The following is a 72,089-nucleotide window of genomic DNA, read 5'->3' as shown; positions in this document are numbered from 1 at the left end:
AATCCTTGAAGCAAAAGAGACAGCAAAAAAAAAAAAGAAGCAAGGTCCAAGGCTCTAAGCATCAATGACTAGGGAGGTCAGACATGATTAAAAGCTCAAAGAGTTGTTTCCCTAGTTATATGCTTGTAGTGTTCTTGTGTCAAGTAATCCTTGAGACAAAACATTTAGAGTTGAGATCAATTGAAATTAGCGGAGTATGCCAAAGGCTTTGAGCACCACTGTCTGGGAGTAGCTGAAAGAAAAATCAGAACCTCAAAAGAGTTCCCCAGTTAAGTGCTTGTGGTGTTTCTGTGTCAAGAAAAACTTGAGACAAAGCATTTAAAGTCACGGCTAGGCTCAAGGTGCAAAGCACCAAAGAAAAGAAAAATTGCTATGTTCAAGAGTTAAATTAAGCTACAAAAGATCAGAGAATTCATAATATTATCCGGATTCTAATTCCGAATGACACTGACATCTTTCTGATTCAAAGAAGAGTGAGATGCCAAAACTATTCAGGATTGCAGTTATAAACCCCACTATAAGAAGAGACATGAGCTTAATCGAACTCTCATTCTCATGCAAATTCATATTCTAAGCCTATATTAGTTTGGTTGCTTGAGGACAAGCAACAATTCAAGTTTGGTGTTGTGATGCGTGAGCATCTTTCTTACCTTTTTCTAGTGAATTTGCATTTAATTTGTTAAGTTTTATCAAGAATTAATTATCTTTTAGCCACTATGGATGCTACTTTGAGTCTTGTGCAATTCTGTTTATTTTAGGTAGCATTCAGATGAATTTGATGGAGTTTCTGTAGAGAAAGAGAAGAAACCAAGGAGCTGACCAGCGAGGAGCGACGCGTGCGCATGCCTGACGCGTACGCGTGACACGCGAAAAAGACCATCGACGCGTACGCGTGACTGACGTGTACGCGTGATTGACGCGTACGCATGACATGCACGACATACAGATAACGCAGAAAACGCTGGGGCGATTTCAGGCCGAGTTTCGACCCAGTTTTTGGCCCAGAAACACATACTAGAGCCAGAGGATAGCAGAGACTCAAGGGAGACTCACACCAGAATGGTTATGCCCACTCCAAGTTAGGCGTGGACCCTACGAAGCAAGTGGTCCCCATCCATCAATTGAAGACATACTGATTGCTTTAATTAATTCTGATTTAAACTTTATTTTATTTAAAAATAGGAAAATATATTATTTTAGTTTTAGAAGATAGATTTTAAATTAATTAGGATTTGATATAAAAGGGGATTCCAATAGGGTGATTCTAACACAACATTATTCCATTCCAAACTACCAAAATACATTTTTATCAGAATCCTTATTTCCCCTTTACCATGAGCAACTAAACCTCCACTGTTAAGGTTAGGAGCTCTGTCTATTGTATGGATTGATTTTATTATTTTTCTATTTTAATTCATGTATTGATTTATATTTAAGAATTGTTTTCGTTCTTTATTTTATGAATTTGGGTGGAATGGAAGTATGACCCTCTTTCTAATTGAGTTCATGTATAACTTGGAAAAGCTCTTTACTTGAACAACAGCTTGAAAACAACTTCTCCTAAATTTCGAGTTTATCTGAATTTAACGGGATACGTGACATATAATCCTTTTATATTTGGATAATTAGGATTTCTGTGGCATATAACTAGAATTGAACTTCACCCCCTAATTGAAATTAATTGACCAAGGAATTGGCTGCTGATGAATTTTAGAGGAGACTAGGAAGGTCTAAGGAATTAGGGTCTAGTCACATATAGTTTGCCATGAATTAAATCTTGCATGATTAAAATAAATTAATAAGAAAAGTCAATCCAGAAAATAGATAACTCTGAAGCCTTAACTGTTTCTCCATATTTTATTCCCAACTTATTTACTTGCCTTTCCTTAATATTCTTGCTATTGTTTAATGTCTTTGAACTCTCAACACTATTTTTTGTTTGCCTAACTAAGTAAATTAATCAACCATTGTTGCTTAATCCATCAATCTCCGTGGGATCGACCCTCACTCACCTGAGGTATTACTTGGTATGACCCGGTGCACTTGCCGGTTAGTTTGTGGGTTAGAAATACCGCACCATTATTCCGTAGAATAATTGAATCGGTATGGTAATTTTTGAAATCATCGAATCTCGTTGCTAATTAAAATAGAGTAAAATAATATTGAAGTTTAGGACACGCGTTTATCTATTCTTTTTACTTATCAAGTCTAAATCCGTCTTATTATTTTATGACGAGGTGATTCTTAGATATTTATCAAATTTTTTTCATCACAGAATTTCTGAGAATAATCCTGTTTAGAATCAGGGTGTTATAATCCACATTCTTCAGGTCTTGGTAATTGCCGGCTTTTTGGGGAGGTTTGATGAGCTTCGAATTTAGGATCTCTTTGATTATGTCGTCTCTTTTTTTTGTTGAACTGCGTGTACGAGTGATAACGTGGTGTTAATTTGAAGGCCTTTTTACTCTCTCGAGCTTTATCATCGTCTTTGTTAGCATGAGTTTTTTCTGACTTCCGAGATTGCGGAGTTTTTCAATCTCCATCTGGCCTTTAGCTTTCTCACGGAACTCGGCGAGAGTTTTCGGCTTGGCAATCGTGATTGCTTCCTGAAATTTTTCTGCCCATAGTCCGCTCTTAATGGCATGCAGGTGTACTTCTGGGTAAAGATCTGGAATGGTGATGGCCACTTTCGTAAAACGAGTGATATAGTCCTTCAGGCTTTAATTCTGGCCTTACTTGATTGTATTCAAGTAATATGAATCATGCAGGTGGAAGAAGCAGCAAAGTGATCTTCAAAAAGTTTTGCGAGTTCCTGAAAACAAGAAATTGAATCTGCAAACAAAGAACAAAACCAATCAAGTGCAGGATCGTCTAAAAAAAATGGAAAAACAACGACAAAAAATAGGGTTAGAAGCACTGTTTACTATCATTATAGATCGAAACTTTTTGATATGCTTTCCGGGGTCGCCTAACCCGTCGTAAGGGGTCAAGGTAATTGGCAGTGTGAACCTCCTGAGCATTTGGAAGCTCATGATTTCGGCAATAAATGGTCCAACAACATTATCATGTTCATTGTCTTTGTTAACCTCTCGGCGTTCTTCGTTCGGCTGAGTTTCAGAGATATGTGTTGGATCGGAGTTCTGCTCTTCATCTTCTACTCGTTCATCATTATTGTGTTCAATCCAAGCATTGGTCAGCTCGGTTATTTGGTTCGTCGCCATTCGCTGATTCCCCTCTGCCATGCATTGATTGGCCTACTATAACTTTGTTACCATCCGAAGAAGTTCGGATGGCGTGGGAAGTGGTATGTCAGCCATGGTTGTAGGGAGTAGTTTTCGGAGACCTTTAAGAAAAATAGGGTTTTTATTTCAAGTCCTCACGGTGGGTGCCAATTGTTCTTGCATGAGTGGACTGGATGTAACTCGTCCCCAACAGTTGGCTCCGAACTGTAATTCTTAATTCCAAGCTGGTGGCTTAAATGTCCGAGCTTCTCGTCCAGAGAGTATATCTCGTCGTGGATAGAATAAAGAGAGAGTGTACCTGCAAAAGGCACTCCAATGCTTAAGTTAGTATTGTGTATATTTGTCTTAGTTCTGCCGAAGATAAAATGTCTTACCTTTTTTATACATGAGATGAAGTTATATTTTTAGCAATTATTTTTATTGAAGGATAATAATATCGTATTAGGTCGTGACGATACTTGCTTTGTGTGAATCCAAATTATGAGGTTTGATAAATTATAACCTGCAGAACCGAATTATAACATATAAAGTTGATTTATTGCTTTTTAATTAAGTTTTACCGTCCATATCACATACAAATGTATTTGTTGGTTTTTATTTTGATACTTGGATGTTCAAATGTATATAAACTCAGATCCTTCAACTTCTATGACGATATATATTATAAAAATTTAATTTTGATATAAATTTTTATACCTTTATTAATTAAATTTATAAGTTTAGATAATTTTTTAAATAATAAATTTTTTTTGGTGACTTAAAAATTAGTTATATTTTTTTAATATGATAATATATGATTAAATGATTGTATAAAATAATTTTGTGACATTTTCTAAAATATTTAGGTTCCAACAAGCTACTATTACATATATTTCTTTCGAGATCCACAATTTTTTAATGGTGCATGAAAACTAATTAAATTTATATTATAATAATTGAGAAAAATCCAATACATGTAATTGTCATCGTCTTACAATATATATTGTATGCAAATAGGTTTACATAAAGTCATTGTCATGTGTTAATTATCCACTTAATTGTATATTCTATATATTATTCCAAAAAGAAGCTCCTCAAAGCAATAAAAGCCAGCCAATAAATTAAATATAAAACTAAGATAACAAGATTATGTATTTAATACACCTATCGAACATGAAAAGGACATAAACGTTGACCAAGCAAACACATAAAATACCTTAGAGAAATTAAATTGTATAATTCACAAATTAAAAGTTTTCCATCCCTCCCTCTTCCAAATCCCACTTCAAAAATTTCTCCAACAATTAACTGAAGCTAAGAAGATGTCCAATAATTCCACTTCTCAATCAAAAGATGGTTTTGATGCTAGTGGTTTCACATATGGCGTAGCATTCATACTAGGTTTGATCTTCTTACTTGCTACCATAGCTTTTGCATGTTTTCGCATTCGCAGAATTCGAATTCCTAACATATTTAACATAGTAGCCGGTGTTCCTCCGTCGTCACAATCTCATCGAACATTGGAACACCACGTGGATATTCGTATCGACACGAGTTATGAGAATTACCCTAAGATGCCATATTCCGATGAGGTAAAGAACAAAAATGGTGTTGTGGGTGGATGCACCATATGCTTAGGCGACTATAAAGAGAATGAGATGTTGAGGGTTCTTCCTGGTTGTGGCCATGCCTTTCACCAAGCTTGTGTTGATCCATGGCTCATGTTGCACTCCACATGTCCCATATGCCGAAAATCATTGCCTCAAGCTCCATAGACCATAGTATAGTCCTAGATCAATATCTTATAGTACTTTAATTTATTGTAAGCTACTTTGGAGGTATTTAGATTCATGTATAATACGGTTCACTCACCTAAATAATACCTATTATGATTATTCGGTGAGCATTTTTCAGAACTTTGTGTGTATAGGATATGTAAGTAAACATGGATGTATTTGTTTATTTATTTGACGGGGGTATACATATAATGTATATATTTGCTTATTCTGTGCTTATTCATGAAATTATATATTGGGATGTATTATTAAGATGTACAATGAAGAGTGTTTATTTATAGGTTAATAATATAATTTAATTATAATTGCAAAATTAAATTAATGTTAAATTAAATCAACATAAAAATAACACAAGATATACCTAAATATTAAATTAACAAAAATATTATATGTATATAGAAAGGGAAATTTTTTTTGGTGAAAAATGAAGTTGGATATAGAAACAAATTGTAATTAAATTTTTAAGAAGAATGTGTATTGTACATGATATTTTTATGTTTTAATATTTTTTTATTGTAAAACAAATAATCTTTCTTTTTTACTCAACTTTTCTCTTTAACATATAGTATTATTGTTCTAAAAGTTACCTGAAACAAGTGATTTGGGTTTGAACATGAGATTCAAACTCTTTCTACTATTGTGTCCAACGTCTTTCTTGGAGCAGTGAAGTTGTCCGACATCTTCTAAATGAGATCTGGAGTGATATGTAAAATCCGAGAAATTAGTAAATGATTAGCTAATAAATTAAGCAAATAAATTAGAAAATAGAATTTTATGGTTTAGTGAGGTAGAACTAATTAAAATAAGAATTTTAATACTAATTTTAAAGAATTTAGTTTAAAATCAGACCAAATAGACCGAACCGAACGAATCGGACTCGTATTGGGCCCAACCCAATAACATAATAATAAAGAGCTTCAGCTCTTCTTCCTCTCCAAGCCAAAGGAACACGCTAAACTTGGAAGCAAAAGGGGGAGAACATTCCAAATCACAAACCTTTGGCTCCAATTTCAATTTCTCATAACTTTTGATATGGAGCTCCAATCGCCGTACCATTTGCGGCCACGCGACCACAGCGACTAGCTCTACAAACCCCAGTCATTGATTAAGTAAGAAAACCACTTCTGTGTTCCAGTCATCTCCTCCCCAATTTTTGAATTCAATATGTAATCATGTTGGATTTTGCTTAAATTCGATGTTTAGGTTCAAATTAACTCACGGATATCATCAAGTTTAGCTCATTAGAACTGTGGGTCAGGTAAGCACACTCAAATCCTTTGTAAAATGTTGAATTAGTGAACTCTATGTTGATTATAGTGGATATTATGATGTTAGATTGAAATCGGTTGTGGATTGGAGACAATTCGAGGAATTGGAAGCTAGAGATTAAACTTTAGAGGCTGGGTTCGTTGGTGAGGTTTTGGAATCTTGAAAACTTGTGGTGCGGGAAAGTTTGAGGTGTTCCGAGTTTATCGAAAAATCAGTCAAGGTATGGTTTTGGTTTCTCGTATATTATATATAATATTTTGTAAAAACTTATGTTAGGTGACCATAAGATAGGTTAAAATGCATGATTGTGTTAAATATTTAGTATCCCTGATGATAATTGTGGAATTGGGTTGAGTATGAATTTTGGCATTGTTGTTTGTGGTGAGAATGTATTGATGGATGATGATTTTAATGATGAATGATAAGGATGATGGGAATGAATATATCGGTGATGAGTTATTGATGAGCTTGTTGGTTTAATTGAGAAGTTCATGTAGGAGATTGTTTAAAATTGAAGTGTGATTGATTGTGGTAGGATGTGGGGTTGTGTTTCTGTGATATGGTATGATTTGGTGTTGATTATGAGCATAGAATGTTAGTTTTGCATGGTGAATTATTGAAAATAGAGGTTATAGTATTTTTGTGAAAAATTAGTTTTTAGCCAAATTTCGGCGAGTCATAACTTGGTTACCAAACCCTCAAATTGTTTCAAACTTATTTCATATAAAAATTAGGTCCGTGAAGTTTACTCCATTTGAAGAACGAATGAAAAATATTTTAAAACGAGAAAGTTATGCGTGTCAAAAGTTCGGTGTGTAAAATTAAAATTCTGCAGACTTAACCATTTTTGACTAAGCTGTAATGCATGCGTACGCAAACCCCTCCATACGCGGATGGGCATTTCTGTTTGGTATGCATGCGTATGCGGATGAGGTAATGCGTATGCGTGATGGACAAACTGCACTCCCACGCGTACGCGTGACTGCTGTTTTCACCAAAATAAATTTTGTATTTTAAAACCTAATTTCGAACCTCTAAACCTCTATTTTTACTTTTTTTTTAGCCCCTAAAACTTAGTTGTAGGCTTAGTGATAAGGTAAAGTTAGGGAAGGTGAGGTAGTTTGGAAGTGAAGAAAGGTTTGGGTGATAAATTGTAGATTGAAGAAGTGTAGAATTGATAACGATGTATGATTAGACAAGTTAAGAATGATAAGATTTGATTTACGATGTGATTGAATTAAGAGGTAAATGTTGAGAGTGGAAATGACCGGGTATGGCCGGAATGGCCTAGATGTCTAGGTCTGGGTGTGATCCCACCTGCAAGTTAACTGAAAACTTTATCGAGTGGCAAGTGGAGGATGGAGGATTTCTTCTCTTGTCGTGATGTGAATTGTGTGGTAAGTTGAGGACAGAGGATTTCCTCTCTTGTCATGATGGGGATGTGGGAAAGGTGGAAAGGCGCTCTCCTTCGTATTGTTTCCCCCACATTCTTCTCTAGTTGCAAGGTGGAAAGGCACGCTCCTTCGATGTGAAAAGGCACTCTCTTTCGTATATCCCCCACGAGAAGGTGGAAAGGCATGCTCCTTCGATGTGGAAAGACACTCTCCTTCGTTTATGATCCTCCTGAAGATGCACAACCTAGAGACAAATGTCTGGGTTAGCTACCAGATGTGTCAGGTTCTGGCAAAGTAACCGACATGTGAACTCACAGCCAGTAGGATAGACATGCATCATGTTGCATTTGTTTGCTTTGGTTGGGTGTGCATAATTGTTTTAGTTTGCCTATCTGATAAATTCTGTATAACTGGTAACTTACTTGCTGTAACTATTTTTTAAATATGTTTTCCTTGTATTTGCTTGTGTTTGTGATTGTCTTTCTGTTTTGAGTACTTTAGGGGTGGACTGATAATAATGATGGTTGGTTTTAAATTGGGCTAGAGGCCAGGTTGAGTTTATTTGGGCCGGAGGCCGAGCTGGTTTGATTTGGGCTATATCTATAAGGCCTGACCGGTTAGGTCAGTGGTAAGGGGTAGAGTTAAATGAGACAGAAAGTAAACTACAAAGTTAGAGTTATATTGTGACTTGGGTACTTTAGAGAGTTTTACCAAATTTATGGTTCAGTTTATTCCTTTAAGCTTTATAATTTGAGTGTCGGCATTCTAGGATTGTCTCTGACTTTTCCAGGACCTTATTTATTATATATGTGAGCACCTTAATCATACTGAGAACCCCCGGTTCTCGTCCCATACGATGTTGTTATTTTTCAGATGCAGGTCGAGAGGCATCTCGGTAAGCGTCTGGAGTTCATTCTACAAGCAAAGTGTTATATCTTGGGACTCCGTATTTTGAGCTTATATGTTTATTATTCTGTATTTAGATTCTCCTCTATATATTTAACTTTATTTTGTCCCTCTTAGAGGTCGATGTGGAGAAACAGGATGTTGTTTTATCTGTTTTGGGATATTTTGAGTTATGTATAGTTATGTAAATATTTTCCGGCCAACCTTGGCTTCACAGGTTGAGCCTAGAGCTTGAATATTTTGTATCTTTTGGCACTTCCTTTTTAATATTCATATATATAAATATATCTTACGTTTCTTCGTACGTAAATTTTCCATTTACGTGAGCATTACGACTTTTGTTTTAAACTTTTCTTCAAAGGCTCCTCGTTATAAAATTCCTTTCAACTATATTATATATATAATTTTACTTTTAGAGGTCGTAATACCTCACCACCTCTATTTTATGACTTAAGCATATGACTCTATATGGTAGGATATTACATGATACCTGGAAGAGACTCCAATATTTAAGCCAACAAAGGTTTAATGCAGGTTTATGGTGTGCAAAAATATGTTCAATAATTTTATTATTTGTTTCTTTCAGCTTTTCGTTATGTTATTATTATTTTATTTATGAATATAATAACTTGGAATGGTAGAAGTGTAGATTCGAAGGGCTTTTCTATTCGCATTTGTTCTGTTTGTTGGAACTCATATCTCTGGAGTTAAAGCAATAATAAAAATTGCGAGTAAATTGAGTTTTTCTTTTGGGCCATTTGGTGGAAGGTATCAGGTTCTCAAGTAGATCACTACAAGAAAATGAAGCATTATTTGTAACAAATTTAAAATTATATTACAAATTATTATTTTTTGTAATAAAAATTAGTTATTATTACATGATAAGAATAATTTGTAACAACAAGACAATTTATTACAAAACGTTCTAATATTTTGTAAAAATATAATTTCTTTTGTTACAAATTGTGTTGACTTTTGTAACAAAATGGTATCTTGTTACAAAATTTTATTATGTTATGTAATAAAAGTTGCTACAAAAGTTTAAAATATTTTATAATAAAAAATTAATTTGTCACAGAATTCAATATTGTTTATAACAAGTTATTTGTTTGTTATAAAATTTAAAGATCTTTTTAAACTAAAAAAAATTATTTCAAAATGTTAAACCTTTTAGGGGTAAAAAGAATTTGTTTATATAAATTTTTACAAGATAATTTTTTTTTGTTTCAAAATTTTAATTTTTCTAAAATTTTGTTTATATTAAGTATTTTTTATAGAAAAATTAACAATTAAATTATTAACTATTAAAAATTGTAGAAATTATTTTTTTTAAAATATTTTTAATTATTTATTCAAGGCTTTATTTTTAGAAATTATTTTAGGTTTAATTACTCTGTTGGTCCCTATAGTTTTGCGAAATTTTTAATTAGTTCCTGTACTTTTTTTCCTTTTAATTGAGTCCTTACACCAAATTTTTTTTAATTGGATCCCTACACTTTTTTTTCTTTTATTTGGATCCCTGCACCAAATTTTTTTTAGTTAAGTCCTTATAAAATTAAGCTAATTACTGCCAAGAGAGACCTAATTGAAAAAAAAAATTGGTGCAGGGACTCAATTAAAAGAAAAAAAAGTATAGGGACCTAATTAAAAATTTTGCAAAACTATAGAGACTAACAAAGTAATTAAACCATTATTTTATTAAAGGTAACTAAATTAAGTTTCGATAAATTGATTTTGAATTAAATCGGATTTTTATTTGATTTTATAATAATTGGGTATTTTCTATATTTAAAATTTAAAGTTTTAGTAGTTGAGAAATAATAAGAATTTTATATGATTTAATTTGAATAACTAATATTTGGAATTTAATACTTTAATTTAAGGAACTATAAATAAAGGTGGATATGTCCATATTTTAAGAGAGGTTATGTCAAAATTCTTTCAAAATTGTAAGTGGGAGTATCTAGCAAAACTGTCAATTAATTTTAAATATATATTCTCTTCTTAAAGATTTAATTATGTAATTATATTGAGGATTGTGACCTTCAGAGATCCAAGCTTATATATACTTTGACTATTTGATATTGTCTTTAGAATCATGCTAATTCATGATAAGATCTCTGATATTTAGATTTATCTTAGCATTGAATTGAGTGATTGATTGGTGGATGGTTGATATTATAATTGTAATTAGTGTTATTTTATGTTTTTAATTTTTGGTTGTTTTTTACATTTACAGAAGTGTCAAAATAATGACAACATGTTAGCTACAGCATTCAAAAATATTTTGATTTATGAAGACATTAATCTATATAGAACTTTTGTATTGTGGTTCAACTTGTAGAACAAACTTTAATGCTATTTTGGTTTAAAACAATCTTAGTTAAATAAAAGATGTTTGGATTATCTATGTTATTATATATTATATAAATATTGACTTGCTTAGTAAATTAGTTAATATATTAAAAAATATAATTTGACAAATTATGTGTATAATTTGTATTAAAAATAATTGTTATAAAATAAATATTGTACTTTTGTAACTAAAGGAATGAAAAGTATTACAAAATCGAGTTATATTTTGTAGCAAAATTTTGTGATAGAAAAAATTATATTGTTATGAAAAACATCTCACAGGATAAAATTTGTTATCACTTTTATAACAAATTTTAGTTTTTGTATTAAAAAAATTGTTACAAAATATTACTTTGTATTGTAATAGTTTCATTTTTTGTTACAAAAACTTTTCGTAACGGAACATATTACAACAACCTTGTAACATTTTTTTTGTTATAAATTTCTTTTGTTTCAAAGTTCAAATTTTTTGTAATGAATTTTTTTGTTACGAATACTACTTTTTCTTGTAGTGGGAATTTGGGTCTTGTGGAACAATTGTAGCTGCAAGGTTGATCATCTAGAATCCCATAGGTAGTTTACTCATCTTAAAGTCTCTTTCTGTAATGAAGTACCTTGGTTTTTGACTATGGTATACAGTTTGTCGTATCTGGATCCTCGATTAGAATTATGGTCTAATATTAGACGGATAGTAGATTAGGTGCAAATAGAATGGAGTGTTAGAGGTGATTTTAATTATGTCTTAAGTAGTGTTGATACTGGTGGAAACTCAAGTCTGTCAAAAGATCATCATCGTTTTACTGCATGTTTATTAGATTCTGGATTACAAGATATTAGTTTTCCTAGACAACCCTTCACCTAGCAATGTGGCATAGTTCGAAGAAGACTGGATAGGTATGTGGTGAATAGCTTGTGCTCTCAGTGGTTTTCTCAGGCTGCTACGAAATATTTACCCAAACTATAGTCTGCTGATCATGTCCCCATCTTATTGGATATGGGGGGCTCGGATAATGCTCTGATGCAGCCTTTCAAATTTTTTAGCTTCGTGGCTAGCTCATGACGATTTTCAGAATTTGCTAGCTAATAGCTGGAGCTCTACAAATCCTCTTGAGAAAAAATATATCGTCATTCATGTCTGCCGCTAAACTCTAGAATGCAGAGGTCTTTGAAAACTTAGCTAGAAGAAAATCATGGCTTTTAGCTAGGCTCCAGGGAATATCTACAATCTTATCTTTTGAAGTGAACCTGCTTTTGGAGGATTTACAAACATCCCTATGGAAGGAATTGGAAGCTTTATTAATTCAAGAGGAGATCTATTTGAAATAATATTCTCTGTGTAATTGGATTAATTATGGAGATAGGAATACATCTTATTTTCATAGCCTAGCCACAACTAGGAGAAGAAGGAATAAAGTGAGTATGCTGAAAATTTAAGAAGGCAGCTGGATTGAGGATGATCAATAGCTGAAGGAACTCAGTGTTAATTATTTTTTGAATCTCTATATGGAAGTTAGTGAATATGAGAAGTTTAAAGCCCCTGGGCTGTTTCCTATGCTCACTAATGAAAAAAAAGGAGCGTTTGGTAGGGATATCTCACCTAAAGAAATTAGATTTGCTTTTTTCTTCATGGGTGCTTCAAAAGCTCTGGGTTCAGATGATTTTCTACCTATGTTCTATCAAAGTAACTAGGACTCGTTAAAAATTTCTCTTATCAGATGGGTAGATAGAGTGTTTTAGAATCATCAGAAAATCCAAGTAGCGAATAGTACTTTTATTTTCCTTATTCCAAAAATGGATAATCCTAAAACTATAGTGCAGTTCCAACAGCCTATTGGGTTATGCAATGTCTCATACAAGCTTATTACCAAGATTCTATCGCGAAGGTTGAAAGAAGTTATGCCTAAGCTGATTAGTTCTTCGCAATCTAGCTTCATTCCGAGGAGGCAAAGTGCTGATAATATCTTATTTGCACAAGAAGTTCTACACTCTATACGGTCTAAGAAGGGAGATGGTGGTTTTATGGCTATTAAAATTGATCTCGAAAAAGCTTATGATCGTCTCAATTGGCAGTTCATCAGAGATACCCTATCAGAAGCTAATATTTCAGAGAATCTGGTTGATTTGATCTATCACTGCTATTCTTCGGCAGAGATGAAAGTTCTGTGGAATGGCACTCCGTCAGCATCTTTTACACCCTCTAGAGATATTCGACAAGGGGATCCTATCTCCCCTTATTTATTTGTGCTTTGTATTGAGCGCTATCCCAAATTATTTCTTTTGCAGTTGAGCATCATTTTTGGGAACCGATTACGCTTAATAGAGGTGGACTGGGTCATTTTCATCTTTGTTTTGCTGATGACATTGTCTTGTTTGCAAAAGCTACTACAATTTAGGTGCAAGTGGTGCAGGGCTAAAAGGTTAATTTTTCTAAGTCTTGTTTCTTCTTCTCTAAAAATATACATTTGGAAAAGAAATGTAACCTTAGTAATGTTCTTAGGATGAGACTTACGACTGACTTAGGCAAGTATTTGGGAGTTCCTGGGCACGAAAGGAAGACTTCCAATTCATTATTGATAGAATGTTGAATCGGCTCAATTCTTGAAAAGCTCAAAATCTTTCTTTGGCAGGAATCACTCTAGCACAATCTGTGTTATCCACTATTCCATCTTATATTATGCAAACTATGACGCTTCCTTTGAATATTTGTGATAGAATTGATAGTATTTGCCGTAATTTTATCTGGGGAAGAGCCAGTTTGGTTAATAAACCTCATCTACTTAGTTGGGGGCAAGATTTGCTTGCCAAAATCTCAAGGGGTATCGGCTTCAAACCAGCGAGAGTTATGAATAAAGCTAAATACGGGAAGCCCTTTGGGTCAAAGTGATATGAAGTAAATAAGGGTGTGGAGGAACACTCCTTCCTAGGATTAAACATCTCAGAACCGCATCAAATGCTTGGCAAGGTATCCATTCGGTGTGGAAAGATTTTGAAAATAATCTTATTTGGAGGATTGGTTTTGGAGCTGCGGTTAACTTTTGGTTTGACTAATGGATTCCTGGTATCCAGGGACTTGTTGATTTTACTCAATCGAAAGTCACCGAGGAGATGTTAGATGAGCGAGTTTTTTAGTACGTGATTGGCAATTGTGACCTTGTTGGGGGAAGATTGGCATCTCATTTTTGCGTCCATCAAGCCTCCCGAACCAGAGTTATGTGCTGATTGCTTGGCCTGGCTCCATGTTGCAAATGGTAATGTTTTTTATTAAATCAGCTTGTGCTGTCTATTTAAATCCTACGAATGAGTCAAATGCTTCTCTGTTTTCGAAAATTTGGAAGCTGGAGGTTCCGCAGCGATTGAGATCTTTTTGTTGGCTTGTTGCGAATCAAACGCTTTTGACGAATGAGCAGCGTGCTAGAAGCTAAGACATATGGCAGAGTTTGATGGATGTACTATCTGTGGGGAAGTTCCTGAATCTTTGCTCCACGTGCTCTGTGATTGTAGAGTTGTGAGAAGAACGTAGATGAGCATTGATAATAGTTTAGGTTCCGATAACTTTTTTAACTTTCATCTGTTGTGTTGGTTGTTAGAAAATTTATCACTTAAATCTCTCTCTCAAGGGCAGTCTTGGCCCCTTTTTTGTCACAATGATGAATTTCTTATGGTACCAAAGGAATAAATTCATTTTTGATGTTGGAGATGTTATTGAGGAATATAAGGTTATCAATCTTTCTCTCCATCTTGCTAAGAATTTTCAGTATGCTCAAGATTAGACTAGTCTAGTTCGGTAGGTAGTAGGAAACTATGTTAAAAAATAGATTAAGTAGATTCCTCTTGATTCTCCGTTTGTTATGTTGAATACGGATGGTTCGATGTTTAAAAACGGGAGAGCTGTTTATGGTGGCATCATTAGAGATAATGATGGTCAGTTCCTGGATTATTTTAGTGCGAACCTAGCTTTCTCAACAGTTACTTTAGCAGAACTTTGGGGTATTTTAATGGGGGTGGAATATATATGGTTGTGAGTCTTGGCTATGATCGTGTTTCTATTGAGGTTGATTCGGCTACTGCTGTGTCTTCTTCTGCATGATTATATTGATTTGAATTCATTTAGATGTCTTGTTCTGGCTATCAGGGAGAGGTGCAACAAGTTATCAAGTTGGTGAATTCAATATCAATTTAAAGAGTCTAACTCTTGTGCAGATGGATTGGCTAATTATGGTCATAGTTTATCCTTTGAGTGTCATGTATTTCTTAGTTTACCTCCCTGTATTTCACTGCAGTTTCATGCAGACTCTTTAGGCATTTCTTTTTCTAGAGCAGTCGTACACTACAAGAAAAATACCCATTCAGCCACACTTTTTTTAAGCTACATTTGAAAAGCGTTTCTCCGTGTTCCCCTTTTATAAGAGAATAAGAAACACAATTATGGCATCATTTAAAAAGTGTAGCCTTAGATACAATAAAAGTCACTTATAAAGCGTAGCCTTATGTTAATATCTATGGGTACACTTTTCATAACAAAGGGAGCGCTTTTGAAGAGTAACATATTTGTTATGATTTGGATGCGCTTCAAAAGCGTTGCCTAATGTAAAAACCCCAAATAGCCATAGGACACTTAGTGAAATTTTATTTTGTTTCCTTTTCATCATCGAAGCTTTGCACTCTCTGTCTCTCTCATTTGGTCATTCTTTCTCACCTACCAAAGCACCAAATAACAAAACCCCAGCCGCTTCTCCAATCTCCCCGTCGTTGTGCTCTCTGTCGTCGTGCGCCACTGTCACCGTCTCACTTGTCTGCTCGTCTCCCTTAGTTGCGCTTCTGCGCTGTCCGTCCATCTTCGCAGCTCTCCCTTGAAAGGATGTGAAAATCCTAGCCTCCATCGCGCCGCCATCAATCTCACCGTCGCCACTCGTCGCGCTCAAGATCGGCACTAGGTTTGTCGTGGTCGTTCGCAATCCTCATGGTTCGTCGTTCTCGAGGGCCCTCGATCCCCTCGTTCGCCAATGTTTGCTCTCTTGTCCTGTTTGAAGCGTCCCCGGCGTGTTCAGTCTCACTGCATCCCGCGAGTGCTGGAGGGCCGCCACGTGCTCGGCATCAATGAAACTGGCAGCGACAAGACCACCGCTTTCGCCCTCCCGATCGTCCACCGCCTGTCGGAGCACCCGTTCAGTGTGTTCGCGTTGGTGGTGATGTCCACTAGGGAACTGGCATTCCAGCTACCAGAGCAGTTCCGCGCCCTCGATTCCTGCCTCCACCTCCGCATTGCAGTGGTTGTCAGCGGCATGGATATGCTTCGGCAAACCAAGGAGCTTGCTGCTAGGCCCCACGTCATTATTGCCATGCCGGGGAGGATCAAGGCCTTGCTCGAGAATCCTGATATTCCTCTAGTTTTTGCTAGAACTAAGGTAATAACTAGGTTCAACTCTTTCGTGTTTGTATAGTCTAAAAATATGTGATTGTTCACAATGTCTAACGATAATTTCTCAAACTATGAGTACTATTTGTGAGGAGTGACTTGCTTAAAAAAATGTTTAATTTGAAGAATTCAATTGCAATTTTTAAATTATAGGAGGGTTTAAAAGTCAGGGAATTTCTAGGAAGCAACTTTCAGTGGATTTATTTTAATCTATGTATTAATGATCGTGATGTTTTTTTTTGTTTTGTTAATGGATAATGAGGTTTTGCTGTTGATGTTGTTGTGGTTCTGGTTTACTGTTAATGATGCTGTGATTTTCAATGGAGGTATGGAGGGCTTGTAGTGTAGAATTGTGTCCCAGAAGCTTGGAAGGTAGGACATAGGTTATATATGTGTATGTATATAGAACTACATTGGGTATATCTAAATGTTATGCATTTCTTTACCTTCATATTTATATGCAGTTCCTTGTCCTGGATGAAGCAGATCGAGTTCTTGATGTCAGTTTTCAGGAGGAATTGAAATTTATTTTTAAGTGCTTACCAGAAAATCGGCAAAATCTATTCTTTTCTGCAACAACCACAAGTAATGGAAGATATGGACATCCGATCTGCCATTGTATTTATCTCTACATGCAGGTATATCTCTTAATAACATTAGTGAACTTTCTCTCTTATGATGGATTTTGGTTTTGAATTTGATCCATTGATTGTGATTGTCATAATTTGGGTTTTCGGAAGAAGGGTTTCTGTGGAGGTTCTTTAGTGTTCAAATTTCTCAACTTTAGCATAAAGTTTTTCTCTTTTTTGTGTTTCTTTTTTCCCGTGAGATGGAGAGGGAGGAGCTGAATTTGAACAAAGAGAGTAATAACAACAATGTTGGAGGTAATAATAGTAGGAGTGGCGGTGGTGGCTTCATTGATAGAAGCAAAGTTAGGATTTTGTTGTGTGATAACGATTCCAAGAGTTCCGAAGAGGTTTTTACTCTTCTAATTCGATGCTCTTATCAAGGTATGAATTATGTGTTTTTCTCCCTTTTCTATGTATGGAGTGAATTGTTTGTATCTTCTTTGTGATTACTAGAACTTGGTTTGCTCATGTTATTGTTCTTAGATTCTATTTTATTTGCTAGAGAGGTGTTTTTGTGGATCCTTACATGCTTACAAACTTGAGTTTTATGGGGTTTAGATGAGAGATAATTAACCCTGGTTTTGTAGGTTGGCAACAACATGAGGAGACAATTTACAGTTGTTACTTTAGATGCAAACTTAGATTCTAATCTCATTGTTATTGAGTTACTTCTATGGTTCTGAATAATAATATCTATTCAACTTCAAAAGTTGTCATGCTTTTGTTCTTATATTTGGGTTCCATTTGATGCCAAGAGGAGTTTCAGCTGCCATAAGATGCACATAATCAAACCTTTCTGAGGAATTTGCTTGTTGCAACTGTTACAAACATGACATACAATGTAGATTTTCCTTGGGTGATTTTGGTTTTGACTTTTGAGGTCCAAATTTCTCTTTAAGACTCAGATCTCAAATGTATTAAAGTGTGCAAGACATATGATTAAGTTTTCACTAACGGAAAAAGATTGAAAAAATAAAATCATTGCATATTAAGAGTGTTATCTTGTTAATTAATGTAGTCTAATTACTGTTAATTTAATTCGTTGTCTTTGATTTTCATGAATAACAAGTCGTGAAATTGAGTTGAAGAATCATTCTTTACTACATGGAAAAGTGATAAGGGTCATGTGGTCTCGTCGCGATCCTGATGTGAGAAAAAATGGCAGAGGGAATGTTTTTGTTAAGGTATATGTCTATTTGTTTGCAGCTTTGATACACCATACTTAATCATATGCCAGGATCCATATCATTTCTAAAGTGAATTCTTTTGTTTTTCTTGTACTGCGGCAGAACTTAGCTGAATCCATAGATAATGCAGGATTACATGATTTATTTCAAAAGTTTGGAAATATCTTGTCCAACTTTGGGAATTGCTTTGGTGCTTCAAATTGGTTTAGAGGGAGTGATGATAGTGATACTGTTGAGAAGCCACGGGAACGAGGTAATAGAATTGAGGTTATGACTAATTGAATGATGTTGTGTTTGATTTATTGAATGATGATGATGCTGAAAATTCTGTTTGTTAGAGTGCAGAATTTGTTGAAAGGCTAGAAGCCAATTTTCATGATTGAATTAATTGATGATACATGCTAATGATTATTTGAGATGATGCTGGTCTATTTGGTATATATGATACATTAAATTGACGATAATATATATGAATTGTTTGAGTGATTTGTGGCTGGATTGCTATGTTGAGTAATGCAGAAATTGTTGATTTCATATGAGTATGCTTAAATGTGAAAAGTGACAAAAAATGGTGACTTATTAATCCTGAGCACTTGGGGCTGATTTAATCTTTCCAATAAGTTACAATAGGTAAAAGAAAGTTAGAATGCAAGGTTAGAGTGAGTGAAAAGCTAGGAATCAATTTTTGACCTCTCAAAACCCGAGGTTACATGTTGCAGAATTATGCAGTTTCGGGCAGCAATTTGTGAACAAAATTGGGAGCAATCTAGCCACTCAAAATGAGTGAAATTATTTTTCTATGAAACCTTAATATGTCTAGATTATTCCCCTAAAATTTCAGAATTTTCCGATGTGGTTTGGGAGATATGATTTTTAGAAAATTGTCATTTTCTGCAGAAATAATGCTGTACGAATTCTGGAACAGAAACTTCAAAACCACATATCTCAATACTCTGAAAGTCTTTGGAGGTGAAACCAAAGAGGAATGAAATATTAGGATGTCTAGTATTTTATGTCCAAATTTCAGGACAATTCGAATTTTATAGAGAAAGTTGTATCTTCTGGAAACAGGGCTGTTCACTGCTGCGACAGCACCCTTTCCTTAAAACAAAACCATATTTCGAGATGCATAACTTTTTCTAGAGAAGCGAAAATGCTCTGGGACTTAAACTGGATGAAAGATGGGTAAGTCTGGTTCAACCACACAAAACTTTAGGAGAATCCAACCAAAGATGGATTGCGACAACACCCTTTCCTTAAAACAAAACCATATTTCGAGATGCATAACTTTTTCTAGAGAAGTGAAAATGCTCTGGGACTTGAACTGGGTGAAAGATGGGTAAGTCTGGTGTAACACCCTAATATTCAAATCCTTATGCTCGAGTCATAAGTTAATGATATTATGGTGGTACGACTCTCAGGTGGATTTTTAATATATAAATATAGGTAATTTTCGAAAGGAGTATTAATCGAGAAGCCTGAAAAGAGTAGAAATAAAATCGCGAAGACGTATCACTCACGTTTCGACAACGAAAAGATAAACCGTGAAGCCGAAAACGATATACGGACAAGGCATAAAGGAGATTAAGAGGTAGATAACAGATAGATATATATAACATAAGTAAATAGCCACTAGTCGCGACCCGCGAAGTTTAGGCCGGCTAGGATACAGTATAAAAGTAGTTGACAACAGTATATCCTAATCTCTCCCGAAGGAAACATAAGAGCCTCTATAGGCAAATTCAAAAGAGTTCAATACATAATATAATCTTTTCAAAACAAAGGTGGAGAGATTCTAAGCAAAACACAAAGGAGAGAAAATAAAGATCTTCGCCGTCTCTCAAACGACCCACAACTCACTTCTGAGCACCTGGACCTGTATCTGAAAAACAAGAGATATATACAGAATGAGAACCCCGGGCCCATGGGTTCCCAGTACGGTAAAAGTGCCAAATAAATACAATGCACTGCAGTAAAAACTCACTAAGCATCCTAAACTTCTTCACCAATTATCCATCCTAGGTTCTTGCTAATCCATGAATAGGCAACTGTCATAAGGGAGTGCTAATTCTAATTCATGTTTCACATGTTTCCCAACTCGCTGACTCTTCCACGAATCAGACTCAGAATCATAAGCAAAACTATCACCAGTTGTTCTATCTCAACAATTCTATATTAATACATCATACCTTCACCTGGAGCTAGTGAAACCACATCACTGCGTCTACCCATGGAGCTCCAATTATCTCATTCAATAATCATCATCATGCAATCGCATCATCAATTCATCTCATCAAGAACATCACTCAAAATCCACCGACACCAGCATGAGGGACCTCTCAGTTGTACAAACACAAGCAATACAGGCAAGTAATGCACAAATATGGTACAGGTAGAACAAGTAGCACATAGTCAAGTAACATGGCATATATGATGTAGAAATCCAAAGCAATAGGCAAACCCAAACAATTCAAACATATGCAAATGATGAATGCCTGCCCTATGGCTGATGATATCATCTGTCGGTTATATAGCCAACCCGACATGTCCTGGTAGCTAACCATTGGACAGAAACACCCCTTGCGGAGCAAGTAGGTTTGAGCTACAACCCCCTTGCTACTGTCCGCTCAACACAGAGCCAGTGAAATAATCACTACTGCGGTTACTACCCAGGCGGGTGTCTAAAAGCTCAACCTAGAGCGAGTGGATTCACCACTACTGCCGCTACTACCCAGGCGTCACAATCTCTGACCTGGAGCAAGTGGGATGAACCACAACCCTTGCTACTGCCCAGGATCTCAAAACATATATTCGTTCAGTTTAAAAGCAATCATCATTGTTATCAAATCTCAAACATTAACCTGGAGCAAGCGTGATGAACCACCACTCTTACTACTACCCAGGTATCACAAATACTCATTTATTCAAAACTCCATAATTTAACTCATTTATCATAAACATCCTTTTCCGTCTCATACCCGGAGCAAGTGGACAATGCCACTGCCTACTACCCGGGGTCACACATCACATTGCAACATTCTCCATTATTATCCATTTAACACATTCATTCATTAATCATATATGCTTTTATACTCAGCCATAACCAATAATGGCTTTGCCATAACCCGGCAATAACTCAGCCATCTGGCTCATGGTTCAATCAAGAACCAGCCATTTATCAATAAATATAGCCCTTTGGCTCATGGCATACACGGTACTTCCACCGTCATCCTCCATATCTCATATAATCATCTTCGATCATCATTGATCATAACTTTTCCACTTGCTTCACTCGCAAGTTACCACATCCCCTAGCTCCTTTCTCGTTGTTAGGCATATCATAATGATTTAATACATAAGGGGTGAGATTGGAGGCTTAGAAGTATGATATTTGGCTTTAAAAACTCGAAAATCAACATTGGCATGAAAACAGGGCCACGCGTATGCGCACTCCACGCGCACGCGTGGATGGCCACAAAACTCATCGACGCGCAAGCGTCATACGCGCGGACGCGCGGGTTGAAAAATAGCTAAACGACGCGCACGCGTCAGCCACGCGTACGCGCGGATACATTTGTGCCCTAGGCACAAAACTGGCACAACTCTCGGGAAAATGGCTGGGCATTTGGTGCAGCGCACGCGTGGATGGTGCTTTCTCAAAGAACGGCGCGTACGCGCCAAGTGCGCCTACGCGCGGAGGGTCGTTCTGCTAAAAATTTTCTAAGTTAAAAGCTGCAGAATTTACAAATTCAACCCCCAATCTTCCGACGGACATAACTCTCCCATTTTAAATCGTTTTTCACCCGTTCTTCGAACGGCACGGACATCCCGGATCCAATTTCATTTCTAAACAAATTTGGCACAAAACAGAGATCCGTAGTCCAAGTTATGTCCCGTCAAAATATGCCCAAAAATCATATTTTCATACAAAACCACAAGGTGCCATTTTCAAAACAAGTCATTTTCAACTATTTTCCAACTCAACCAAAACATGCCAATTTCAACCCTTTTTGAAATCAATCAAAGTGTACCAAAATCAACATCAAGCCATCCTCAACTCACACATTGACACTTTACCAAAATCCCCAAACCACATCCAACCATTTTGACACTTCTTAATCAAATGGCTAAAGGACAAACACAATATCATATCATACATCCTTCCTCATCCCAATTTCCAATAATACCATTTCCAATCAACCATCATTTTACACAATCAATATCATACTCACTATCACGTGGTTTCACCCACAAATCAACCTTAATCATTCCCCAAGCATATATCACAACATACATATCTCTAATGCATCATCATACCATCAAGGCATCAATAATCATAATCACATATAAGATCACATAATATATCTCAACCGAACCAAACATACCTCATCTACATAATTTCACCCGAAATTACCAAATTCCACACTTCAACTTCTCAAACTTTATTATTCAATAACCAACCTAATCATTCATATATTCATTATCTGAAATTCATCCAATCACTTGTGCCATCATACAATGCACACATCGACTTACCTTTCTTACCTCTTTCCGACCTCCGGCCTAAAATTCACGGCCTCCGGCCCAATTTTCACAATTTAAATGCATATACCACAAATCAATACTCATTACCCAGTACATCAAATTCTCAATACACCAAGCATACAAGACCACACAATTCTCAACCCAATCATTAATTCACATTACATACCAACTATGCATATTAGCACTAACCATTTACACAATCCAAACTTAATCCTAGGGGCATCTAACCTAGAAATTCTCATCACACCATACGGTACTTAAATGAAACTTAAACCGTACCTCTTGTAACCAAACCAATTGAGCCTCTTCTTTGGAAGTCTTCACCAACCTTAGCTCCAAGCCTCACCAAAGCTCCTCAAGCAATACCAATCTCCTAATTGTGCACCAACATCACCAAATACACTAACATAACCAATATCACATACATACATCAACCTAGGGCTCATAAAAATGACAAATCACAAAGGTTTAAGCACTTCTTACCTTAGCCCATATGAAGTAGGGATATAACCCGCTTAGAATCCATGTTGGAGTATTCCTAAACACCCAAAATTACAAGATTTCAACACTAACTACCCAAAAAGTGTAACAGTGGGGAATTTCGAAAACTGGGCAGAGATGAATGGAATACTCACCACAAAACTTAGATAGAATTGTAGAGGATGAGAAGAGCAATGCGTGGCCGCAAACGACTCGTCAATCGGAGCTCCGTAGCTTAAATTATGGTGGTTTGAAGATCAAAGAGAGTTAGGTTTTCTCTCTTCTCTTCTCTCTTCCCAATTTCAGCGCCTAACACCCCTTCTTTAGGGAAAAATAAGCTGAAATGCTCATAACTAATGTTTATATATGTTGGGTCTTGGGCCCACTTAGGCCCGGTTCACTTATTTTTGTCCGTTGGCCCAATTTTGGACCAAAACCTTTAAGATTGGCGCTCTAAATCGCACTTTAGATATTTCTACCTTTCTTAATTATAATTCCTCATTTATTAATCTTATTTACTCATAATCAATTTTCTCAGCTGTAGTACCAGACAGATCTCAGCCAGTACTGCCGGTCAAAATTCCGCTGCGCGCTTTTACGCAGAAAACTATGTTTTCCGACTCGGAAAAATTCACTGAATCCAAATATCATATTTAAATTATCAAATTCCAATTGCCAAATCTTCCAACCATATTCGCTCTTATTTAAATTATTATTTAATTAATTTCGATTAGACCGGGTATTACATTCTACCCCCCTAACAGAAATTTTCGCCCTCGAAAATTCCATCCATCACTACGATTACGCACACGTAGTGTGCCTTTATATCCAATGCATAACAGTTCTAAGGTCTTTTTACTCTGCACACTTCCGTTGTCGCGCTCTGATTTCTCTATCCCTGAGGGTCTCGGTCATTCATTCAACGCCGACCAACAGCCTCGTTCCTTACTTTTACCGCCTCATCAACTCACACCTTATTAAATCTCGAATCATGTCATCAATAAGATTGCCATCATTGTTAATCATAGCCATTATCCCACATCACTATAATCAATCAAAGCTTTCTTCGTTTTTAGAATTCAATGAGTTTGGACTAACAAGCTGACAAACCCTTAAGAATCCGCTATCCTTTAATAATCTATAAAAGCTTTCGAGACACATCTCTTTTGTTGAAGTTACTCAGATCAAAAATCATTTTCAAAAATATAACCAACACTCCTTCAAATTCTTGGGAAAATTTTTCAGCAGCACCTCCCTAAAAATTGGAGTTTACCACCCGTCACGGGTTCCCTCAAACCAATCTCATTACTGCATCAACATTTCAATTTAATGGTTTTCACATTCGTCTTTCAAAACCAATCATTATAAATCCCAAACTAAATCCAAGGTCACTATGACCAAACATCATAGTACTCATCTCTCAAATACGACAACTTGCACTCTCTCATCATCTAAATCAGATTACGCATCAATGATAATTTCCTCATCCGTTTCAGAACCATCAAGGCTCACAGTCACAATTAATTCCAATTATCTAGAATCATTATATGCATAAGCTCACTAAACTTTTAAGTACTCAAAGCATAAAGCATTTCTAATCATACCCCACTTTTCCTTATTATTACCATACTATGCTAATGCTTTAGCAAGCTTTCGCTATGCCACTTTGATTTCTCGTCAAGTATTAGTTCCATCACTTATTTCCTCAAGTACTCAACCACAACTTAGCATGACTAGCATTTCAAATCAACGTTTTCAAATCCATCATTTAGGACCATTCCTTATCTATTTAAATCAAAGGAACTAAAAGTCACGGGTTAAATCCGTTTCACCAAAAATCCAGAAATCAACCAACTACATAACAAACACAACACATCATTCTCAACAGAAAATCATTTACATCTCAGGCATTTATCCATTTGTATTAAGGCAAATCCTTACTCGGACCATCCGGTTTGCTTCTCAGTCTAATATTAAGCTTGACATTCCCAATTTTACTGTACAGGCGGTATTATAAAATCACGCACTGTCCTTTAAGCCTGATTATTGCAATTACCTCAATCTTACTGTCGCAATCGGCCCGCATCCTGACTCTCTCCTTGTTGGCAATTTCTTGATACATGCCCTGGTAACCCGCACTTGTAACATACACCTAACCCCAATCGGCACGGCCTATTTGGGTGATGACTTCCACATCTCTGACAGCTTGAAACATCAGAAGCAGCCGCTGCCCGTTTTCCCTTACCGTTCCTTTGGGACTCCTCACTCGTCGCAAAGTTATTCTGTCCTTGGGGAAAATGTTGTACGTATCATCTCTCCTTAAACTCTCGACCCCTTGGTGCGCATCCTTCGTTGTGCTTTCTATGACTTCCTTTCTCTACAACCCTCCTTTTCACACACTCTTCAGTAATTTTGCTCTTATTCACCAACTCTGAAAAAGTTCGGATCTCCATTGGTCCCATCGAACTTAAGATGTCGCTCCAGAGTCCTCCTTCATACTTAATACATTTCCATTCCTCGAAGTCTCCCGGAGCTCCCTGACACATGCGGGAAAACCTGAATAGCTCCTCGAATTTGTCTGTATACTCAGAAACGGACATAGCACCTTGCTTCAGCTGTAGTAACTCCAATTCCTTGGCTATCCTGGCAGAATTCGGAAAGTACTTCTTATAGAATTCCACCTAGAAGGCATCCCAAGTGATAGGATCATTCCCCTGTTTCAGGAGACGTCGAGCCCCTTGCCACCAATGCGATGCTTCCCCCGTAAGCAGATAGGTAGCAAATTCAACACACTGCTCTTCAGGCACCAACTGCACTTACAGTGCTCGCTCCATGGCCTGAAACCAAGTATCAGCTTCAGTCGGATTGGTGGTTCCCTTGAACTTAGGTGGATTAACCTTTAAGAAGATTGCCAGTGTCATCGGGCCCTGAGCTTCCCTTCCGCCATTGCTATTATTGTTTATCTGTTGCCCAAGAGCCTCCGCGGTGGCCTGCATAGCAGCAGCCATATTCTCCAACGTCGCCATAAGGTTTACCGGGTTATTCGGGTTGATTTCCGATTCCTGCGTATTAGTACGATCTCTCTCACGTCCCCGACTGGGTCCACGAGGCACCATCTGGTTCCTATACACACCAAACAATCGATATCAAGTTGATCAGTCTCAATATCAGAAGTATAGTGCTTCAAAGTACCAAAGGTGCACTCATGGACTTCATGCTAGATGTATCGATTAGATACCCTAACTAGCACAGGCACAGACTCAGAGTATGCATTGAAGCATAAGCAGTTCCATCCCTCAGGCTCACGAGGACGAACTGCTCTGATACCATAATGTAACACCCTAATATTCAAATCCTTATGCTCGAGTCATAAGTCAATGATATTACGGTGGTACGACTCTCAGGTGGATTTTTAATATATAAATATAGGTAATTTTCGAAAGGAGTATTAATCGAGAAGCCTGAAAAGAGTAGAAATAAAATCGCGAAGACGTATCACTCACGTTTCGACAACGAAAAGATAAACCGTGAAGCCGAAAACGATATACGGACAAGGCATAAAGGAGATTAAGAGGTAGATAACAGATAGATATATATAACATAAGTAAATAGCCACTAGTCGCGACCCGCGAAGTTTAGGCCGGCTAGGATACAGTATAAAAGTAGTTGACAACAGTATATCCTAATCTCTCCCGAAGGAAACATAAGAGCCTCTATAGGCAAATTCAAAAGAGTTCAATACATAATATAATCTTTTCAAAACAAAGGTGGAGAGATTCTAAGCAAAACACAAAGGAGAGAAAATAAAGATCTTCGCCGTCTCTCAGACGACCCACAACTCACTTCTGAGCACCTGGACCTGTATCTGAAAAACAAGAGATATATACAGAATGAGAACCCCGGGCCCATGGGTTCCCAGTACGGTAAAAGTGCCAAATAAATACAATGCACTGCAGTAAAAACTCACTAAGCATCCTAAACTTCTTCACCAATTATCCATCCTAGGTTCTTGCTAATCCATGAATAGGCAACTGTCATAAGGGAGTGCTAATTCTAATTCATGTTTCACATGTTTCCCAACTCGCTGACTCTTCCACGAATCAGACTCAGAATCATAAGCAAAACTATCACCAGTTGTTCTATCTCAACAATTCTATATTAATACATCATACCTTCACCTGGAGCTAGTGAAACCACATCACTGCGTCTACCCAGGGAGCTCCAATTATCTCATTCAATAATCATCATCATGCAATCGCATCATCAATTTATCTCATCAAGAACATCACTCAAAATCCACCGACACCAGCATGAGGGACCTCTCAGTTGTACAAACACAAGCAATACAGGCAAGTAATGCACAAATATGGTACAGGTAGAACAAGTAGCACATAGACAAGTAACATGGCATATATGATGTAGAAATCCAAAGCAATAGGCAAACCCAAACAATTCAAACATATGCAAATGATGAATGCCTGCCCTATGGCTGATGATATCATCTGTCGGTTATATAGCCAACCCGACATGTCCTGGTAGCTAACCATTGGACAGAAACACCTCTTGCGGAGCAAGTAGGTTTGAGCTACAACCCCCTTGCTACTGCCCGCTCAACCCAGAGCCAGTGAAATAATCACTACTGCGGTTACTACCCAGGCGGGTGTCTAAAAGCTCAACCTAGAGCGAGTGGATTCACCACTACTGCCGCTACTACCCAGGCGTCACAATCTCTGACCTGGAGCAAGTGGGATAAACCACAACCCTTGCTACTGCCCAGGATCTCAAAACATATATTCCTTCAGTTTAAAAGCAATCATCATTGTTATCAAATCTCAAACATTAACCTGGAGCAAGCGTGATGAACCACCACTCTTACTACTACCTAGGTATCACAAATACTCATTTATTCAAAACTCCATAATTTAACTCATTTATCATAAACATCCTTTTCCGTCTCATAATGATTTAATACATAAGGGGTGAGATCGGAGGCTTAGAAGTATGATATTTGGCTTTAAACACTCAAAAATCAACTTTGGCATGAAAATAGGGCCACGCGTACGCGCACTCCACGCGCACGCGTGGATGGCCACAAAACTCATCGACGCGCAAGCGTCATACACGCGGACGCGCGGGTTGAAAAATAGCTAAACGACGCGCACGCGTCAGCCACGCGTACGCGCGGATACATTTGTGCCCTAGGCACAAAACTGGCACAACTCTCGGGAAAATGGCTGGGCATTTGGTGCAGCGCATCGACGCGCCCGCGCACACCACGCGCACGCGTGGATGGTGCTTTCTCAAAGAACGGCGCGTACGCGCCAAGTGCGCCTACGCGCGGAGGGTCGTTCTGCTAAAAATTTTCTAAGTTAAAAGCTACAGAATTTACAAATTCAACCCCCAATCTTCCGACGGACATAACTCTCCCATTTTAAATCGTTTTTCACCCGTTCTTCAAACGGCACGGACATCCCGGATCCAATTTCATTTCTAAACAAATTTGGCACAAAACAGAGATCCGTAGTCCAAGTTATGTCCCATCAAAATATGCCCAAAAACCATATTTTCATACAAAACCACAAGGTGCCATTTTCAAAACAAGTCATTTTCAACTATTTTCCAACTCAACTAAAACATGCCAATTTCAACCCTTTTTGAAATCAATCAAAGTATACCAAAATCAACATCAAGTCATCCTCAACTCACACATTGACACTTTACCAAAATCCCCAAACCACATCCAACCATTTTGACACTTCTTAATCAAATGGCTAAAGGACAAACACAATATCATGTCATACATCCTTCCTCATCCCAATTTCCAATAATACCATTTCCAATCAACCATCATTTTACACAATCAATATCATACTCACTATCACGTGGTTTCACCCACAAATCAACCTTAATCATTCCCCAAGCATATATCACAACATACATATCTCTAATGCATCATCATACCATCAAGGCATCAATAATCATAATCACATATAAGATCACATAATATATCTCAACCGAACCAAACATACCTCATCTACATAATTTCACCCGAAATTACCAAATTCCACACTTCAACTTCTCAAACTTTATTATTCAATAACCAACCTAATCATTCATATATTCATTATCTGAAATTCATCCAATCACTTGTGCCATCATACAATGCACACATCGACTTACCTTTCTTACCTCTTTCCGACCTCCGGCCTAAAATTCACGGCCTCCGGCCCAATTTTCACAATTTAAATGCATATACCACAAATCAATACTCATTACCCAGTACATCAAATTCTCAATACACCAAGCATACAAGACCACACAATTCTCAACCCAATCATTAATTCACATTACATACCAACTATGCATATTAGCACTAACCATTTACACAATCCAAACTTAATCCTAGGGGCATCTAACCTAGAAATTCTCATCACACCATACGGTACTTAAATGAAACTTAAACCGTACCTCTTGTAACCAAACCAATTGAGCCTCTTCTTTGGAAGTCTTCACCAACCTTAGCTCCAAGCCTCACCAAAGCTCCTCAAGCAATACCAATCTCCCAATTGTGCACCAACATCACCAAATACACTAACATAACCAATATCACATACATACATCAACCTAGGGCTCATAAAAATGACAAATCACAAAGGTTTAAGCACTTCTTACCTTAGCCCATATGAAGTAGGGATATAACCCGCTTAGAATCCATGTTGGAGTATCCCTAAACACCCAAAATTACAAGATTTCAACACTAACTACCCAAAAAGTGTAACAGTGGAGAATTTCGAAAACTGGGCAGAGATGAATGGAATACTCACCACAAAACTTAGATAGAATTGTAGAGGATGAGAAGAGCAACGCGTGGCCGCAAACGACTCGTCAATCGGAGCTCCGTAGCTTAAATTATGGTGGTTTGAAGATCAAAGAGAGTTAGGTTTTCTCTCTTCTCTTCTCTCTTCCCAATTTCAGCGCCTAACACCCCTTCTTTAGGGAAAAATGAGCTGAAATGCTCATAACTAATGTTTATATATGTTGGGTCTTGGGCCCACTTAGGCCCGGTTCACTTATTTTTGTCCGTTGGCCCAATTTTGGACCAAAACCTTTAAGATTGGCGCTCTAAATCGCACTTTAGATATTTCTACCTTTCTTAATTATAATTCCTCATTTATTAATCTTATTTACTCATAATCAATTTTCTCAGCTGTAGTACCAGACAGATCTCAGCCAGTACTGCCGGTCAAAATTCCGCTGCGCGCTTTTACGCAGAAAACTATGTTTTCCGACTCGGAAAAATTCACTGAATCCAAATATCATATTTAAATTATCAAATTCCAATTGCCAAATCTTCCAACCATATTCGCTCTTATTTAACTTATTATTTAATTAATTTCGATTAGACCGGGTATTACATCTGGTTCAACCACATCAAACTTTAGGAGAATCCAACCAAAGATGGATTTTCTATGATTTTTCTAAGTTGGTTACTGCTTGTTGTTTTTCTGAAGTGTACTAAATCAGTAGCCGGTTTTTAAAAAATCATATAAAATTAAATTCTTAGAACGCATTTGCAAAACCAAAACCAAAGTACACTTTAGGATTCCTATTTAAAATAAATAATAATATATTAGGATTTCTTTTGTCCCCTTTTTTTATATGTATAATATATTAGGTATATGTATAATATGTTATACCTCTTATATTTGCATATGGTTAAGTTAATTGCTATGGCTGAAAATCATATGTTATTGACTTTATTGACACTTTAACACTTGAAGTTGTATTGTTATGGCTGAAAATTGTTTGTGCAATTCTGGTTGTTGTAATTCTAGTTTTGTGCTAACTGAAGCAGGATCAAGAATTGTGCTAACTTTATTTTTTAAGTTGACATAGTTTTGATAATTTATACAATTATTTTCAGTTTTGTTTCTAATTATTTTTAGTTTAATTTTTTAATTTTTATAATTGCGAATGTCATTATAAATATTTTTTTAATTACTTTTCTATATAATTATGCAGGATAATATTGAGGATGATAATGAAGATTAAGCTGTTTATCATTGTGGTTTATGGGTTAAGATGGAGTAATGTTGAAAATGGATACATGTATGGTAGACTAATTACTTTTATTAGAAGATACTTATATAGAATATAATATTTTAGTTTTCTGTAGAGTATTAGTAGTAAATTCTAAGTAGTCTCATGCCTATTTTGATATGGCTATGTTTAATTTAGTGTGAGATGTATGAATATTAGTACTTTTAGATCATTATAAATATATTTTATTTACAGATAATTTTTATTATTTAAAGAAATTATTTAGTATAATTATGTATTTTTTTATTTTATAATATTTAACTCATTTAATTAAAAATACAAAATTATATATGTAATCATATTACTAAATATTATGTACAAAAAATTATTAGAATATATATATATATATAGAAAATAAAAAAAATAATGAGGAACCTAAGGCTACACTTATATAGAGTAGCTATGGTTATACAGAAAATTAAAAAAAATGAGGGACTTAAGGCTACATTTATATAAAGTAGCTATGGTATACAATGTGGCTATGCTTTACAAGTGATGCAGTAGCACTGAAAAGCGTAGCCTATTCTGGTAAAAATAGAAGCTGAAAAGCGTAGCCTTTGGTCCTGGACAGCATCACTTGAAAAGCGCACCCTATTCCCAAATGCCAAAAGCGTAGCCCTTGGTACAGAAAAGCGTAGCCTTTGAGAATAGGCAACGGCCGAATAGGAATCACTCCAAAAAGTGTAGTCATAGCCCAAAAAGCGTAGCCGTAGCCTAAGGCATCATTTTTTTTCACTTTTGGCTACACTTTTCAAGTGTACCTGAATGGGTGTTTTTCTTGTAGTGGTGATTTAGTTTGTTTCTTTCTGGGCATTCTTGCCCCGCTGTCAATAAAAAGGAAGAGATATAAGAGTCTAGGAGGAATATTTATATAGTTGGAATGATGGCTTAGTGATCACTAACTTCTCCTCCTATTTCTAGTAGGTGGTTATTTCTCCCTTTTATCTAGGAGTTATTAAGATCTCATATATAAATATACAAGCACGTTTGTAGGAATAATTGAGATTCTTTGCAGAGGTCGATCTGAAGAGATCGAGTATACAGATAGAGTGGACTTAGACTTGTTGGCCTTTATAGATTTGGACTCTATTCACTTTGAATTTGACTTGTATTTTTAGACCAGGGTATGAATAATTATCTTATATATAAAAATTTAGCTACTTGTAAATATATATTTTATACAAATAATTGATTTTTGATAATTAATTTTTGTATTCACATAATTTGACTGAATATATACATATATATACTTTGATTTTTTGAAATTAAAAATTAATATTAATATACAAATATAAAATAAACTGTTAGTAAAGTGGTGGATGCGTGATCAAAAGTTCAAAACTTTGATGAAATAATAATACTTAGGTATATATGTACAAATGCTACCTGATTTGATAATAATTAATTCATCAGCAAGTGATACACACGAAATGAGTAGGTTAGTAATGTACAAATTTTATTTTGAATATAAAAATTATATTCTTTTCTATATTAACTTATTGTTTTTTTTAATTTGTAATTTTATATTATTCACATTTTAATTACCCTACATAGTACATACACGTAAAAACTACTAATTAAACCGTCGCTATTTTCTATTTAGCTTCTGCCGAAAATTAACTGCAGCAATCTGCAAACTGTGGTGTAGCTAGTAAGTAAAATATTTTACATAAATAGTTAATAATAATTTACTTAAATTTTAATATTAAATATACATGTTTATATAGGTTGATGTTTCATTTTGCTTTTTTCCGCGGCCCCCTCATATAGAAACACAATTTTTTTAACATAAAATTTTGTTTACTAAAGTGTTTTTTTTTTTTTTTCATTTGCATTTTGGAGTTAGGATCACGTAAATTTTGATTTTCTTTATTTTTTATTTTTTAAATTTTTAGTGTCTTTGACATCAAAATAATGAAATATCATTATTACTATGTAACAAAATAACTTAATTTGCATATATGGCTAGGTATTTTTTTTTCCTTGGATGGGCGTGGCTGTCTGCCATATATATTATATTTGGTATGCTTTATAAAATAATAATCTTTGTAATTTTGTATATTTAATAAACAATTACACTACGTATAAATTAATCATTATTCATATATATAATATATACTAAAATATAAAATATATATAAAAAATAAATTAAAAAAAAAAAAATATATATATATATATATATATATAATAATTAATTTGTGATATATTTGTAATACTTTTGTTCAACAAATTAAATATGTGTATGTTGGGCAAGTTATGTTTGACTATTCCAATTTGGATGAGTATGATCTAATATTCTGACATTGAAGATGATGATCAATTAATCGGTACGCAACAGCTGCACATACATTAGAAAATAGATCCTCAAAATTTTCTTTTAATAATTGAGGGAGTAAAGCATGATGTCTTACCATTAATTTAATAAGTGAAACAAAAAATAAATATAAAAAAAATAATAAAAAATTAGAAATCATATTTTATATTCTCAATTTTTTTTTAACAATTAAAAAGATCCATTCCCTATACAATATTATTCTAATTAATTATTGTCACTATACAAAACAAGACATATATATGCACAAAAATACAAAATAAATTTCAACCCTTATATATATTAATACCAAATTAAAGTAGATTTCCCATCACGCTAATTAAACATCAACTAACTAATTCGTTAATTAAATCATATACATAAATACACACATATATATATGCACAATCTCTCTTTGAATCTGAAACAATTTGAATTATTTCTTGATTGTCCATATATTTTCAATTTAATTATTATTAGGTGTGGGCGATATGAAGCATGATGAAGAATCATTAGGAAAAGTAATGTTTTTGTTATTATTCATTTTCTGCCTAATATTCATATCCTTTGTTGTTACATTTGCTTCTTATTTATGCACTATTTGTCCCTTTTGTTCATCTAACAATAACAACAACAATGATCAAGATGGTAATGGCATTCACCATGGCACAGGCTCTAATAATATTAATCACATGGCAATTGCTGTAGAATCTCAACCTCATGAGATAGGATTATTGGATGAGAATAATAACAACAATAACGATAACAATAGTGGTACGTCATGGTACAACAGGTATCCTAGTATTCAATACTCTAATAAGAGCAAAGTGATTATTGGTGGAGCTACTACTTGCAGCATAGGTAGCTCAAGTTCTTGCGCCATATGCTTGGCTGATTATAATGAATCTGATTGGATAAGAGTGTTGCCTGCATGCGATCACTTTTTTCATCTCAAGTGTGTCGATCCTTGGTTGAGAATCAATATGTCGTGTCCCATTTGTAGGAAAAAACTTCTTCAAATTCATTCCACAATACAAGTCTAAATAAAGGTCTTTTTATTTAAAAGAAATTTTGTTTGTTATGCATAATGTTACAATTTTGTTAATAATATGTTAATTGTTGTAAAATAATAAATAGAGAAGTAGATGTAGAGATAAAATAGAGAAAAAAAAATTTGTCAATATTTTCCAATATATGTATGTCTCATTATAATTCAGATTTTATAATATATTCTCAATAATAATATATTCATCATCTAATATTTATAATATCACTCAAAAGTAACATTGATTGATGCTTTCAATAATTGCTTCATGTGTATTGCATTTTATGATGGAGTTTCATAGTCTATATAATTTTTATGGTTGTCTATTATATTTGACAATTTGATCATGGTTTAGTGATGATTTGAACATAATTTTCAATATCTATCTTCAATGGGTTAGTGCACGTATTGTATCAACTTTAAGACATTCATTAATCTATATATTTTATAACAATCAAATGAGTGTGTTTTTTTTACGCTAATATTGTATACGTAGTAATAAAATTCAAATTATATATGTATCCACATCAAGAGTTGTTCATATATAATACACGTATGTCTAGAAAGTTCAAAGTATTAACTATATTAAGAATCTTGATTATCACCTAATTAGAAACCAGGCCACAAAAGTTTTTTTTTTTTTTAGATTTTTGGTAGATTATCACATATATTTATTAGAATAAGTGGTTGATCTAACGTTGTTAATTCTAAAAAAAAAAAGAAATTAAATCATTATAACAAAGCCTAATCAAAGCGTTATTATTTCACTCACTAGTATAAAAACTTCTCAAATAGTATTAACTCACAAGAATAAAGTCTAATAAATCAGTATCTTAACATATACTCGGTGATTACTAAAAAAAATAAGCAACAAGAATAAATAGATCCAAATAATACTTATAAGAAAAGAGATATATATAGATATATATAGCCAAAGAATTTATGACAAAATAAATAAAAAAAAAAAAACAGATAAGAAGCAAAAGCATCATCGACTTTCAAATCACACCTGAAATTGGCAAAGAAATTGGTGTTATTGCTAAAAAGGAGGAAGAAAAAGTATTCTAAAATCTATTTAATATATAAATATTTATGTTGTTCAATCCACGAAGCACATGAATAGTGTTTCCTCCAAAACCTAGCTTTCTCCACAACGATACGTCGCCACAAGGCTACAGTGTTCCCTCCAACGATAGCTAATAAGTAAACCCTTCTCAGTGACGACACGTGAATAGACTTAGGAGAGAACTCGACTGATGAACAATCCCAAAATTCACACGAACAGTGTTCCTTTTAAAAACAACTTAGTAGCCATCATTCTTGGTGACGACAAGTCGTGATTAAACAACAAGTTTTCTCCATGGACATGAAGATGCATGGGAACCGCATAGTCGACACCTGCCCAGACTGATATTAAAACTAATCTCACCAACTCCACATAAGCAGCCTCGTGCAATCCTCTAAGGATAGTGTTCCCATCCAAATAGAAATTGTCGTAAAGTGAGGGGGGTTTCTGGTGGAAATAGCATCCCAATGAAGGAGGTTGCTATAGTATCTCCTGCAAAGAAATTGCTACCTTCACGGCTTCCTTGGGTTGAGATCCTTTCAAATTTTAAATCTATATGCAAGCTAAGCAAAAAACCTTCCTGCGCATGTTGAAGGACATGAGGTTAATCAAGCAGATTTTCCTGCTCATCATTGTGATGGAGAGAGGAAGAAATGTGTATAAATATTAGGACGCTACACCGTATATAAAAAATATAGAAACACATTGTTATTTTTTTCAAATAAACCTTGTGCTTGCAACTATTTTGTGTTTTAAAAAATGGCTGGAAAGACATATTTCATCAGAGATATCAATCCTACCAAGCTCTCTTGGTCTTTGGTTGTGGGGATTATCCGATTGTATGATTTTTCCAGCCATTGAAATGAGAATAAGGTCTTTAGTTTGGAGTTGGTTTTACAAAATGAGAAGGTATTGGATAAGTAATTGTTTTATATTGCATCTTCTTTTAAAGTGGTTGGAAAATAACTTTTGTTCATTGTGTCTAAAAATGTGTTGCAAAGTGATAGAATTCATGTAACCATTTGCAAGCTTGGCTTGGAATTGTTCAAGCACAGGATAAAAGAGAATGTTGTGTATAGTATGCAAAATTTTATTGTTTATTTTTCGAGTTGTTTATTTTCTTGATTTCTATTTCTTACCAACTATTTTAATCATGTAAGATTTAATTCATGACAAACTGTGATTGACTAAACCCTAATTCCTTAGCAATTTAGTCTCCTCTAATCTAATCAACCACCAATTCCTTGGTCACTTAGGGTGTGTTTGGCAAACGCGTTACAAGAGAAGAAGCACGTTTAGCCTTCTTGAAAGCTTCAATTTTTGGTTTGCCAAATTTTTGATTCATGAACGTAGAAGTGATTTTGCTTTCAAAACCACGTTTACAAGAAGTTACAATTTTGAGCTTCCGCGTTTCACCAACGGGCTTTTAGCCATCAATACTCCATCCTTATTTACCTTTTACCAACTTTATCCTATGTGCATGTTATTATATTATTTATGGAATTCTTATTATTTTTTTTTACATGAACTCTCTTTTTTATTATTTATTATTTATATTTTTTATTAATTATTTATTTGATATTATACACTTTTATAATTGTAATTTTTTGTATTATTTTTATTATTTTTTTATAATATAATTTATTGATTTTATTAGGTAAAGTAAATTAAATAAAAAATTAATTGTAAATAATAATAATAATAATAATAATAATAATAATAATAATAATAATAATAATAATAATAATAATAAATTATAGCATACTAAAAAAGAGTACTAAGAATACTAAAAATATACTATATAAAAAATATCATAAAAAATTTTTTGATTTATTTCAATTACTACCCAGATAAATATTTAATTTTTTTTATTATTCTTAGTACTCACTAAAATTTATATTTTGTTAGTTTTAATTAAAAATATATTTTTCCAATTTGTATAAATATTAATTTTATTATAGAATTAATTAATAAGATCTATTCAATTATCTAAATTAAAATGATAAGATAATATACAAAAATTATTTAAGTTGGTATCTATTTTAATAATTTTTTATCTAAAAATAATTTTGAGTAGTATAATCCAAACAATATTTATTTTACTATAATTCATTTTGATGCAAAGATTGCCAAACATAAATCACTTTAACACAAACTTACTTTTCATCAAAATCAAGTTTGCAAAATTAATTTTATTCAAACTCCCGTTTGTAAACTGTAATCCAAACACACACTTAATGTAGATTAGAGGGTTAGGTTCAATTCTAGTTTATTAGCCACAAAAATTCTAATTACCTAGTTATAAGAGGATTATATGTCACATACCTCGTTAGGTCCAGACAATTAGTGATTTAAGAGGAATTTACTTTCAAGCTTGTATTCATGTGATTTAACTTTTTCAAGAGTCAACAAGAATTCATGTAGAACAAGAGTTACTTTCCAATACACTCAAATTCATAAGGTGAAGAACGAAAGTAATCCTTGAATTTAAATCAAACCATTAATTAAAACAGAGTGGCAATAGTATTAGTCCATAGAATAAATAGAGCTCCTAACCTTAACCGAGGAGATTTAGTTGCTCATGACTTAGAGAAAAAACTAGGGTTTGAAAAAGTGTAAAGTCTAGAATGAGGTGCATAAGAGAGAAGAGATCCTGAAGGGCTAAATCTTTTCCCTTTTATATCTAACCTAATTTGATTTGAAAAAAAATAAAATAATAAAGTCTAAACATAAAAGATTTTGTTTGTATATAAAAATAGCTAAAACAAAATAAAATACAATAATTAGAAGCCAAATCTAACTAAAGATGCTCATTTGGGTGAGGTTGATCCGCATTACTGGCACTAAACGCCAGATTCAGTGTTTAACGCCCCAGCTGGCAGTGACTCCCATTTCAATTCTGTTCTCTTGGTGCTAAACGCCAGGCTTGGCATTTAGCGCCCCTGGTGGCAATAAGCTCCTCTTCATTTTTGACTTCCTAGCGCTAAATGCCAGGTTTGATGTTTAATGCCCAACGAGGCAGAGGCTTGGCACGAATCACAAGGCTCGTGGCACTAAACACCCAGGTCCACATTTTGTGCCTGCTTGGCAGATTCAAAATTCTTCTCTTTTCTTGCACACAAACTCTGCCAAACCGATCCAAACTTTACTGAAATAAGTAAAACACTAAAGCGACTCAAAGTAGCATCCAAATAGACTTCAAACATTAAAATCTAATTAAAACTCAATGAATTCATATCTGAAATAAATAGAAAATAAAGAAAAAATGTTCATGCATCACCTATATTTTGACAACTCTGATATACTTGGTGACTATTGTTCTGGCTCCATAATGCCTTCTTTGGATATATTTTTTACATTATGAAAATGAATTATGACTTTCTTGAATTGATCTGTGTCAGATTTCTGGTTTTATTTTGTCCTCTGATATGCAATTTATAGTAATTCCAAACACTGTCCATTTTCATTTCATTGTACACCAGAAATTAGGATCCTATAATTATGTAAGGCCTTAATTATGAAAACTTTGATAAGAATTATGTTATGGATGAATAGATTAGTAGTTCATATTGTTTTTTCAATTTCCAAAATATGCAAGCATAATGATGTCAAACACTTTAATTTGCATTTCTTTCAAACAAACACACATGTATAAGTACAGGAACAACATATGCATGTCATTTGTTTTTTTCCAGATACAATTGGCCAAATTGCCTATCCAACTTTAAGAGAAGAATATCTACTATAATCAACTGCATAAATGCAAACACCAAAATTTCACTCATATTTAGAACCCTAACTTCAGACTTTAAGCTTCCAAGTTTCCAAGCAATCTTCATCTTTCATTCTTTATTGTCAATTGAAGGGATTGTTCTACCATTACATGTTATCACATCTTCTTCTAAAATTTTATCTACCCATAGAAACAACCCACACCACCTACTTACCTACAGTCTGCACCCAAGAAAGTGAATCAGCCAAGTTTATATCTAGAAATACAGCAAACAACAATAACCACCACTTACATTGTAGCTTGGGCAACCCATGAACAACCTCCCTGGGCTAGAATTCGTCCCTGACCATCGCAACACTGGTCTCGACCCGCACCCACACTGTAAGACCCAGAAATTTCAGAAAAATCTTATTAAGAGTTAATTTTGATTTATTTATTCATTAAGTACCTTAACCTCAGAAATTATTTTATTAAAGATAAATTAAAGTAAATTTTGATTAATTGAGTTTAAAGTAATTTAAGGCTTTATCTGATTTTATAATTATCGAATTATTTTCTATATTAGAATAATAAAGTTTAGCAAATATAAAATAATAAGAATTTTATATGGATTGGTTGAAGTAATTGAGATTTTGGAATTTAATACTAATATTTTTATAAATAAAGAAAATTAATTATATTACCTTATAATTTTAATTAGAGTATTTGATTTTAAATCAATTAGTATTTTGATACAATAAATATTTTAAAATAATTTTAGAGAATTAATTAAATTTTAGATGAACCAAAAATCCCCAATTTTATCACAAAACCATAAATTCTCAAAACACAACCCTAACCCTAATTTCCCTAACCCTAGCCGCCATACCCCTTTCTCCAAAATAACCTAACTCCCACAGCTTCAGAACCCAATAGCCACAGCTTCAGAAAATCAAAAGAAAGAAGAAAGAAAGAAAGGGAGAAGAGAGAACGGGGAGAGCAGAGGGGAGGAAGGAAGAAGAAGGAGACGGCGCGGTGGGTGTCACTGCCACCGTCGCCGTCATTGTGGGCAGAGGAGAGAGGAGACCCGAGAGAGAAGATCGCGCAGTTGCCGCCGCCATTCAGCTCGCCGCCGTCCCGCGTTGTCATGCCACCGACCGAGGAGGCCGAGGGTCACTGTCTTCAAAGCTTCCGTCGTCACTGTGCAAAGCCACCGCCATCGTCCTTATCGCGGGCTACTACTGCTGCGCGTGACCGCCGCTGCCTCTGGGTCCATCACCGTCGAGCAGAGTCGCCGCCTCTGGGTCCGTCACCGCCGCTGTTTTCTCCGCCATCGCCGTCCGTGGAGCTCGCCGCCGCCGGAGTTACGAGCTGAGGTGGGGGAGGAGGCCATCTTCCCTGTGTTGTTGCAGTCACCGTGCTGCTACTGGTACGCTTCGTTTCCTTGTTTTCCTTAGTTACTATAAGTTATTTTTGTTTCTGAACCTCCACTACTGCTGTCCTGCTATCCGTTGATTGAGAACTTTAAGGCGTTGATGTTTTAGGATTAAGCCGCTGCAGCTGTGGGCTGTGATGGTTGATACTCTTTAAGAATCATTGCTGCTGGGGTGACTGGAATTGCTACTGCCAGTTCTAACATTACTACCGATGTTGTTGATTTGCCCCCAATTCAAGTTCAGTGTCACTGCCCTAGGTCTAGCCTTTCTCCTGACTCTGTTTCACTTTTATACTCTGAACTGCCTTGGTCTCGTTTATCTGTTTGTTATGATTTTAATTCCATTTTTTTTTCGGTGTTGCCTTGAATTTTTAGAGTTGTTTCTGCGTTTGATTCCATCAAATTCGATGTTGTTGCGAGTGTAATCGGAGTTGGTGATGCTGCCATCGTCCCGGTTGTGTTGGAAAATCTATTTTACATTACAGAGTTGTGATAAATGGATATTGATGAAAAAGATATACTTCTATGATTATATTTGTCTTGTGAATGTGATGGTTTGTTGGACTGGATTATTGGGTGCTTGATTCCGTAAGTGGTGTATGGTTGTTGATAAAATCCAGTTTGAAATGTTATTTACATGATTATTATGAAAGGTGGATTTTCTTGGTTTTGAAATTTACTTGGTAATATAAATGAATCGATTTTGGAAATAATTTGAGATATGAAAATAAATTGATTCTGGGAGCGGTTTGATTTTCAGTTGGTCTGATTTTATAAATAATTTAATATTTGAGCTGATTTGATTTTAAAAAGAGTTTTATTGTTGGAATTGGTTTCATTTGAAAATAATTTGATATTGGAATTGGTTCAACTCTGAAAAATGTTTGAGATTTGGAAATGGTTGAGAAAAGGTTTGAGAAATGTTTGGATGAGACCTGAAAAGGGTGGCAGTGTCCGAGTTTTAGAGGAGATGTTGCCGAAATTTTATAGAATTTGGAAATTTTATTTGAAGTAATTAATTAAAAAGATTTGTTTTTAAACATTATATGTTTTAAGATTGATTTATTTATAAAAGAAAGAATTATGTTTTGAATTGGGATTGTTAATGGACGGAATGGAAAGAAAGAAGATGAGAATTTTCTTTGAAATATGGTTTTTGAATGAATTTGGAAATGAGATTTGGATTGATGAATGGTTATGATGTTAGGAATGTTGAGAATGTTGAGATATGATCTTTGAATTATTCATATGGCTTATGAATTTGAATTACCTGATATACGAGGTTCCCTGGATAAAGTACCATGGCTTGCCACCATGTGTACCAGGTTGAAAACTCGATACTCTGTTGACCCTACAATGTAAGTGTGACCGGGCACTATATAAATTCCCGGGAATGTAACCCCCATTGAGCAATATTGATTATTTGAGAAAAAGCTATGCATAGACTCTTGGGGATGCACGTCGGGGGACAGTCTAAGTATTTTCAGACTTGTCGGGTTGGCTGGATAACCGACAAATGAGCCTCATCAGCCATAGGACAGACATGCATCATATGCATTTGTATGATTTGTTTGGGTTTGAACTTGTTTTGGTTTGCCTAATTGCTAAACTGTTCTTAACTGCTACTTGAACTATTTGCTGTAACTGCTACCTAAACCTGTGCTTTCCTTGTTTGTCTTTTTTGTGTTTGTTCTGGTGTGCTACATTTGAGAATGAACTTTGGTGTTGGATTAATGATTGTGTTGTTTGATTGCGTGGTTGGTTTCTGATTGAGATTTCTATAAGAAAGGAAAGATTTCGGATTTCTGAAAGATTAAACATTGTTTCTTTGAAAAGGTTTTGAACAATTACCTATTGGTTTTTAAAAGATTCATAAGGCAATGTTAATCACTGAGCTTGAAAATAGTTTTTGTAACACCCTACCATACAGAGACTTATGCTTAAGTCATAATTCAGAGATGGCAAGGTATTACGACCTCTAAAACAAAAATTTAGTACGTATAGTAGTATGAATGATTGATTATAACTAGGAGCCTTGTAAAAAAAAGGGATAAACAAAAACCGCAACTCGAAAGCGCAACACTCCGATCACTAACACAACGAGCAAAGGATAAGCTAACGCAAGATCATATATATAAAGAGTATCAAAAACAGGAATATCAAGACTCAAAATCCGGCTGCGAAGGTAACCGGTTCGAGCATAGCAATATATACATATAATAAAATAAGGAAAACCCCAAGGAAAACCCAAAGGGACATAAATACATACAACCTATTCTCCAAAATCCCCTCTAGAAGGAGTCATCACAGTTTGTATTATTTAATGGAGATAAAAGTATCTAAACAAGATATATAAATCAAGATAGAGTCCCGAGAACAAGAATCTTCGCTAATCCCGAAGTCCCCAGCATGCCTCAACGAGAAGCCTCGCGTCCTGCATCTGAAAACCACAAAATCCGCATGGGTGAGAACCAGAGGTCCCCAGCACGGTAACAGCTTCCACATATATAATACATAATAATAGAGGAAAGCCAAAGGCAATCCTAGAACTTCCTCCAGGAAATATCAAAGCTTATAAACAAGCTAAACCGTAAGCGGCAACTAACTAAAGATCCTTCAGTCTAACTAATACTTCCCTTTCTACTTCCTTCAGACCTCCCAACAACCAGCAGGAGTATAATATAGCAAACACAGTTATATCAGACAAGAGATTTACAAATAGGAACAAATAAGGCATTTAGGCAATTAGCAAGTAATATGCAGTCAAATAGGCAATCTCAAACAATTCATGTAGTATGCTTATGATGCATGCCTGTCCCTAGTGGCTGATGATATCATCTGTCGGTTATAGAGCCAACCCGACAAGTCCTGGTAGCTAGCCATTGGACTGTCCCTCTGTCGTGCATCCCCAACTCGAGTTATACTCATCATAAACTTGATCATAATCATGATCCATATCCATCACCCTCACTGGTGAATATTTATCCATCACCATCACTGGTGAATATTTATGGGGGCGAGCTCATCCGGGCCTTTCACAGTGCCCGGCCACACTTACGACATAGGGTCAAAAGAGCTTCGAGTCTCAACTTGGAGCACATGGTGGCTAGCCATTGCTACTACCCAGGGAAACCCTCATCTCCAATGGTGGAAGTGCAAACCTTCACAATTCAATCAACATCATATATGCATTTATACTTGGCCATAAACATGGCTCCGCCGTAACACGGCAATAATCTAGCCATCCGGCTCACGGTTAAATCCATAACCAGCCAATTCATTAACAATTACGGCCCTTCGGCCCATGGCACAACAAGCACTTCCACCGCCATTATCCGCATCTCACATAATCATCTTTGATCCTCAATGATCATTCATTTTTCCCTTGCTTCACTCGCAAGTTACCACATTCACTAGCCCTTTTTCTCATGCTAGGCATATCATAATGATTTAAGACATAAGTGGTGAGATCGGAGGCTTAGAAGTATGAAATTTGGCTTTTAAAACTCAAAAATCAACTTTGGGATGAAAACAGGTCCACGCGTACGCGCACTCCACGCGCACGCGTAGATGGCGCTTTCTCGAAGAACGGCGCGTACGCACCAAGTGTGCCTACGCGCGAGGGGTCATTCTGCTAAAAATTTTCTAAGTTAAAAGCTGCAGAATTTACAGATTCAAACCCCAATCTTCCAACGGACATAACTTCCTCATTTTAAATCGTTTTTCACTCGTTCTTCGAACGGCATGGACATCCCAGATCCAATTTCATTTCTAAACAGATTTGGCACAAATCAAAGATCCGTAGTCCAAGTTATGTCCCGTCAAAGTATGCCCAAAAACCATGTTTTTATACAAAACCACAAGGTGCCATTTTCAAAACAAGCCACTTTCAACTCTTTTCAAAATCAATCAAACATGCCAATTTCAATCCTTCTCTTTGAAATCATTCAAAATGTACCAAAATCAACAACAAGCCATCCTCAACTCACACATTGACACTTTACCAAGGTTTCCAAAACCACATCCAACCATTTTAACACTTCTCAATCAAATGGCTAAAGGACAAACACAATATCATGTCATACATCCTTCCTCATCCCAATTTCCAATAATACCATTTCCAATTAACCATCATTATACATAATCAACATCATACTCACCATCAACATGGTACCACCCATCAATTCAACCTCAATCATCCATCAAGCATATATCACAACATGCATTTCTCATATTTCACACAATCAAGGCATCAATATTCATAATCACATATATGAACACATCATATATTTCAACCATTCAACAACACCAACAATTCAATGCCTATCTTAGGGCCTCTAGCCTAAGTATTTCCTACCACATTACATATTAGATACGGGAAACTAAAACCATACCTTAGCCGATTCCCCAAGCTCAACCGGAGCACTTCCAAACCACTTGTCCACAAGCTCTCAAGGTATCAACACCTCCAAGAACAGATTTTATCACACAAAACCCTCTTCCAAGCTTTCCAAAATCACCAATCAAGCTCCAATATTCACATATACACAACCTAAGCCACAATCATCATACCCATACACAACATCTCAAAACCCAAACATCATAGAACAACAAAATCACACTAGGGTTGAGAATCTTACCACACCCAAGGTCCAAGGAGACAACATTAACCTTCTCCTTCAAGAGAGTTGGGTCCTATAACATCAAAGAACCCAAAATCTCAACATTTTACCCATGAAACTCGAAAATAAGGGCTGGAATTTCGAACAGAAACACGTGGCTTACCTCAAGATTAGTTGTATGGGTTTTGTAGAGCTCTCCGCGGTGAACGCGTGGCGGCAATCGGAGCTCTAGATCAAAAGTTATGGTGGTTTGAAGATCAAGTGAGAGAAAGAACTTGAGAGAGTGTTCTTCCTCCCCTCTCTTCAATTTCAGCGTGTTTGAGTGTGTTGTGAGGAGAGAGAGTGCTGAAAACTAGGGTTTTGGTTTAGTTATGTTGGGCCAAGGGCCCACTTTGGGTCCGGTTGGTCCGGTTTGGCCCGTTCGGTCCAATCTTGGTCCGATTTCTATAAAATTGGTACCGAAATTCTCGTCTCAATTTCCTCTATCACATTTAGCCATAAAAATAATATTTTTGGCTTTCTAGAATAAATTCTCATTTATGGGTTAATTAGCCATTAATTAACCGGGTCTTACAGTTTTCTTATTAAATATCTTCTTATGACAACTTTGAAACTCCGTGGTGAGACCATGTGGTTAGGTTTTCACCCCCTACAGTTTTACCTTTTCAGGAACCGGATGAAGCATTATGAAGAGTTATACTGCGTTTGGTTTATATGTTGTTGTATTAATTAGATTATTTTCTTCCCTCATCTTTGTTATTACAAGTTTGTAAGAGGGATAGGAGTTGTATGTTTTATATGTATATTATATTATGAGATATTATGTAAGAAGTATTGCAGATGAATCTATGCCTGCTTGTATTTTTCTTAAGATAAAGTATTTATTTCTGGTTTTCAAAGAAATCAGCGATACGTGTCGAGTCACAGGCTCCTATTTTAATATTTAGTATATAAAGTAATCGTAATACTTCTTGCTATCAGAGTGGCGCAGCCGGAAGCGTGACATTCTGGTAGTGAGAGTGTTACACACACCATTTTGGCAAACGCGAATCTCTATTTCTGGTCATTTTCCTCATAATGCTTCCAAAAAATCGTGGGTTGTTCGAGCTTTCGACTACGTTGCTCGCACTAGCCATTACGATCTAGCTTTGAAGACGGAGAAGCCAACACAAGAGAATACAAGCGAAGAGACGAGAAGAGAAGAGAGTAGGCACTGCAGATAGATCTTCAAATTTGGGTATTAGGGTTTTTAACTTCAATTTTGGACCAAATTGAATCAACAAAGTTTACTCATCCACGTTAGCTAGCCATTTTTTCGCCAGATGGACAGAATGTGCTAAAAGGACGAATCTAAGTCCTGGAGTGAAACTTCAGGGACGAATATGAGTGACTATTAAGTTCAGGACTACTATGAGGCTCGAGTGTAATTTCAGGGACCACTTTAAAACTTAACTCCTCATCAGGGCTTTGCAATGGTACGCGGTTGATAATTACAAGACTTGGAAAAAAAGTCATCGAGGAAAAATTGTTAAATTTTAACTACTGTGTCGATAAGGTCTTCAATGACAATTAACAAAAGTCAAGGATAATCCTTGAACCACGTGGGATTACTACTCGAAAAATATGTTTTTGTACATGGCCAACTTTATGTTGCCATCTCAAGAGTGACAAATAAGAAAGGGTTAAAAATTCTAATTGCTCATGATAAAAATAGAAATAAGACCGAGAATATTTTCTACCCTGAAGTTTTTAAAAATATATGACAATGCGTTCAATATCAGGTATTCGATCTTTAAAGCTTTCATAATTTGTATATACTTCAATTTTCACTCATAAAAAATAATTTATTCCTTAGTTCACATTGTTGTGACTTTATTGCCAATCACAATGCTACATTTCACTAACATTATTTTCTTATTGCAATTTATATCATAATGTATAATTTTCTAATATTTGGCTCAATCTTATCCATCCATCGAGAACATCAAAATTTTCAATTTTAAATACTTGAAATCTTGTCACATGAGATATCAGATACAAGGGATTAAAACTCATATTTTTAGTCATCTTACTCTAACTCTTTATTTGTATTTCTATTACCTCAAACTTAGGTCTTTTTTATATCTTTTGCACTGTCAAAATTTCATTTCAATTGTTACACTACAACAATTTCTTAAGATAGCGACGGTTATTTTGCGGCGGTTGTGTGAAACCGCCGCGAAACGACAATCTGCGGCGCATATAGCAGCAGTTAGGGGTTGGGCTGCAATCAGGCCGACATTTAGCGGCGGTTTTTCTCGAACCGCCGCTATATTTCAATCAGGTTTGCATTTCGCGCGTCTTTTCGAAAACCGCCGCTATATGTACCCCTGGTGAGTTATTGTTTTACATTTTGCGGCGGTTTTGTTTAAACCGCCGCAAAATGCGTATTACCACATATTGTAATGTTTTCTTTAGTAATAACCATCTGGGTATAATCTAGTTAAATAAACACTATTATCTTAAACTGCATATGTTTAAATCATTGTTACATCAATTTATATATGGTCCAAAAGTATATAAAGAGTATAATAAAAGTATATTTAATAATATCCATAATAAATATAATAAATAAAAATAATAATAATTATAAATATTTTTTATAAATTATTAAAAATCAAGCATTTTTTAAAAATAATAATTATAAATATTTTCTATAAATTATTAAAAATAATAATTAAAAATATTTTCTACAAATCATTAAAAATTAAAAATTTTATAATTTTACCAAAATTATCATTTTAAATTTTAATTTTTTTATTTTAATGATTTGTTGAGCATTTATTAAAATAAAAAATTTAAAATTTTTATTAATAACAATCTTAACCTATATTCTTAGATATAAAAATTCATAATAATAAAATTCAAAATTAATTAATATTTTACCAAAATTAAATACTAAATAGAATAAAAATATTTTTATATAAAACCAATTAATGATCTGCATATTATCATGGTTAATAAATTCAATAATGCTAACTGACTAACAAATATAATGTTTTTGGCAAATATTTCACTAATTTTAAATATTAAAGACTAAATTCTAAATCTTAATAAATATTTTTAGAAAATGTTAGATTTTTAATAATTTATAAAAAATATTTATAATTATTATTTTTTTTATTCGTTATTGAAACTCTTTATTGAATTTATTATGGATATAATTAAATGTACTCTTTATATACGCTTGGATCATATATAAATAGATGTAAATTAATTCGATCTACTATGGTCCAAAATTAATTCGAAATAGACTGATTTGAATTACTAGGGACGTCCTAGCATGCATAATTTGAATCACCCTAATTTGAACTCCCCTAAGATTACATGCAAGCATAAGAATTACATAAGAATGGGACTGATTCGAATGGGACTAATTCGAATTACATAAGAATGTGCTTTTGGGATATCCTGGTAATATTTTTTAATTTGGTAGAATTGTGTAATTTGGTCGTCCATTTGGTTTAATTGTGCATTTTGCCCAATATATAAGGTGCCTTTTATAACTATGATCAGGTATAAAGTATACAACAAAAAATTGTGTTGCAATCAAATGTGTTCGTATGATATACATAATTATTACAGCTATATATCGAAGAGTCATTTGGCTTGGTGGCAGCATGACATTGTTAAAGCTTTTCCTTCTTCCAGGTTCAAGGTTCGAGAATGAAAATACTGAAATTTGGCGGCGATTTAGAACCACTGCAAAACAAGTGCTACTTTCGTTTATTTGCTATTTAGCGGCGGTTATTATAACCGCCGCAAAATCCATTCACATTTTGCGGCGGTTATTCCAGCGGTTGACTAAAACCGCCGTTATCCGTTTTGCCGCGCCCTATCTTCCGGCGTTTCATGAAACCGTCGCGAAATATTTTGCGGCTAAATGGCGTTTTTGTTGTAGTGTTAGTACGTACTAATTATTAATTCACAACTATTATTCATTCGCTTAAAACATAAATTCTTTCGTTAAATTCATTTTTCCATATTCATATCTTCTACAAATCAAACCTTACTCAACACAATCATCAAAATATATGCCATATATTTTTTTTCTATTATTCATATCATCAAAACATTACTTAAGGATAACAAAATAATATTAACTTCCTCACCTATCCCCTTTTTTTTATATATAAATCGGTTCTAAGTGTGTTAGAATTTACATATAATTTTTTAAATCATAATGATTCTCTTCGATTTTTAACACCAAATAAAAAACCAAATACGCATTCACTTCATCTCATCATATACTGTATTTGTGTTATCCGCACATAGCGCAGGTGTCTTGCTAGTTAGGAATTAAGAAATATACAAGTCGTAGTATCAATATGAGCCTTCTTTATCTGCTTTCTATCACATAATTCCTCAATTGAAAATTGATCCTCTTTTGTCGATAATTTTTTTCACTTTTTTTTCACGTAATATGAATTTTCAACTCATTTTTTTCACCTATGTTCATGTGCGAAATGACCCCAATAACCTTTGTATCACAACCGTTACCTTTATTAAGCAATAAGCTTTATTCCCGTTGAAAAATGATTGCTGAGTAATTTACACAAAAAAACGTTTTTCTTAAATTTTGTAACATCATACATATTAGTCAAAAGTAGACATGCTATGAAGAAGAAAAGAAAATAAATATATAGAAGGTCTTTAATTGTATACTTGAAAGTGGATAATGTATGCTAGTGTTTATTGACTTTCAACTTAAAAATAAAAAAATATTCTTTTTGTCTAACGAAATTTAATATCAGAGATAATTGTCGCAAAACCATCTTTTCTAAACTCTTAAACTGTTGGATGCATATATGATTATATATAACACCCTTTTATATAAGAAAATGGAAATAACGAGTAAATTGCAAATTTTACTCATAAAAATTTATAATACTAACAAATTTATCTATGAATAAAAACATATTTAAATAATAATTAAAAAATATTTAAAAATTATCAAAATTTATTATTCTTTGTTATTATTTTTGACCGTAAACTTAATTTTTTTAATTAATTTAGTAATTTAACAATATATTTTAATCTATATTTTTAAATATTAATGACGAAAAAATAAATTCTAATGATTTCCTAACATATTCTTCGTATTAATTTTATTTATGGGTAAATATATTAGTAATATTCTAATCTTTCATGAACATAAATGTTAATTTACTTGAAAATAACTATAACAGAATCCTAGATTTTTAATAAAATTCATATGATAAGAATATCTCTCCTAAAAAATTACCGAAAATCACATGAAATATTTTACATACATAATCAAACAGTAAAAAAAAAATAACAAAATATAAAAATAAGGTTTAATTACTCTGTTGGTCCCTATAGTTTCGCGAAATTTTCAATTAGGTCCCTATACTTTTTTTCCTTTTAATCAGGTCCCTATACGTTAATTTTTTTTTCAATTTAGTCCCTATTAACGTTAAACGTCAAAAAAATGTTAGTAAATTGTGAAATTACTTTTATACCCTTAGGGACCTAATTGAAAAGAAAAAAAATATAAGGATTTAATTGAAAATTCGGTGAAACTATAAATATTCAATAAAAAATATTCCTATAATCCCTAATCAATGATTCATTATGTTAAACAAATAATTTTTTTATTAAAATTTCATAATAATAAAAAATTAATATCCATAAATAAAATATTATATAACTCATAAACAAAATCTTAAAAATATACTTTTTATTATGCTTTCGCTCGTTTTCTAACATATAAGGCATACAAAATGTTGCTATTTCTACTCTGAATTAAATAAAACAATGTAAAACAATGAGGCATATAAAGTCCATTTCTTTTTGCCTCAAGCTTCTCACATAATCTTGGATTTAAAAAGTCTCAAATCGTCTGCAGATTTCACATGATTTAGATTGCTCCTTAGAATATTGTAAGGTTGGCAAGCTGAAATCAGAATATTTCTCTGATAACGTTCTTGTCACAGCTACTCTTGATAGTGTCTGTTTAGCTCTTGGCATTGGCTGAGAACCAGCACCATTCCTCCCACTTAAAGCATCCAACTTCAATAAATTCTGTAAATAAGAACTAGTATATATGACTTCCTGTTGTCAATAAGAAGCACAAGATAGCTTGCCTGATATATGGAAGTTGAGAAAGGTAGAAGTATATATGGAAGTTGAGAAAGGCACAATAATAAGATAATGAAAATTATCCATCTATAAATATTCCAGAAACCATTTTTCCTATCTGTGATGAAAAAAAGCTCACCTGCATATTAAAATAACCTAAAGCAATAAGAATCATGCGTCAATGTCTAATGAAATCATAACTTGATGATATTAAGAAAATATCTTCGTTTAGAGATTAAAGAAGATGCCAAATTTATATACCATCAGGGGACCACGTAGGCTCAGTTAGAGATTCCACAAGTGAAGGATCACTCCAAGCAACACAGATGCGCTTGTGGATCTCTCTGTATGGAACATTAAGATAATTAAACTCCAAATTGAAAAATAACATATACAAATATCCCAAATCAGTAACTCTAACTATCATCAGTACTTGAAAGCCAGATCCAATACACAAAATAAGAGCATAAATGGATAGTTAAAAAGAAAAAATCTTTTAGAGGGACTAAAATTTTTTTATAAGCTTGTATCTAAACAATGAATCAACGTAAGGAACAGTATATTAAATAGAAACTATCAACTATTGAGTTTCATTCCACCTCATTCATAATTAATTCCTTTGTGGTACTATATATTAGCAGACAAAAAAATGCTATGACAAATTAATGCAGCAATGCTTGAAAGATTCAATATGGCATGGCATGCAGATGCCACTTTCAAACACCAATTATTATATAGAGAAAATTAGTTAAAAAAATGACAAGAAAAAAGGCTAGAGATTCAAAACCTTGAGAGAATGGTCAAGTCTCCCTGTCAGAGCCAACAATAGTGTTGTTTTGCCACTTCCTGGAGGTGGAGGGCCAAGCAATAAGGTCATCCCGAAAGAGAATCAAGCATTGAAAACAAATCACTAGTACAATCATGTTATGAATTATGTTATTGAATACTGATCATCAAACCCTAAATAGAAACAAACAATAAACAAGTATTCAAGTAATCATGAAGTAAAACATATGCAATTGAAGACAGACTCAAATTTCTTTACAATCATGATGCTGAAAAGTGAAAACTAATATCATACCTGGTCCTGGGCTCTGTCTGAAATGCAATAACCAAGGCCAACCCCCAAGTCCCTGCATCCAACCTAGTCCTAGGCTCTGTCTGAAATGGAAGCCATGGGAGCAGGCGCGAGATAGCGAAACTAGGCGCGAGGGACGGAGCGGCGGTGTGGTGAGGAGGGACGGAGGCACGGCGCGGCGAGGCGAGGGAAGCATGGAAGAACGGAGGCACGGAGGCACGTAGGTGAGACGCGGCGAGGGAGAGAGGGACAGAGGCACGGCGAAATACAAGGGATGAGTAGAATACAAGGGACGATAGGGACGCCGAGAGGAGGAGGCGCGGCGAGAGGGCACCGTGCGGCAGATCCGGAGAGAGCTTGATGAAGAAGTTAGGGCTAAGGATATGTGAGTGTGGAAGTGAGAAGGGTTTTTTTGGAATTTAAAAAATATAAGAGTGTCTTGCTATCCCAAAAAAAGAGAATATTTGTTTTTTTAAAAGAATATTCTGTTATTTTAGACGTTTTTGTCACGTTAGGGATTTAAGTGAAAAAAAATAATAATATATAGGGACCTAATTGAAAAGAAAAAAAGTATAGGGATCTAATTTAAAATTTCATAAAACTATAAGGACCAACAGAGTAATTAAACCTAAAAATAATAAAGTGAGTATACGTATAGCATGATAATTCAAGCACAAATTAAACAATACTAAATATATGCCCTGAAAAACATAACATTATAAAGCAAGCGACAAAATCCAATGCAAACAAACCCCTAATAATAATTAAATCATCAAACTCAATATTAAAAGACTACTAATTAAGAAAACAGAATGAAATATAAAACCCTAAAAATAAATAACCTAGAACATCCAAAACCCTAAGAGCAAGAGTGGAAGCAGATGAACACTGAAACTAGTCCCAAATGCCACTGCATTATTTTTCTTATTTGAAGAAGGAGGAGGATTGCCAGCAGAACCATTAGAATTACTTGCTGACGGTGGCGGTGGCAGTGGCGGCGTGGGAGGTGGTGGTGCATGAGAAGGCAATGGCGATGGCGACGGCGACGGCGATGAAGACGGAGGTTTGTTGTTATGAGTCCTTTGGTGGACGGAAACGGCGAGCTTCTGGCCAAGACAACAGTAGTTGGCGATGGTGCAAACGAAGAAGAAGGAAGCATTCTGGTTGAGTTGGATGATTGCTGGGCTGCTGTTGAACACTTTGAGAGGCTCCATGGATGTGCAGTGCTCGTACTCGTACTCTGATACCTCCATTAAGTTGTAGAATTTTGGGTCGAAGTTGAATACTGCGTACCCAATAAACATTCATAAATCATGAGTTACGATATTTGCACCACCAAAATTTCTCAAATAATCTTTTCATTAAGTTCTATTCGTGTTTCTCTTTCAATTTCCGTCGATATAGCTTTTAATTTTGTAATTAAATCTTTTTTCTATCAAAATATTAAAAATAAAAAAAAATATTTTTTACACAAATAAAATAATAAAAATTTAATTATAAAATTAAAAATAATATATAAATTCAATTGAAAAAAAAATATAAGAACCTAATTACAAATTTGATAAAATTATAAAGACTAATAGAATAATTAAATTTTTAATTAAGTATATTAAATTATCTAATAATTCTTAGCGATTATTTTTATATCAAGTTATATGTGCTACTTTTATGAACATTTCAACCTTTTGTATACAATAAAAATTTATATGCAATTGTCTTTATACAAAGTTAATAGTCGAAAATCGTTAGATGATTTAACAGATTTAACTAAATTATTATTATCTATCAATTATTAATTATCAACTTTATATAAAGACAAATGCATGTGAATTTTTATCCTTTTATAATTGCTACTTTTGATATTAGAAGTAATCAATAAGAAGCGAATGTAAAGCTTTTCTTTTATATCATAAAAAGAAATATATAAAAAAATTAGATAAAAAGTGGTATAAATATTAGGTTTAATTACTCCGTTGGTCCTTATAGTTTTATGAAATTTTCAATTAGGTCTCTATACTTTTTTTTCTTTTTAATTGGGTCCCTGTACTAATTTTTTTTTTAATTAAGTTCCTCTTAGTAGTAATTGGCTTAATTTTATAGGGACTCAACTAAAAAAAAAGAATTGGTACAGGGACCTAAATAAAAGAAAAAAAAATGTAGGGACCCAATTAAAAAAAAAATTAGTGCAAGGACTCAATTAAAAGAAAAAAAAATATAGGGACCTAATTGAAAATTTTGCGAAACTATAGAGACCAGCAGAGTAATTAAACCTAAATATTATTGTTATTTCTAAAAGTATAGTGTACAATAATACCTGTTTTGCTATGTAAATTGATATAGTAATTCAAATATATATGTTATAAAGGGTGACAAAAGTAGTTTACATGTTTTGGTTAATACTATTGGGATAGCCCAAACCTTTGTTCATCATTGGGATGATTCCGGTTTTGGGTTGAAAATGAAATCTGCTCAACAACAATAATCTTTTAACCTATATACTTTTACATCCAAATTTTTTTGTGGTGCTTTAGATATATTTGATTTGATTCTGTATAATCTATTATGGTGTTAGTTTCTTAAGGGGTATAAATCAATTCAACTTGTGTTCAAAAATACCCAAAAATTAACTATTTACGATCAACTAACTTGTAAACTTCTTAATTTGGAAAACAAAAATTGTTTGTCATTTATCAAATATAAAATACAATTATTATTATTATTATTATTATTTTGGGAACCATATGATGTCAAATATATCATATATGCTAAAGAACAAAATATAATAATAAAATCTTGCAGCTTTTAAGCATTCAAATGACACAAATAAACAATAAAAGCATATATATTCAACAATAATAGTTACTTTCTTTCATACCTTGTATTGTCTTCTTGATGAGGCAAAAAAGCAAAAAAAAAAAAAAAGATTCAAAGATACAAATAAGAAAAGAATTACTGATATAATAGTGGTCCTGTTAAGATTAGATAGAAATAACATATCAAAGCAAAAAAGAAAGCACTAAATATATATAGTCCTCCAAAATTGAAGAACATCAATTTGACATGGCAATTTAATTTTGTACCTAGAGAATCACCAACTCTAAAGAAATGGTTGTGAGACCAATTGGTGTAGTAGGTTGGATAGGGTGGAATAACCCAACCTGCTGAATCTCCAACTATGAATTGAGTATGAGCAGAAGAACAGTGACAATTCATTGCTAAAAGAAGCAGCAATGCTGAAAATGACAGAACAAAACCTTTTTGGTGCTTCAGCAGCATCATCTTCAACTTCTCAGATCAGAGAATGTGACACAATTTTGAGGAACAAAAGAAAGAGATAGGTAAGTTAGAAAAGTATGCATGCAAATTAAACCATATGGAACTCTAACCGTGTGTATGTTTTAATATTAGAAGGATTTAATTCTTTCATTTAATCTGCAACTGTTACTGCGTTATATGAATTAGTGTCCTTACTAATTTCAACACAATTTGGGAATTCATCTGTGGTAATGCCATGAAACTGAAACTGAAAATTAATTATCAGAACATGCTGAATCAGAGATGCAATGTTGCAAATTTTGGACTAGGTAACAACTTTTAATGTTGGTAACTGATATTCAATGTGTAACTGTTCTGTTTCCTTGACTACTTTAATGTGTAACCTTATTTCACTCTTAATTCCATATTGGTTATTAAGAAAATGTTATATAACAGAAAAGTGAACAAACAAAGTAATTTATACTATCAGATAATCAAATACTTATAAATGCCTGATTTTTGGATAAGTAATATTGAGTCCAACATTTTTAATATGTAAATTCAGTATAGTAAAATTTTGTCTAATAAGGAGTTATTAGTTATTACTCTTAAGAATATGTATACCTTTCAACTTGTAATGTAAAAGCCCTTTTTATTAATGGTATGTAGATATAGATATAGATACATTGTAAAGCACACTGAATCTGAAATTTGAACTATTTCAGATTTGTTCCAAGAACCAGAACAAATAGCCATTAAGGTGCCAAATCACCAGCATTGAAACAAATAATGAAAGAATGATCCCAAAAAAAAAAAAAAACAAACAACTTCCCTCAAATCCAGTTACATACAGAAACTATTACTCAAAGATAGAGTACAAATTGTGAACTGATATTCTTACAAACTAAGAGGAGCAATAGGGGCATGTAATCAAGCCATTCTCATTACACTTAGAGCACTGAATCTTCTCTCCATGTTCTTCAATGATTTTGTGGCTTCCATTGCAAATGAAGCAAAGCACAAACCTTATTCCACTACATCCATCACATGGACCATTGGAACAATCTTTAGGGATTCCTTCAAAGATTTGCTTCAATTTCCCTTGTTCATGCAATGTCACAACTTCTTCTGCTCCACCAATGTGCCTTCCTTTAACAAAGAGCCTTGGTGGCACAATTTTGCCACCCAAAGTTTCCCAAAGCTCTTCTTTGAACTCCTTGTGCATTGATATGTCCCTCTCAAAGTACAGAACCTTGAAGCTCTCGAGAAGGAACCGGATCTTTTCGCAGTCCTCGAATGTCTTCCGGATTCCCCTTAGAGTTGTTGTGTAGAAGATCACACAGCTTTCGCCTCCCGGTGGACACTTCTTTTCAAAGCACAACAAAGGATCATCGCCATCACCATTGCCATCGCTGTCGCAATTGCAATTACTAATTTCTTCCACAATGTTGCATGATTTCTCTAAGAGCTCTGCTTCGGCTCTGGCTCTCCTCTGTTCCTCTGTCATCCTAACATATTCCCTCACGGCCTCCTCAAATGCTGCTAGTAGATTTGGGTCGAACAAGCTGCCAGAATTCAAGTCCGGCCTCCGGAACGACGTGACATCAATCTCAGACAATGGAGTTTGGTTTTTTCCATCAAAATCAGATCTTGGCTCAGGTGATCTTGAATCCACCAAAACCCTACTCTGCTTTTTGCTCTGTTTTCGCTCTGTTTCTTCTCTGAACCCATTCTCAGAAATTCCCTTGTGTCCAAATTGGTGATTTGATTTCAACGAGCATGGTCCAATGTTCTCTTTGTTGTCATTGTAATTATCCAAATCTATTTCTTCATCATCATCATCATCTTTTAGGTCTTTCATGAGCTCTGACACATCAATTACCTCTGGTTGTTCTTCCTGATGCACCTTTTTCTGGACAACCACGACCTTCTTGGGAACATTTTCTCGGGAAAGAAAAGGGGAACTTAGGTTGAAAGTTGGAATCTTTTGGAGAAAATCAACGTACCCATCTGATGCTTTCACCTGAAGAATTCGATCATGCCTCAGAGACTCAATTGGCTTGATTGATTTCAGCTTCTTCAGCAATTTTCCTTTCACCCCCTTCATTCTCTGCCTCAGAATCAAAAAATAATAAAAAAGGAGAAATTGAATTTGATTTTGTTGTCTGAACAAATTAGGGTGAAGATTGTAAAAACAAAGCTTAACACTTTCTTCTTCTTTGGGCGCAGTGATAGAGAATAGTAGGGACTCTCAGAGTCTCAGTTCCAACGGCTAGTTAATTTTCAACTTCGTTTTTTGTTTTTTTTTTTATAACAAATTTAAAGCGTTATTAGTGGGTGATGGGTATGCAAGAGCCACACTAGTCTACAACGAAAAGCATGGTACAAAGTTGTTCTCACCAATTAATGAGTGCCACGTGGTAATCTAATTACCTTGGGGTTTTTTTTTATTGTTATTTGTGGTCCCACAATTTTGGGTTATGACTGATGACTAGTGAGGATTAACGTTCATTAATCATGGCTACGGCCTACGTGGGACAAAAATCCTTTTGCTTTTGTTTTTTTTTTCTTCCACTATCATTTCTATCTTTACGGTGTGAGGTGAATGTTAATTCGCTATATATAAAATAGTGAAAATTGATTTGTAGTTATGTTATGTAAAATTTATAGTTAAAATTTATTAAATAATAATTTAATTAAATATATTAATTTATTAATAATTTTTAATTATAATTTTATATAAAATTGATTATATTTAAATTTTTATTTTTATAAATAATCTATTATTACTTATTAGAAATAATAAATAAATTAATAAATTTTTTTTTTTTTACTAAAGATAAGGAGATTCAAACTTGTGATCTCTTAGATGAGTATACAAAGATTCTGCCACTTGAACTATAATTCGTTGGTAAAAAAAATTTAATTTTTATTTATCATTTTTAAAAAGATCAATCTAATGAATAAATGATTAGTTTAAATCATAAATATTATATATAAAGTATAACAAATAAAAAACCTTTGAAAAGTTTAAATAAAAAATATTATGAATGGTTAATATCAATCATTTTTAATAAATTTTATTATAAGATAATTAAATTATTAAAAAATAGGTTCATTTTGTTCGAAATGCTACTAGTGTGTGAGTTGTGCTTGGTTATCGAGAACACAGATATTAGACATCGGTGTGGGACAGGTTTTTTTGAACAATGGCAAGGAGAAATCGGACCATCCGATTTCTTTGTTCTAAAAATAGTTGACCACCAATCGGACAGTCCGAGTTGGTTGGAGGGAGAATTTGAATTTGGCCGGAGCTAATCGGACCGTTCGAGCTGTATATATTCTTTTTTGTTTTGTGAAATTGAACTCGGATGGTTCGGGTTGTTTGCTTAATATTTTTTTAATTCGGACAATACTAATCGGTAGGTCCGATTTAAACATATATATATGTGGGTGTGTGCGTGTAGAACTCGGATGCAACTTTTCAGATCTCCTTCTTCTTGTTCTGTTTGTTCTTCTTCTTCCCCCAACTCCTGCATCTCTCTTATTTCGTATGAACTTAAAAAATCTGATAGTGAAGTTCATATTTATGAGAGTGTGAGAAATGGATGATAGAATTCCGTTAAAAGTATATTATTTGGGTCATATTTTATTACAAACATCTGAAGGAATGAAATTTAGTTGCAAGAATCCGTTAGATATTATTATTCCATTCACAATCTCATTTGAAGAGCTAAAATGTGTGATTTGTGAGAAAATAAATTCTGAGATGTCAAGAAAAATATCATGTATTTTATATAGATATCCCATACTGGTATTTGGTGGATTCGTTCAATTTCAAACCAAATATGTAATCGACGAAGCAAGTATGCAAGAGATATTTTCAATGTATATTGAAACTCACGCTCAGATATCGGTCATTGAGTTGTACATTGAATTCGAACAATCTGAAGCCGCCCGAAATATTGAACGGGAAGATTACAATAGTGATAGTGAGGAAGAGTTTGAAAGCAATTACGAAGTTGTTGCTCTAGACGGAGATGAAGATGAAGGTGACGGGGCAATGGCTCCGAATGTGGCAGACGTCGCACTTCACGTACCTCTGAACACTGTTTTCGTCAATCAACTGTAAACGTTCTTTTAAATCCCGAAGCCACGTCAATTTTATGCAGCTTCCTCTACAGTCGGACTTTGTCGATGCAAACCCAAACTGGTGAAAACACTCACCCTCTAAGGCTTCAAAACTGCTCAACGTGATTCCTGTCACTGGAAGACCATTCGTCGAGAGACCAAGAATAACAGCTACATCCTCCAGTGTCATTGAACACTCACAATCGGAAGGTAAAAGGTGTGTGTGTCTGGGTGCCACCTTTCGACTAAAGCATTTACCAGTGCTTTCTGGCATTGAATTATTCCAATCTGAAAAGCATGATAAAAACTGATAAACCGTAAATGTTTCTCCACATTAGAATGGTATCGATCCAGAGACAGTGGATGGTCACATGTCAACATCCATAAACTCTACAAAAATATAACAGACTATTAGTCAAATCATTAATAATTACTAATTTACTACTAAAATTTAATAATTTTCAAATTAGAGTAACTAATTATAATGGCATGATGCTAAACTTCCTATTAATTATACAATTTAGTAATTACTATATATGAATAAATACAATTAACACAAATAATCTTACTAAATCCAATTTACTTGATAATTAACTACACAATATATATTAATTAAAATCACACAGCTATCACGAATAAAATCCAGTTAAAATAACTAATTTTACTAAATCTAATTTACTAAACTCTCGAATAATAATAATTTAACTTACAAATTTAATCAATACTCCTACAAATTATTTCGAATGCTTCATAATTTTTAAAAATTACGATATTATTATACATATTAATTATTTTAGCCATACTTCTTCCTAAGGTAAGCATTGAATTGTTTCTTACATAATTATTTATTTATTTAGTCATAAATAATTTGTCGGTCAGTAATAATAATTCTTATATCACTAACTACATATTCTAACTTACTATTAATAATAATAACTAATAGATAAATCCACTTCTTATTTAACTAATGTTAAATTTTATTATTAAAATCTCAACTACAATAACATATATATTTATGTCAATTAAAAAGCTAACAACAAACATATATTTAATACTGAAAAATAAATATATTATATTTTACAAAATTTAATTATTAATCAAAATTTTCAATATTATTACAAAAAATTATACACCAATTTAGTTTATTTATTGTTACAAAAAATTATCATAATTCCTAAAATTATAATTTCTAAAATTAATCATAAAAATTAATTAATTAATTATAATTTCTAAAATTATTACAAAAATTTTTTAAAATATTCTCTAGCTAACAATATCTAAACATATATCTCTAACTATTATTTAAACATATATTCCTAAATTTCTAATAATAATGTCATATATATACCTAACTTCAATTTCTAACAACAATACTAAAAAATAAATTTTTAACAAAAATAATTATAATTATAAAATTTGAAAATGTTTAAAAAAATAAACTTACATAATTAAGATGACAGAAATATTTTACAATATAAAGTTTAAGACGATCAATAACTTTAGCTTTGTGTTTTTTTGGCATTGTTTAATTTTTTTCATGCACTTTGAAGAATAAGCTTAAGGAAGAAGAAGAGAGAATAGAAGGGCTATGAGAGTTCAGGGGCACTTTGAAAGTGATCTCGAACTGAGGGAGTGGGAGCAACAAAAGGGTATGTTGAGTTCAGAGGCACCATTCTAGGGAGCTTGGCCTGCGCGACAATGAAGACACAACTTGAACCGTCCGTGTTGTCCCAGCAAATCGAACTGTCTGATCGAGCTTCTCCCTATCGCACCATCCGAGTTCTTCACGCCTGACACCACATCCTGGTAAATCGTACATGCACCTCATATTTGTGGCCTACTCCATTAACGACTCTATATGAAAATTAAAAAGCGTAAAAAATACCGGTATAAGATAAACTTATCTTTATTTAAAATAATTAAAAAATTAATATATCATAATAATATTCGAACATTTTTGAAGCAATAAAAATTTGTTAAAAATTAAACTATTCGATTTAAATTTTTTGGAGTACCAATTTAAGTATTACTAAAAGAAATAAAATTTAAATTTTAATGTGTTTACAATATAAATAATTATATACAATTAAATTCACGTATTTAAATAACATTTTAAATAAAAATTAATTATTTTTATTATATGACAATATATGGTTGATTATTCTAAAAAAAAATTAAAAAAATAATACATGTGATGTGAAATTTGATACCCAAGGGAGTGAAGAATCTGAATTTAAAGAAGCAAAAAAGATGAGTGTGGAGTGAAGAGTGACGAGGAGTGTGTAGCCTTCAAATGAGTTATCGCTTCCAACCGCAACTCCAATCGATTCTTCTCACCACCTTTCGCTCACCTCACTTTCCCTTCTCTTCTTTTTCCCTTCTCAACTCCACAAGGTTCTTTTTTTTTTTCTTCTCTTTCAACAATTTTTCTAATTTCATGTGCAATTCAATTCAATACGAATCAAATTAGTCAAATTCTTATTAATTGGCAAATATATTAGTTATTTTTCTGCTTATTTATTATCTTTGTTGTCGTGTTTTTGCTTAAAGGGAATCATTCTGTTGTGGTAAAGATTTGGAAATGGAGGATGTGAAGTTAGCTTCAGAATTGTTGGTGAGGGATCCTCTTTTGCTGGACAACAAGATTGCTGCAATTCGTTCTGCTGGTCCCCACAAGCTTCAGGTGAAACTGAAACATTCATGTTCTTCTTTTTATTTATTTATTTATTTTTTAATGTTTTTTACTTGGTTGAACTTGAACCAAAGACTTGCATGTTGTATTGTATATTCCATAGGTACTCAGTGTTTTACAAAATTGGCACCTGTGAAAAAATGGGTAAATTACATTAATCCCACGTGAGATTTGGTTATTAGGGTTTGATTCATAGGAATTCAGTAATGTTATACTTTACAAAGTACAAGGGTACTTAAGTGTAGTGTTACCTAAATCTCAGAATGTATGCTTTTAGAAATAGAGGGAGTCTAGTTGAATTTCATCGAATCGTATCTCGGGAGAATGTAAGTTATTTATTTTTTATAGTTTTCTTGCACATGTTTCTGTTTTTATGATTGTATTCAGATTGTTGATATCAGGTGATTGCTGATTTTGATGCCACATTAACAAAGTTTTGGATTAATGGAACTCGTGGGCAAAGTATGTTCCCTGAACAATTTATTTATTTATACTTTTTTATGTTAATTATGATGGAAAAAACTCAAAAAGAAAAATATATTTTTTTAGTAGGATTTTCCGGTTTATATCTAATAGAATCACTTTTAGGCAGTCATGGCCTTTTGAAGCAAGGTAATCCGGAATACGATGAGAAAAGGCAGCGGTTATATGAACATTATCATCCATTAGAATTTTCGCCAACTATTGGACTTGAAGAGAAAACGAAGCTCATGGAAGAGTGGTATGTCACTGTTTCTGAATGGTGGAGATATAAGCTCTAACCTGAAGAACATTAATGCCAGCTGCTGAAACTCTTATTCTGGTGCACCAGGTGGGGAAAAACACATGGTCTTCTCGTTGAGGGAGGACTTACATTCGAATCGATAAGACAATCGGTTGCTGATGCCAACATTGCTTTTAGGGAAGGTGTTGGTGAACTCTTTGAATATTTGGAGGTATATTTCTCATCCTTTTTCCAAAAGCATCTAGTGTGAAGTGCTGAAGTTCTGAGTTTTTCAATATGTTGACGGAATAAGACATGTGAAATAATTTCTGATACCGGTTCCTGTTTTCGGTTATTATAAATTTCAGGAAAGAGACATTCCTGTGTTGATATTCTCCGCAGGACTTGCTGATATCATTGAAGAGGTCTTAAGCTTGTGTTCTGGACTATCTGTGTCTGTTATTGTTTGTGTTTCTGAATTGCAATGTGTTGCTATTTTTTTCTTCCTGATATAACAGGTTTTAAGGCAGAAACTTCATAGATCCTTCAAAAATGTGAAGATAGTATCCAATAGGATGGTATTTGATAATGATGGTCACCTTGTATCTTTTAAAGGTGATTGGTTATACGTACTTGAAATTAATATGTTGGGTTCTTTCTTTATACAAATTGATATCACATTAAACCAATTTATTATCTTATATAATGAAAATATGAAATGCGTACGAAGCTTCTAAGGGATGATTTGGATGAGCGTATTTGCTTCATAGAATCATTTCTTACTTTTTGTTGCAAATTCCAAATTCAGGGAAAGTGATTCACAGCTTAAATAAAAATGAGCATGCTCTTGACATGGCTGCGCCTCTCCACGAGCAATTGGGCGATACAGATGATCAAACTGCTGACAATGCTTCGGTCAAGAAGAGAACCAATGTTCTCCTTCTTGGTGATCACCTTGGAGACCTGGGAATGTCTGATGGCTTGAATTATGAGACACGGATATCCGTGGGATTCTTGTAAGTTAAAACTTTACTTTGCCGCAATTGATATATTCTGACTGCCAGGTTATGAATGATGCTTGAGCTCTCTATATTTAGTTATTGAGTAGTTGGTGACAATTTGTAAAACCATATGAATAAGTATATCAAAGTTTTTTAGGGATACAATGAAATCGTTTACTTCATAGGCGATGCCGTCTAGTGCGAAAGGAGTTTGTTCTTGTTGATGCTGTTTGTGTTTCTTTGCGCGCTGTTTGAAGAGAATGATTATTCCTCTTTTCTCTTTTCTAATCCATCTTCGGAAAACTTCCGTTTTAGTCTAGTCAATAGGTATGCATAGATTGAAAGGAAACTGGATATTACTGATATACGAGATAAGTAATGATATGAAATTACTGTTGCAGGAACCACAACATTGAGAACTCACTTAGCATCTATCAAGAAGCTTTTGATGTTGTTCTTGTGGTAAGTAAACTCTCTTTACATTCTTGGTTCCTTCCAATTTGTATGAGAGCAATCAATGCCTATTATTTATTGTTGACTTCTACAAATTATAATAATTGTAACTTGAAAATTATTTGCTGCAGAATGATGCACCTATGTGGGGAGTAATCAAGCTGGTTTCTCAGATGTGTTCAACTGAGAGCTGATTATTAATTTTTCAAGTAACTGTAAGCTTCCTTATAAATTATGAAATTAAGGCAATTCTTTTGGTGTCTAAAAAATAATTGCCTTAATTTCATAATTTATAAAGAGGCTGCTAAAAGATTAAGGCAATGCTTTTGCAATCATGGGAGATGAAGTATTTATTTTGGTTACTTCTCCTCCTAATAAATTAAATGAGCTTTTCTAGAAATTAAATTGATTACCATTCATCTAACAACATGTATTGATCTCAAAGTTTCCAGTTATATACTTCACTTAATGATAAATACATTAAACAATGAAATATAGACAATCTGATGCAAAGCATCTCACATTATGTAATATGTAGAGTCTTTGAAAGGATTACATCCAAAGAGTGTAGAGCATAATGTATGCAGTCTAACTTAATGCAAGTTTCTGATTCACTATTTATAATTTTAAGGTCACATAAAGACAACTTAATTGTTGTTTCAACGCACTCTTTAAATGAAATATAATTACACTAAAATAAAGTGTGAGTAAAATTTCTCCCATTTTTACTCCAATAAAACATACCCTTATTGGCTTTGTTTATTTATGCATGAGCTAGCAGCATATACTAGAGAATACTATGTTAAGGTCAAGTTATATGTTACAACCTATGTTTTTAACAAGGTGAAGCACATTTTTAAGAGTCAAATATTATACATGTCTTGTATCAAATTGATTCTTAAGGTATTTAAAAGGGAAATGTATGACGAAAGTTGTTATCGCCATCGGAAACACCTTCCAAGCTTTTTAAAATTACTTTTCAATTTTTTTTCTTAAATATGAGAGTATTTATCATTTCATTTTCAAATAATTATTTCCTCAAATTAAATATTATGTTTTATTATAAAAAGATATAAATAAGACTTAAATAGCTGGACCCGAATTGCAAATGGAGGGAAATGTGATATCTCAGTAACTGTTGAGACAAAGAGTGTTGAATTCCAAATTGAAAATCTTAGATTAACATATATATAATAATCAACATTATTGATCAGAAGGCCCAGCCATGAAAATTCAAGAAAAATACCAAATCTTCAGCTCAGCTTAAATAACTCAAGTGTATTTTAGTAAGTTGTGTAAAACAATCTCATGGAAAAAACAATATTAGTAACTAACTATGAAATATCTCTAGAATTGCACCAAGCAATTGTTGATGCACCATCTTTTTTTTTCTCTGCACTTGAATCAAGACCCTATTACTTCAAATCCAGTTAATCTAGTTCGAAAAACTATAACTGTCTCTCTGAGTATAACTGTTTTTTCCTTCTCCAAGACTCGAAGTCTCTTGGTGGAAAAATGACAAACTTGCCTACTATTCAACTAAGCCAGTGTTGGTTTGTTGATGCATGATCTGCATTTTACTGTTGCTTCAATTGAGTATAATAGAATTCAATCTGTAACCTATGGTGAAGAGGCTTTGAAGGTTTCAAGCCTTTCTTGACCTCAAGCTGCACTCCCCTTACAGTTATGGCAGCCAAAAATCTTTTGATATATTCTTTGCATGATTCTTTGCCTCTACATATAATCTCATTCAACTCTTGATTTTCTTTGGCCATTAATTTCTCAATTGTTGAGGAAGCATCAAATTTCAATATGTATGCTTGTTTGCATCCCTCATATAATCTCTCCCCTAAAGTATCAATGATGTAATAAGCATCTTGCTCAACCTTTAGTACAAAGAAATGATCATTCCAACCTACAATGTAGACCAAAGGATCATCATTTATGTTCAATTTTGATGCAGAAAATTTTATTTCTTCCCATATTCTATCGAAGGACATAGCACCTTGAAGGAATTCAAAGCCTCCACTCTTAGTTGTTCCCTCTTCTGGAATGAAGAATCCAACAAAGGATTTTTCTGGCAGCACGAAAATTGAACTGATTTTGGCCTGAAGAACAGTGTCAAGGTCCAAGTGTTTGTCAGGAAATTTTTTCATGTGTTCCTTTTTCTCACAGAGAATTCTCCATTCTAATGATCCATCTTTAATAAGGCTATCAAATTGACACTTAATGGGGATTTCGACTCGGTTTGCTTTTAGCCAATCAGCAATCACAGCAACCAGGACCGCGCATGCGCCTTCCCCACCAGACTGTTTGCTCCTTTGATCAAATGAAGCAAAGAAGACTTGTGTATGGAGCTTTGTTCGTTTGTCTCGGCTGATGAACTCCTTGCACTCCCAACCTCCAACCATAAAATTGTTACCCTCGAATTCAGGAACAAACGATTGCCTTGTGGCGATAGTTTCTTCTATTTTATGCCACTACAGGAAACATACACACTAAAAGTTGATTTTCAAAGGTTGCTTGAAACACAAGTAACCATGTAATAAATGGTTTTTGAAACAGAATTTGTAAAACTATGCACATGACACATACCTTGACAGTATACCCATCAGAAAAGCTAAGTTGGCGGCGATCATAATCAATATCATCTCCGCCCACTTCTCCATTATCCCTTTTCAGAAGTAGCTCCCCTTTTTTCACCTTCAAATATTTAAATTTCAGTTTCTTTTTCCTCCAAGAAATGATTCTATTCCTCGAACCATGACACTCTATCTGATCAAGTGTATTGTAATTCTCAACATGTGCTACTCCAAAATCATCTTCACCATTGAAAAATGAACTTAGACAAGGTGATCCTCCTACAAAATTTACGGAGTCTAATGTCCCATAACCCAATGAAGAACATCTAACATATGAACCTTCTTTGTTCTTATCATGCAAATCAATGGCAGAATCATTATCTAATGAATCTGTGTCGGATCTATATCTATGTTCGGAATCTTCGCTTCTGTTGGAACTCGTAACATCATTTCCTTCATCTTTTGAGTTTCCCTTCTTAGCTTTCACAGTAGATACATACTCAGCAAAGATTTTTACTCTTCTTAGACCTACTTTAAGTGTAGAAGGTTCGTTTCTACTCGTTGAGGGAGATTCTGGAGAAGATGGCAAAGAAGGAACATGCTCCATCGATCGATGCTCCGCATCCAAATACTCTTTAAGTGTCTCCAATTTCAGTAATCTGAGGGATACCTGTTAAACAGAAATCAAGTTTGATGCAATGAGAAACACGAAACTAGTCAGACGACAGATTATGAGTTTATGACCTAAACCTTTAAAGTAATAGGCCAATAAGGTTATATATCTATGAATTTAATTTTTATGCATTATCAGTATAAAAGATATATGAGATAGTTTACTTGAAATTTCAACAATTAAAGGGCATCACAAGGAGAAAAAGAAGGAACAAAAAGAAACTTACACAAAGTGAGAGACTAGTACTAGTGGTGCCAGGAACATTCAAAGGAATTAGAATTTCAGTCTTTTTATCCACAGCTGCAGGCATGTGTTTGGCTAAGTCTACTGATGCAACTCCAATTACAGAGGCCATTGTTTTGGGCCCTTTGTTATAAACCTAATTCAGTACAAAAAGAAAGAATCCATAAGAACAAGGAAATAACATTGAATCTAAAAGGATCCATAAGAACAAGGAAATAAAATTGAACCTAAGTTATTCATTCTCAAAATATAGTTCTTTCTGGCCACAAATAAGAAACATGGCTTATTGCAAATAATATTGATGTTTGGTAAAAAGAAAAAAAGAAATTCATTTGTATCAAATAAATGTGAATGCATGACTATAAATGTCTTTAAAACAAGTATTAAATATATACTGCAGAAACATGCAAATATTTCCCACACCCAAAAATCAAATAGAAGAAAGAATGGATATTATCATGGATTTGTTATAGAGACTCACATTGGAGACAGTGAACATAACTTCCCATGGATGAAACATGTCATGGTCCTTGTAACCATTAAAGGTGCAAACATTTCTAAACTCCTGGTTCCATTGAACCACTCCTTCACCTTCACCTTCACCTTCACCTTCACCACCAATTAGAGCAACAACACTGGTGAAGCTTCTCTTCATGGAGGCCCCAAGGGACCTCAAGGATACACTACCCTTCTTCTGGCCCTTCCATTTGATCTCAACCACCAATGATCCCAACTCCTCATGAGCCTTCTTCTTCAACTTCTTCACCAAGCTTGATGTTCCTTCAAGCCTTTGTACAATCACAATTGCCTCAAACTTCTTGGGCCATAGATGTTGTGGCCATGGAGGCCATCTCATATTCATCTTCATCACCCCCATTATCAATTAGCCTTTCAAGAAATGACTATTGAAAAGTGAAAACCAATGGCAAGTAAGTATAGTAGTTGAGTAAAGTTGACACAGGACTATTGTCAAACAGTTAATGGGAGTGATAACTTGCATTGTTTTTGAAAGTCAGTTGAAAACTTTATAAAGGAGTGAAAGTTTTTTTGAGGGTACAAACAATGATGGGGCTTTGGAATTTGGAATATGATATGAAATATTTTGTTTTTTTTTTCTTTTTTTTTTTTTACTAATTCAAATTTTGGGTGGAAAAAGGAGAGCCACAGTGACAAGTACAAGATTCTGAAAATCCAAGGTGGAGGGTGGACTTTGTTGTTCATGTTACAGTTGGAAAATTGAAATGTGGTGTGCCGGCCAGGCCTCAAACAATGTAAATGTACACTTAATTCCAATGTTGTACTACTTTAACTTCTACTACTCTTTCAGGTTTTTTACATATCTTGGCTCTTGCTGTGTAAGACCCCAAAAGCAAAAAGACAGCACCCTTTGCTGTTCCTTGCCAGTTATATAATACCAGTCTTAGACCATCTCCAGTAGGAACTCATCACAATTTCTGTTTATGGCCCACCTGTCATAAAAAGTAACTCCACATCAGCTTTTGCGTCATAAACAATAAATAGGAACTCAAAGCATCTCTCTCTTCTCCATTAGGAGGAACTAACTTTAGTCCCTATTGTGGTCCCAGTTAATTAATTAATTAAAATACTTAAAATTAATATAATTAATTTTTTTCAATAATATTATTTAAATTTATAAATTTAAAAATAATTCATTATTAAAAGATATTAATATTAAATAAATTCATATATAATAATAATACACAATATATAATTCGAGATTATACTAATTTATAATTTTGTGTTTATAACTGCTAATTTTAATAATATCATTAGCATTTTAAATTTTAAAAATAAAAATAACCAACTCAACTAAAAATTATTTTATAAGGTATAAAAATTAAATTTATTTTTTAATGTAAGTAAATTTAATTAATTATAATTTAATATAATAATATAAATAATATTCAATATTAATTATAATATAAATAATTAATATAAATTATTAATTAAATAAAAATATAATTATTTAATATAATTTTTATTATAATTATTACTAATTTAATTATTATTTAATTATTTAATTATTTCAGATTTTATATTATTATTTTTTTATAATAACTTGCCAAATGGTAAGTTGTTATTGGTTAATTTGAGTCCCTGTTTAGAGGGACTCTCTTACCTTGATCCTTGTGCGGGAACTCACTCCTTCTCTCCTCCAATGGTTAGAGTTCCTATATGTCAGAAAAAAGTCAAAGAGGAACTCACCATTGGAGATGCTCTTACAACTCGTCATTTTTAGTATTCCAAATAGATCTGATAATAATACTACCCTTATCTGCGGTATGCAATTCAATCTAATTTGTCCGGATAGGGTTGACAATTCGACCAGACAGCGAATTAGATTTAGACTTTTCTATTTGATTTCTATTTGATCTATTTAGATTTTTCTATTTGATCTATTTATATTTTTGATATATTATAATCGATAGTTAAAAATTATTAACATACATGATGAAGTTAATAGAGATTGAATTCACATATTTTTTTTTTTATAATTTTAACATAAATTTTATTATTTTTTGTTATTTTAAATTTTAATATAGACTTAATTTTATCTTTTTTATTTTATTAGTATGTTTGTGAAACATGAAACAATTAAATATTGTTTTTATTAGAAAAAAATTTGATTTATTGTTGATAGGATTGGATTTGAAACTTTAAGGTGTGAGTAGAGTTAGGATAAAAAAATTTCTCAATCTGTGAGTAGAATAAAGTTAAATTGTTAAGAAAACTTAAATTCATTGTATTAGGATGGAGTCTAAACCATTTTCTATCCTACCCATTGTCAATTTTCTGCAAATAGTTTAACATGTTTACCTAAACAAATCAACTTGAATTCAAATCTTGCTTTACGCATGCAATAATCTATTGACCAGCGATAGAGCCTCAAATAAAGCTTAGATCCGCAATGGATTAGTCTTTGATCTGTCGAATTAAAAAATATCGTAAACAATACAAAAAAAAACATAAAATTAAACATATTTAACTAAACTATCTAATAATTTACAATATAATCTTTACATAAAAATATCTACACTAAAATAGTAACCATGAAAATTATGTATTGCACATTCACTAAGTTTTTATTTTTAAAGTAAAATGACAATTAGGTTTTTAGAAATTTTGATTTTGTATTAATTAGTCTATGAAAAAAAGTATTAATTTGGTCCTTCTCCAATATAGTAAAAGTGGACACATGATGTTTTTCTATCAATTTATTAACTAAAATTTAATAGTGATGCTTATATGTAACATTAGCTACTCTGATATGTCTATTTATGAAAGATAATAATGTAGATAATAATTTTTTAAGCAAAACTTCACTTGTTTTGATTTGTGCTAAATAGAGAGCAATTAATAAAGGACATATAAAAACTCAAAAAATAATAAATATTTTACTGTCCAAAATTATATCGTTTTTATGTTTATGTGACAGTAACGAAACATGCACCACTATAAATAACGAAATATATGAACAATTTCATTTTATTTCGTACTATTCATTGACATATTTATTGACAGAAAAACATACGTGTCCACTATTTACTATCATAAAAAATTAAATTAATATATTTTTTAAAAAATTAATTAGTCCAAAATCAAAATTTTTAAAAATTTAATTATTTT

At 33.7% G+C, this 72,089-nt stretch overlaps 3 protein-coding genes, 2 long non-coding RNA genes and 1 other non-coding gene across 6 annotated transcripts; 3 read left to right on the top strand and 3 right to left on the bottom strand.

Annotated features, from left to right (window-relative positions):
- Positions 1-4,395: 4,395 nt before the first annotated feature.
- LOC112776885 (uncharacterized) lies at positions 4,396-5,265 on the top strand. Its single transcript, XR_011877265.1, has 2 exons — positions 4,396-4,622; positions 4,704-5,265. It is a non-coding gene; the product is annotated as an uncharacterized protein (transcript).
- A 709-nt stretch (positions 5,266-5,974) lies between these two features.
- LOC140182470 (uncharacterized) lies at positions 5,975-6,473 on the top strand. The gene is made up of 3 exons (XR_011878105.1): positions 5,975-6,126; positions 6,221-6,275; positions 6,353-6,473. It is a non-coding gene; the product is annotated as an uncharacterized lncRNA (long non-coding RNA).
- A 44,739-nt stretch (positions 6,474-51,212) lies between these two features.
- On the bottom strand, positions 51,213-54,037 carry LOC112779578 (uncharacterized). Its single transcript, XR_003190768.3, has 4 exons — positions 52,712-54,037; positions 52,418-52,476; positions 51,892-51,974; positions 51,213-51,573 (listed from the first exon to the last, which is right to left on the bottom strand). It is a non-coding gene; the product is annotated as an uncharacterized lncRNA (long non-coding RNA).
- Positions 54,038-56,582: 2,545 nt separating this feature from the next.
- LOC112779940 (uncharacterized) lies at positions 56,583-58,243 on the bottom strand. The gene has a single exon (XM_025824289.3). The coding sequence runs from the start codon at positions 58,068-58,070 to the stop codon at positions 56,868-56,870; it is 1,203 nt and encodes a 400-aa protein (XP_025680074.1). The 5' UTR covers positions 58,071-58,243; the 3' UTR covers positions 56,583-56,867.
- A 4,042-nt stretch (positions 58,244-62,285) lies between these two features.
- On the top strand, positions 62,286-65,567 carry LOC112779258 (uncharacterized). The gene is made up of 10 exons (XM_025823507.3): positions 62,286-62,488; positions 62,645-62,777; positions 63,188-63,248; positions 63,375-63,507; positions 63,598-63,721; positions 63,858-63,914; positions 64,008-64,104; positions 64,298-64,505; positions 64,892-64,952; positions 65,075-65,567. Exons 1-10 carry the CDS (start codon positions 62,388-62,390, stop codon positions 65,135-65,137), a joined length of 1,038 nt encoding a protein of 345 aa, XP_025679292.1. The 5' UTR covers positions 62,286-62,387; the 3' UTR covers positions 65,138-65,567.
- Positions 65,568-66,180: 613 nt separating this feature from the next.
- LOC112775111 (uncharacterized) lies at positions 66,181-69,797 on the bottom strand. Its single transcript, XM_025818579.3, has 4 exons — positions 68,923-69,797; positions 68,425-68,577; positions 67,539-68,195; positions 66,181-67,423 (listed from the first exon to the last, which is right to left on the bottom strand). The coding sequence occupies exons 1-4, from the start codon at positions 69,316-69,318 to the stop codon at positions 66,521-66,523; spliced, it is 2,109 nt and encodes a 702-aa protein (XP_025674364.1). The 5' UTR covers positions 69,319-69,797; the 3' UTR covers positions 66,181-66,520.
- Positions 69,798-72,089: the final 2,292 nt, after the last annotated feature.

This window comes from Arachis hypogaea, chromosome 19, assembly GCF_003086295.3.
Source record: "Arachis hypogaea cultivar Tifrunner chromosome 19, arahy.Tifrunner.gnm2.J5K5, whole genome shotgun sequence".
NCBI classification, from domain to species: Eukaryota; Viridiplantae; Streptophyta; class Magnoliopsida; order Fabales; family Fabaceae; genus Arachis; species Arachis hypogaea.
The sequence above is the reverse complement of the archived record's forward strand: the minus strand, read 5'-3'. Positions and strand labels throughout refer to the sequence as shown.

Bases quoted from the DNA above. Each gene is read 5' to 3' on its own strand.
- LOC112779940 (XM_025824289.3), bottom strand. From the start codon at position 58,070: ATGAAGGGGGTGAAAGGAAAATTGCTGAAGAAGCTGAAATCAATCAAG.
- LOC112779258 (XM_025823507.3), top strand. From the start codon at position 62,388: ATGAGTTATCGCTTCCAACCGCAACTCCAATCGATTCTTCTCACCACC. The intron at 63,915-64,007 runs GTCTTAAGCTTG...CTGATATAACAG, and splicing joins TTGCTGATATCATTGAAGAG to GTTTTAAGGCAGAAACTTCA. The intron at 64,506-64,891 runs GTAAGTTAAAAC...TTACTGTTGCAG, and splicing joins CGGATATCCGTGGGATTCTT to GAACCACAACATTGAGAACT.
- LOC112775111 (XM_025818579.3), bottom strand. From the start codon at position 69,318: ATGGGGGTGATGAAGATGAATATGAGATGGCCTCCATGGCCACAACAT. The intron at 68,578-68,922 runs GTGAGTCTCTAT...GTACTGAATTAG, and splicing joins TTATGTTCACTGTCTCCAAT to GTTTATAACAAAGGGCCCAA. The intron at 68,196-68,424 runs GTAAGTTTCTTT...TCTGTTTAACAG, and splicing joins GTACTAGTCTCTCACTTTGT to GTATCCCTCAGATTACTGAA.